This window comes from Equus asinus, chromosome 2, assembly GCF_041296235.1.
Source record: "Equus asinus isolate D_3611 breed Donkey chromosome 2, EquAss-T2T_v2, whole genome shotgun sequence".
In the NCBI taxonomy this organism is placed as follows: Eukaryota; Metazoa; Chordata; class Mammalia; order Perissodactyla; family Equidae; genus Equus; species Equus asinus.
The window spans coordinates 74,993,413-75,065,501 of record NC_091791.1 but is presented as its reverse complement, the minus strand read 5'-3'; the positions used below and the strand labels follow the sequence as shown (position 1 = coordinate 75,065,501).

General features: G+C 45.3%; 1 long non-coding RNA gene across 1 annotated transcript; it reads right to left on the bottom strand.

Annotated features, from left to right (window-relative positions):
* Positions 1–45,676: 45,676 nt before the first annotated feature.
* On the bottom strand, positions 45,677–49,268 carry LOC139041239 (uncharacterized). Its single transcript, XR_011496062.1, has 3 exons — positions 49,138–49,268; positions 48,639–48,826; positions 45,677–45,955 (listed from the first exon to the last, which is right to left on the bottom strand). It is a non-coding gene; the product is annotated as an uncharacterized lncRNA (long non-coding RNA).
* Between the last annotated feature and the right edge of the window lie 22,821 nt (positions 49,269–72,089).

The following is a 72,089-nucleotide window of genomic DNA, read 5'->3' as shown; positions in this document are numbered from 1 at the left end:
TTCTGTCGTCCTGATTTTTGTCTTTTCTATGTTCAAACATGGTCCTTCTTTGGCATTTTCTTCTTTCTCTTTCATCAGAAATCATTTCAAGTCATTGCTGCTTTCTGCCAGGAAGATGTTGTCGTCTGCATATCTTAGATGGTTGATATTTCTTCCACCGATTTTTCCACCTCCTTCATCTGAGTCTAGCCCAGCTTTTCGTATGATACTATCTGCATACAGATTAAACAGACAGGGAGATTTTTATTATTTTGTTTTTTTATTATAGCCATCCTAATGGGTGTAAAGCGGAGTCTCATAGTGGTTTTGATTTGTATTTCCCTAATGATGCTGAGCATTTTTCGTGACCTTATTGCCCATTTGTATATCTTCTTTGGAGAAATCTCTATTCCAGTCCTTCAGGTGGCACACATGGTTTTGCCTTATCCTAAATGGTTCCTCATTTTCTTTGTTAACAGAACCCCATTTCGGTTCAGGTCTCCCCCTCTGGGAAGGTGATCCTATCCTTAGCACAGGGTAAATCCTAAACTCTAGCCTATAAGCCAGTTACAGCAATCCATCCTCCTTGTGATTGTCTCAGGATGGGCAAGTTCTGGCCAAGCAGATGTGAGAGGAACTTTTCTGGGGAGCTTTTGAGAAAGACTTTTGCATGACTAAAAACTGCACGAGGAAAAGGCAGTTCTTTTTCTTCTAAACATTGTTATTTTAGACGAAATGCCTGGAACTGTGCAGCCATCTTATCATCATGAGACTACTTGTCCTGGACACAAAGTCTAACCTGCAGAAGACAGCAGAGCAGAAAGAGGGAGCTCCCTGGTCCACAAAGATGATGTTGAGTTGTCAGATTAGCCAAACTTGATGCTGCCCGACCCTGGGACATCTTTGTCATATGAGATCATACATCCCTAACTTTCAAGGACATTGGAATCAGCGTTTTCTGTTTCTTGCAGCCAAAGACATCCTAATTAGGACTTTTACAATTTCTTCTTTGAAATGGATGCAATTATACAATAAGCATTAGTTTAGTAACCAAATATCTATGGCACTTTTGTTTAAGAGTCAATTTAATCTTCGTTAGTGCTCTAACAGCTCATGCCGTTCTCTGGAAGATAAGCAGATGCAACCTAAACCTCACATGATTAAGTATCAAAGGAGAAACACAGGCAGTAAGGGGTTCAGAGGGAGAAGTGAGGTTAGCGGCTTGAGTCGGGGTCCAGGTCAAAGTGCGGGTCACATCTGAGCCAGACCTTGGGAGCACACAGGATGGGAGTAAGAGGAGGGGAGGGAGGGCTTTCCCCATTCCTTCTTTCAGTGACTTTTCCTCCTGTAAGAAAAAAGAATGCACATCTGCCGGGGATTGAGCTGAAGAATTTCTGAGAGCGAATGAAAGCAGTTCTCCTCTCTAAGCCAAGATGGATTTTGAAAACCTCACCCTCCCTGCATTCCTTCAAGTACAAACCATTTTCAAAATATTCTAGCACATTTTTGCAAACTGTTTTCATCATTTGGAACTTGCTATCTCACCTAAAAGGAATGTGGGTTTATTCCGCTCAGAGTTTTCAAATGTGATAGGAGGAGGGCGTGAGCTGCTCTCTGAGAGGTGAGGAAACCTGCCAGCCACCCTCTGAAAGGTCTTCAAGCTGGAGGTCGTGGGTGGGGCCTTCAGATTCTACCCTGTCATGCTTAAAACAAAAGAAAAAAGACAATGAAACCCTGAAGGAGCACCTTCCTGTAGTGTTTGCTCAACCCATTGGGGCCTGATGGAGGGCTGCAGAGAAAGGAAAGGACGTGTGCCTTAGTTCAGAGTGGCCGTGTCCCCTCCTCTTGTTACATCACAGAGTCAGGGACAGCCCAGAAAGGCCGCATCCTGTTATCTGTAAACTCCGTGTCTGTTGTATATAAATAAGTATCATTCCTGGGAAGGGTACATCTGGGGCGAGCCTCCTGCTCCAGGGGGAGAGGCAGTGGGCCTCTGAGCAAAGGCACAGAGCAGAGCAGGCAGCCAGGCCTGGGTCTGCGCCTGGACCTGGAGGGGTCACGGAACCTCCCGTTTACTCAACGTTGAAATGGGAGCAAGAAAGCTCCGCCCACGTAGTCCTGCTATCAGGAAATAAGAGAGTTTCCTCGGGGCTGTCAGTGGCAGTGGGGCAGGAAGAAGTGCTATTGGCCTTGGCCTTACCTTCACAGAGGGTATCAAATTTAAGCATTTAATTGTATTTTTAAATGAAAACTTCTACAATGGCATTGTGTTTTGTGTGTGTGTGTGTGTGTGTGTGTGTGTGTGTGTGCAGTAGGGAGGGAGGAATCCTAAAAGAATGAATTGGTTAAATGTGAACCACAAACTTCATTTGGAGATAGAGAGAGACCCCGAAGTCCACCTCTTCCTTTTGTAAGGTAAACTTGTTGACATATAACCGGTTCACCCAAAAACACGCAAGCCACAGGTGTATAGCCCAACGCAGTTTCACAGGATGAACCCGCCAGTCATCCCACCCGGGTGAAGGCAAAGCAGCATTTCCAGCATGCCCGATCCCTCCGCGTGCCCCGCGCCGCCCCGACAGCAAGCCTCCTGCCCAAAGGTGATGGTTTGTTTTGCTCAACATTACGTTAATGTGATTCACTCAAGTCATCAGACACAGCATATTTCCACTGTTGCATAGCATTCCATGGTACAAATATGCCACAATTTATTTGTCTGCTCTATTGAGGGACATTTAAGTTGTTTCTGGTTTTAACTGTTATAAATAATGCCAATAGAAACGTTTTTCATTTATGCATTTCGGGGAGGGGGTAGTTCTCCCCAGGAGCAGAATTGCTGCATCACAGAGTAAATGCATGCTCAGTTTCTGACAAACCGTACTCAGGACTGCTGATGCGACCCTTACTTCCACCAGCAGGATGTGAGAGTTCCTGCTGCTTCACATCTTCACCAGTTTTGGTGAAATTGTCAGTCTTTTTAACTTTAACTGTTCCATGAGTTGTGAGGTGGTATCTCATTATGGTTTCAGACTGAATTTCTCTGATCGTTGATAAGATTTACTACCTTGTCACAAGTTTATCAGGCATTTGGACAATCTCATTTGTGAAGTGCTTATTCACATTTTTCTATTGGGCTGTCTGTCCTTTTCATATTGATCTGTAGGAGCTCTTTATAGATTCTTTTTTTGGGGGGTGGGGGAAGATTAGCCGTGACCTAACTGCTGTCAATCCTCCTCTTTTTGCTGAGGAAGCCTGGCCCTGAGCTAACATCCGTGCCATCTTCCTCTACTTTGTACATCAGATGCCTACCACAGCATGGCTTGTCCGTGTCCGGACCCGGGATCCAAACTGGTGAACCCTGAGCAGGCGAAGTGGAACATGCACACTTAACCGCTGCGCCACCGGGCCGGCCCCCTTTGCCCTTAATGTTTTGATATAAATAATAGAATCAGCTTGTCAGTTTCTACAAAAACTGTTACTGGTACATAGATTAGAATTTTGTTAAATCTATATAGACCATTTTGGGAAGAATCAACAACTCTAAATGTTTAGCCTTTCAATCCATGAATATGGTATACTGTTGCACTTGTTTAATTTTTCAGTTTCTATCAGAAATATTTTACAGTTTTCTGTGTGGAAGGTTTGGACATCTTGTTGGATTTATTCCTAGCTATTTGATCTGAATGAAATTTTTTTTTACTTCGTTTAGTAATTGTTGATATTATATAGAAATATAATTGACTTTTGTGTATTAACCTTGTATCCAGAGACCTTGGTAAATGTACTGATTAATTCTAATAGTTTATGTATAGATCTTTTTGGATTTTCTACATATATTATCATGTCATTTGGGAATAATGACAGTTTTATTTCTTCCATTCTAACCTGTATGCATTTTATTTCTATATATTTTCACATGTTTTATGTCACTGGCTGAGATTGACTATCATGTTTAATAGAAATTCAGACATTGAGCGGATGTCTCATTCTTGACTTCAGAGGGAAAATCTTAATTTTATCATTTAATATAATGTTTACTGTATTTCTAACCAGATAAAGAAAGTTTCATTCTACTGCTAGTTTGTTGAGTTCTTTTTTTTTAAATCATGAATAAGCTTTGAATTTTATAAATTGCTTTTTCTTGTTCTGTTGAAATGATCATACAATTTTTTTTCATTACTTGTTAATGTGATAAATTACCTTGATTGATTTTCAAATGTTAAACTAGCCTTGAAACTTTATCTTGGCTTATTATCTTTTACATATATTGCTGACTTCAGATTGCTCAAGTTTTGTGTAGGGTTTTTGAATCTTGGTTCATGAGAGTGAGTGATCTGTACTTTTTTCTTGCAGTTGGAACAGGGAAGATCAGGTCAGTCCAGTCAGGGATGGAGCTGATCCAAAGCTGGTGGCCGGGGCTGTGAGGCTCATTCATGTCCAGTTCAGTCCTACTCCCTCGCCACCATCTTGGGGCTCCAACTTAAACTGGGAGCATTTGGCAGGCACCCCCCTCCTTGGCATGTTCTGCATCAATTTCTGTCCCCCGTCCCATTAGAATGTCCAAGTTCTGCTGAGCTTCTCAGCTTCACAGGCTCTGTTTTGCTCTCGACTTGGCCATGGCCTTGTAGGAGATGTGGGCCTCAGTGTGGAAAGCACCCTCCGGCTTTCCTTCCGTGGCCTTGCACACTCTCACTGCCTTGGTGGTTATCCTCTGCTGCAAACATGTTTTTGTTTTTATCTTTTCCTATTTTGTCCAGCTCTTCTAATTTTTCTCAGTGGAAATATTGGTCCAGGCAATAGTTGGCTATTGCTCCCTTTTCCTTTTAATCCCCGACCCCCTCTTCCTCCAGGCATCAGCGCCTCACAGCAGCCTAGTGATGCTAGGCTCCCGCTGCTGGGCTCTGCCCCTCTACCTGTCCTCCACCCTCTGATGGAATGGCCTTTGTAAAGCACGGCCTTGCACATGTCACCCTCCTACTAAAAAGCCTGCGATGATTTCCAGCAGCCTGCAGGGTAAAGGCTTCTTTTCCAAGCCCTAACCACAAGAACTTCAAGCAGATGGTTCCCCTCCACCCCAATGCTGCCGCTCCTCACCCTCTCTTGCCACATCTCCCCTAAAGCAGCCCTCCATTCCTGCTTCAGGGTTTACTCACAGTCCTCAGGCTGCATTAGACGTTTCTGTCTGAGCCTTCTCCCCTCTGCTCTCCTGCCTAGAACACTCTTCCTCCTTCTCAGGCTGGCCTTAGTCCTAACTTTCCTTTACTGGTTCAAGTCCCCTGGCCCAAGAAGTGCTCTTGACTTCCATGACCTGTGCCACTCTCCTTCAGGGAGTGTCTGGAGTGCCTTCTAGGTGCCTTTCAAATGGTAAAACAATGATTTTGTGTTATTCATTGATTTATCTTCTGTCTCCCCAACTGGATAATCCTCACAGAAGTCAGCCCTTTAACCCTTTCATAGGCTTGATAGCTGGTTCAGTAGATGGAGATGCTCCATAGATGATGATGACTGTTGGTGGTAATCGGAGTTGTTCATCAAGCACGTCGGCCTCCTGGCTGTGCAACACAGGGTGGCTGCCTGCCCCATCCTTTGGGGCTATGTTACTAGAAGAGATGTATGTCTCTTCAGGGGAGAAGGTTTAAAAGCCAGTGCACAGATCGCCTCCTTCTCAGTTTCTGCAAAATGTGAGCCCTGCCAACCCACTTGGGTCATATACAGTGAGTAAAAAATAGACTTTCTTCTCATAAGCAGCTGAGAGCTTGATGGGCAAAAGATCTGAATTGACGTTTTTCCAAAGAAGATATACAGATGGCCAACAGGCACATGAAAAGATGTTCAACATCACTGAGTATTAGGGAAATGCAAATCAAAACTACAATGAGATATCACCTCACACCTATCTGAATGGCTATAGTTAACAAGACAGGAAAAAATAAGTGTTGGAGAAGTTGTGGAGAAAAGGGAACTCTCATACACTGCTGGTGGGAGTGCAAACTGGTGCAGCCACTATGGAAAACAGTATGGAGATTCCTCAGAAAATTAAAAATAGAACTACCATATGATCCAGCTATTTCACTGCTGGATATTTATCGCAAGAACACAAAAAGATGAATGCATAAAGATAGATGCACTCCTTTGTTCATTGCAGCCTTATTCACACTAGCCAAGACTTGGAAACAACCTAAGTGCCCAACAAGAGAAGAATGGATAAGGAAGATGTGATATATATACACAATGGAATACTACTCAGCTATTTAAAAAAAAAAAGGAAATCTTGTCATTTGTGACACCATGGATGGACCTTGAGGGTATTATGCCAATTGAAAAGTCAGACAGAGAAAGACAAATACCATAAGATCTCACTCATAAACAGAAGATAGAAACAACAACAACAAACACATAAATACGGAGATTAGATTGGTGGTTACGAGAGGGGAAGTGGGAGGGCAAAAGGCGTGACTGGCCACTTGTGTATGGAGATGGATGGCAATAAGTCTTTGGGTGGTGAACATGATGTAGTTTACACAGAAATCGAAATATAATGATGTACACCTGAAATTTATATAGTGTTATAAACCAAGGTTACCACAATAAAAAAAAAAGTAAATGAAGATATGAATCTTACTTCCCATCGTCTCACTCAGGCATCTCTTTTCCCGTAGGCAAGAAGAAAAGATCCTGCCCTTAAAGTGTCATAAAACTCTGCTTAAATAAAGAAGACAGCGAAATTTAAGGCAGTCTTTCTCAAATTTGTTCAAGTAGCATAAAACTTAATATTGCAGAACAATTTTCTGTTTGGCAAAGTGGACACCATTCGTCCCCATTTTACAGTCAGGAGACCGAAACTTGGAGAAGTGAAGTGACACGGAGCCGCACAGCTGGCAGTCCCCGTGAGGCCGGGTCTCTGATCTGAGGCATGGGCGCTGAAGCCCAGTTCACTCCTCCTCGGCAGCGGCGCTCTCCCAGTCTGACATTTTCAGTTTCAGTGAGTGAACTAGGACTAACAGTACTAGTACTAGCGGAGACCATTCCTGTTTCCTAAGTACTTGTTATAAACTCATAAGCAGATGAGCACATAAAAAATGAGCTCATAAAGTCAGCATAACTCACTATTTACTATTTTGTCCATGTATTAATTTACTTCTGTTTCCGTTTGTTTTGCTCTCTACTGCCTCTTAGCCAACAAATAGTAGGAAGCATTAGAAGTTTCGAGAAGACTTTATGGGAGGAATTTGAAAATAGAGGACGCTCTCTCTGTTAATTTAATTTTAGTTTAACTGGGAAAAAAAATCCCTCTGTTATTTCATTCTAGCCCAGGGAGCCCAGGGTTGAGGCCCAGGGGCTATGGGAGTGCCATTTAAGAAGCGCTAGGTGGTGCCTCTGCCATTCTGCCCCCGTCCCACTTCGCTCCCTCCCCTCCAGCTCCCAGGGAAGATGATTCAGCCACTGGGTAGGAGTCAGCCCTTGGCTTCCTGGAAGATGTCCACATGGATGGGCAGCTTGAATCAAAACATTTTTGTGATGTTAAACCCTGGGGATCTACTAACTGGGTTTAGGCCATTACCTCATTTCACAAATACTATAAAAGTCAGAGAATTTCTAAACTTCTGACCCAAGAGGAGAATTGGTGGCCTGGCCTCCTTCCTGCCTCACCCTTAGCTCTCCAAATAATCTTATTTTGTGCCATGCTTTTGTGGCAGTTTTCATTTCAGTTTGTATAGAGAGGCCATCGATGTGGTGTCTTGGACAGCAGGCTCCAAGTTCAGGCAGACAGGTGTTCACATTCTGGCCCTGCCTCTTACTAACTGCCTGTCCTTCAGCAAGTTGCAGGGTCCCTTTAAGCTTCAATAATCTTTCATTTTAAGTCAGTGATAATAATCACATGGGGTTATTTTGAATACTGAATGAAATAATACCTAGTATGTGATACTCAATCGATGTTAACTACAATTTTAATGTTGTAAATTCTTTCTGAAACTGTAGAGTGACAAGTTTAAAATGCTCACTTTATGCTAATTATGTATGTAACAGGGTTGATTTAAAAACTCCTTCATTCCACCATTCAACAAATGCACAGTGAGTGCCCACCCCGTGCCAGCCCCTGTGCAGCCCACACACTTGCATGGGTGCATCGATGAGCCATAACTTAATGAGATTCTTCTGTATGACATGGCACCCAACAGTGGGTGAGGTGAGGACAGCTGGGCCATATTGGCATAGGTCTAAACCACAGAAAACCTCAAATTTGGGCTGGTTACTGGTTATCATGCCGGGACAACAATGGCGAGTTCTACTAAATTCCATCGGTGGAATATGACCGGACAAGATTAAACCCAGAGTGACTGTCCTTCAAAACTGAGACTTGAGGCTGTCTCACGGGGATCCTCAGAGAGCCTGCAAGTATCTTTGGTTCAGTATTTATCTTGTATAATTTAGTAAATAATTACCATGAAATGCCATCAGTGATACTGTAAAGATAATAGAGGAAACATACGAAGAAGAGATTTGTTAGGTGGTCATGGGTCTACACCTTCTTGACCAGCGGTATGCCTGTGTGTTTGACCTGTGACGTGTGTGCCTGGTGGACAGCTCCCCTGGGATTCTTCACGCCCATTTAGAAAATCCTCTACTCCAGTTTCCCTCCTTTTCTTCCTACCTGAAAGCCTCATTCCGATGCCAGCTTATCTCTAAATGTCCCAGGGCATGACTCGAGTCTCTGTCTCCTTATTCCTAGACACAGCCCGCCAGGACATTTGGTCCACATCTAGTCTACAAATTTACTCCTTCAGGAGCACTCATTACCTTTTTAGAGATAAGACCCAAAGAAGAAACTGGTGGAGCCAATGTTGAGTCCTGATTCTTAGTATTATTCCTGGATAATAATCCAAAGCCTTCGTCCTCTCCCCTCCCTCTAAGTGGCCCCCATTTTAGCCCTCACACCCACCTGGAGTTGGCCTTGGAGCTGCATAGACTGCACCATGAGGATCTAAACTAAAGCAGCTCTCACCATCCCTCTTCCCTGGTGTATTTTCATCAGTTCTTGGCAAATATTAATAAGGTTATATGAGGTCCCCAAGTGACCTTTGCCCTCCAGCTTTGTCTGAAGTTTTGTTTCTTGGTTTTTTGTTTTTGTTTTTTTTCATTTTTTCCCCATGAGTCCAGCTCAGCTTGGCTCCAAACTCTTTGTTCCTTGGGCTAATGCAGCCTCTGTGCCTGGTGTTGACCCTATGCCTTTATTCCATCTGTGTTCTGAGTCCCACCTCATTCTCCATGTGGAGCCCCAGGATGCCTGGGGCTGTAGGTGGGTCATGAGCTAGTGACGTGCTGGCTGCCAGGTGGGGTGCTTGACCAGCCCTGTGGGCCATCGGCTCCACCTGCAGGAGCCTTGGGTGGTAAGAGAGATTGCTTGGAAGAAACAACCCACAGCCACGTCATGCTGGCCTGCGCAGAGGGAGGGGAAACGAGGGGGAGGGGTGGACAGTGGAACAAAATCTGTCATGTGGGTTTCCACAGTGCCTTTGGGATAGAAGGTCATCTGTCTGGCACAGAGGTACCTGGAATCACCATGGAATCCACTCTGGCCTGCTTTCTCCAGAGGGCCCTCTGGCCTCTATGTCAGGTTGAGTCCCACCCAATGAACCCTCTTATTTAAAGGTCCCTGGGATTTTAAAACTGGAGGTGAGTACAGGGAACCTCACGCCCAGGGCAGCCAAAGAACAGAGGAGAGGAGAGGACGGCTCTTTACAGAGCACGAGAATGAGGAGGCAGTCAGGTCTGAGAGAAGGAGCAGCCCACCCCGGAAAAGCACTGACTTTTAGGTCCAGCTCGCAATATCTGCTCCAATTGACTTTGGGCAAGACACTTCACCTCTCAGAACCTCAATGTCCCCATCTGTACCGTGGGGATGCCTCATGCTTTGTTGTTAGAATTAAAAGAGATCATGCAAGACCCTCCAGAAGCATGAGTCTTTCTTCCCTTGGAAGGTGAAAGGATGACGTATAAATCCCAATGGCCCTGGCCAGCTAATACATGACTCTCACTGAACAGAGAAAATCTGAAAGAGGGAAAGAGAAGGCAGGGAAAGGGCCTCGTGGAGAATGAAAGCTGTCAGTGAGGAGACATTTTAGAAGACATGAAAGCTAAAATCCAGGACTCTTCTACCTGACGAGACATCTGCACCTGCCTTTGACTGGTGGTAGTTCTCCCGATTTCCCGCCCTCCCTCAGACCTGGTCTCTCCTCCCTCCTTCCCCCTCCTTTCAGCTTCCAGTGAAGTCTGAGAGGCACAGAAGCTCCGACAAGGGGCTGAGCCATTATCATCTGAGTGTCCGCTTTCCTGAGGGCCCCAGGATGACCAGTCCTTCTAAAGTCCGCGATTTTCTGCAGCAACCGAAACTTGTCTAGGTGCTGAGGTCATGCCCTTCCCTGTCCTGAGTTTCCTGCTTTTACTTCCTTCCTGATGCCCCAGTCCAGCCGTGGGGGCCAAAATGCTAGTGACCAGAAATGGAGACGGTGCTCAGGCTGCCTGTACACTGATACCTGACCAGGGCAAGTCTGCATGTGGGGCCTGGTGGAAGCACCTTGTTCTCCCTGCCTCTCCCCTCTTTTTTCGCTGCCTCCCCTGTCCTCTCCTTGTTCTGTTTCACAAAATCCCCTTACAATCCGTATTGTTCATGGACTAGTTCTGCTTCCAGGTGTCATTAGTTCTCTATCAACGGTGTCAGGAAAGGAGAAGAGCAGCTTCCTACCATCTGGGAATTCAGTAATCGTTTTCATTAGTGAATGAGTAAATATTTGCCTCATGAGATTAAATAAAGAATTATCGCCTTCATTGTTCATTCGCTCGTTCCCAGCTGCCTCCTGTGCGCCTTGCCCTGTTCTGGGTGCTACGGCAGAGACTTGCCCAGGACACTCTAGGAAACTTGGGCAAGTGCTGCCTGTCAAAAAAGCTGCATTTTAGATATGCACAGTTTGCAGGTGAGTTTTTAGCCCGAAAGATAGCAGCCTTGGAAATGTCACATTGGCAGATGTATTTCAGCTGCCCAGGCTGAAATGACACACTTCCGAGAAACCATCTCTGTATGCCTCTCCCTCTGGGGATTTATAAGCAAAAGGCAGGCAGGGGATATTGGGTCCAGACCTAGCTCTTTTGGCTAGGCAGTTTGGCTCTTTTCACTTGGAAGGCGGCGCTGGGTTTGCACAGTGTGGTCCTGTCACCTCCAGGTGATTCTTGTCTCATGTCCTCTGCGTGCTCCCAGCTGGGCAGGATCTGGCAGCCCTGAAGTATATCGGGGAGCTGACTCCTGCTGTTGGTCGTGCCTAAAAGTGCTGCGCAGACTGAGGGTGTTTATGCTGCGTTACCATGCCGGGGCCTATGGTCTCTGAACAGAGCATTTCTTCGGTATATTGTCAGTGAAGACCATAATAATTGGTTTCTCTAAACCTGACATGCAGTCCCTGGTGCCATCTTCCCAAAGTCCAGTACTGCCCCGGCTGTACTTGCTAACAAGGATAAAGATGGCAGACCTGCACGTGGCCTGACAATCAAGGTTTGGGGTTCAGGCCAGTTCTTGAAAATGATCTGTGTGGTTCCAGGAGAGTCATCTCTCCCCTCAGTCTCAGGGTCTCCATCCCATCTCTGTGATTCTTCTGTCCATCAGGAAGCACAGGCAGGGCTTCATACAGAAGAATCTGACACCTGCTTCTGAGACTCCCTGTTAACACCTCTATGATACCTGGCAGCAAGAGATTGTGTCCTCCGCTCTCTGGTGGGTCGGCGCTCCAGGTGGCTCTAACAGATGCCTGCTGGATTAGGTACTCGTCCTCTCTGAATCTAGTCACCAAGAGAAAACCCACCTACAAGCTTGCCATCTAAATCTGCTGTTTTATTTCTGTCCTTTTCTGAAGGCTGCAGCTTTCCTATTTAAAATCATGCCTTTTTTCTTTTTAACCCAATTCTCTTTAAGGATGTGATGACAGGATCTGCTCCTTACCACTTGAGCTAACTGCATTGCTATTAAGCCCTTACTGAATGTATGATTTGCAAATATCTTCTTCCAATCAGTAGGTTGTCTTTTTATTTTGTTGATGGTTTCCTTTGCCTTGGAGAAGATTTTTAGTCTGATGCAGTCCCATTTATTTATTTTTTCTTTTGTTTCCTTTGCACGGTTAGACACCTTATTCAAAAAGAAATTGCTAAGATCGATGTTGAAGAGCATACTGCATATGCTTTCTCCTAAGAGTTTCATGGTTTTGGATCATACATTCAAGTCATTAATCCATTTTGAGTTGATTTTTGTGCATGGTGAAAGGTAACGGCCTACTTCCAATCTTTTGCACGTGGCTGTCCAGTTTTCCCAACACCACTTATTGAAGAGACTTTCCTTTCTCCATTGTATGCTCTTGGCTCCTTTGTTGAAAATTAACTGTCCATAAGTGTGTGGGTTTATTTCTGAGCTCTCAATTCTGTTTCATTGATCTGTGTGTCTATTTTTCTACCAATATCATACTGTTTCGGTTACTATAGTTTTGTAGTATGTTTTGAAGTCAGATTGTGATGCCTCCAGCTTTGTTCTTTTTTCTCAGGATTGCTTCGGCTGTTTAGGGTCTTTGTTCCATATAAATTTGGGGATTTTTCGTTCTATTTCTGTGAAAAATGCTTTGAAATCTTTATAGAGATGGCATTGAATCCATAGATTGCTTTAGGTAATGTGGACATTTTAACTATTGTAATTCTTCTAGTCCATGAGCATGAAATATCTTCCCATTTCTTTATGTCTTCTTCAATTTCTTTCATAAATGTCTTATAATTTTCAGTGTACAAGTCTTTCACCTCCTTGGTTAAATTTATTCCTAGGTATTTTCTTTTTGTCATGATTGTAAATGGGGTTCTTTTCTTCTCTTCTCTACTAGTTCGTTATTAGTGTATAGAAATGCAACTGATTTTTGTATGTTGATTTTCTATCCAAAATATATAAAGAACTCATACAACTCAACAACAAGAAAACAAACAACTGGTTAAAAAATGGGCAGAGGATCTGAAAAGACATTTTTCCAAAGAAGATATACAGATGGCCAACAGGCACATGAAAAGATGTTCAATATCACGAATTATTAGGGAAATGCAAATCTAAATCACAATGAGATATCACCTCACACCCATCAGAATGGCTATTATTTTAAAGAAAAGAGATAGCAAGTGTTGAAGAGGATGTGGAGAAAAGGGAACCTCTTACACTGCTGGTGGGAATGTAAACTGGTGCAGTCACTATGAAAAACAGTATGAAGATTCCTCAAAAAATTAAAAACAGAACTACTGTATGATCCAACTATTTCACTTCCGGGTATTTATCCAAAGAATATAAAAACACTAATTCAAAAAGACACGTGCACCCCTATGTTCATTGCAGCATTACTTATTATAGCCAAGACTGGGAAACAACCTAAGTGCCCATTAATGGACTAATGGATAAAGGAGATGTGGTATATATACATGAAGAAATACTACTCAGCCGGAAAACAGATAAAATCTCGCCATTTGTGACAGCATGGATGAAGCTTGAGGGCATTATGCTAAATGAAATAAGTCAGACTGAGAAAGACAAATACCCTACGATTTCACTCATATGTGAAAGATAAACAAACATACACATACAGAAAATAGATTGGTGGTTACCAGAGGGGAAGGGGGTTAGGAGAGGGTGAAAGGGGTAAAGGGGCACATTTGTATAGAGTCGAATGGAAGCTAGACTGCTGGTGATGAACACAATGTAGCCTATACAGAAGTTGAAATATAATGATGTACACCTGAAATTTATATAATGTTATAAACCACTGTGACCTCAATAAATAAATAAATAAATAACATTTTAAGAAAAGATAATTTCAATGCAATTATGAAGATCTAGGCATAGATAATTCTAAGTTTCCGATTTGCAGGGCTATCTCTACACCAGAGGTCAGCTGGGGAGGTGGGGGAGGAGAAATGAGGCGGGGAGAGAGAATTCTGGCCCCCTCCCTTCTCCTGTGACCACTTCACGGGCTTCCTCGTTGACATCTGCTCTCTTGGCCCTCCTCTGAACAAGCTCTCAAAGAAGGATTTGGCAAACTCACTCGTTCTTGCTTATAAACAATAAGACATTATGTTCAACCTCACAAAGATTTTCTAAAAGGGCCAAGGCCTCAATTTAAAAGAAAGTATCTCTGATTGTGGAATTTCTGGCCTGGAAACATAATGAGAGTGTGTGTGTGTGTGTGTGTGTGTGTGTGTGTGTGTTGAGGGGCTGGATGGGAGAGGGAGATGGAGGTCAGGAGGAGGTTTTCTGCAGCCTGGAGACTGAAATGTCTCCATTCATTAAACGTTTACTCTGCTCTTATGCGCCAAGCACCGTGCGAGCACTGGGGATTTAGAAATGAAAACAGAATCCTGAGGCTTACTTTGCTCGTAACTAACTAAACCACTGTAGCCTCTTGGAACATTTAGGTCTTTCATTTGTTTGTTTTTAATTTACATCTTAATTGCTTTACTTCAGGAGACATAATGATTCTGCTTTTTGGAATCAACAGACCACTTAGAAGTTCTGATTCCTAAAGATTCCTAGAAGGTCATTCATTCAATCAACAATCCTTCATTATACACAAACTGAATGCCCAATGTGCACTAGACTGCACACAGCCTTTATGCTAAGTGTAGTACACAGCAAATGACATATAGCCAATCTCACCTTCAGGAAACCAAGCGCAATATGGGAGGTCCCAAGGAGAGCCCACTGGCTAGCTCTACTTCTTGCTTCCTATGACCAGACGATCTGTGTTTTCACGCTTTCTTTCCTCTCTAGCTGTCAAGTCACTGTATCCTCTACTCCATCCCTGAGTGAGAGCTCTTAGAAGGCCCCTAGGGAAGACTGTCCTTGCCAGAGGCAAGTTTCTTCTGGGCCATTTGGCCTCACTTGGGTCATGGTCACATTGCTCTGCGCAGGTTTGCTGATGCAGCACATTTGCAGTGAGTCTGGCCCAGGGCCCAATCTCAGGCCAAGTGTTTGGCAGCAGCTCAGTTCCCAAAGGTTCTTGGAGTGAAAGCCGTATGACAAATGAGTCCGATCAACGTGGGAGCGTTTTCTCCAGAGGGAAGCTCGTGGAGACTCTCAGGCAGGCGCAGCTACAGTGCAAAGCACCTCGGCCTCTGGATTTTCCCCCAGAGCTAGCTGAGATGTGGCCGTCGTGCATTTTCAGCTGGATAACTGTAGTGGTCACTCTCCAAGTTCACTGCTTTGGAATGCCAGCTTGTCAGACTCTGGACTGCTTCCAGCAAATCACTGGCATTCTCTGAGTCCAGTGAGATCAGACACCTGGCAAAGGAAAGTCAGTGGGGCTCAGGTGTGGCCTGCCTGTACTGCATAGCATCAAGTCTAGGGTGCCTTCCCCCTAGCCTGTGCAGGAGGGGAGCAGAAAGGTGCTAGAGTTCAGTGTAGGTACCAGGTACCAGGCACGGCTCGGCCCCACACCGTGCACTGCAGGACCCAGTGGAGGTCTGGATTCAGCTGTGCAGATACCCGAGTGGTGGGCTCGGGCCTCTGCACAATCCCTCATCTGGCAGTGCCAGTGTGTGAACTCAGGCAGCGCTGGCGGAGGACCATTCCTGCAGCTCTGGGGAGGGATGGGGACTAGAAGCTGTTGGAGCAGAGGTAGCTGAGAAGAATAGGCAACCACTCTGCCTATCTATTGACTTAACTCCTCCATTGATGTATTAATTCATGTATCAATTCAATTGATGTTTACTGGGGCCAGACACTTTGTAGGCCCTGAGGGAAATAAAAATGGGTAAGAAAATGCCAGTCCTCTAGCTCAGGGTTTTAAAACTCTTTTGACCACAATCTGCAGTAAAATGTAAAAAATATGTTTTACATCATGACCCAGTATACACACAGACACACAGAGGAGAAACAAAATTCCTACAAAAGGAGCTGATCCATACTACGTGTGGTACATCCTGATATGTTCTATTCTGTTCATTTTTTTAAATACTGATCATAACTCACTACATGGGTGTTTCATGACTGACCAATGGGCCAGGAGGAGAAGTTTTAAGAATGCTGTAGCCCATGGTTTAATCAGGACGAGAACCATGTGAACAAGCATTCACAATCCCAAATTCTACAGCAGAGGTCCCTCGAGCTGGCTGCTGGGGCCAGGCTGGGACAAGGGGGCACCTAGCTCAGGTGGAGCAGGCAGCTGAGGGAGTCCGAGCACATGCAGCAGAGGACATGGAGCTAAGTCAAAAAAGCAAATTCCAGGTCACTGGGAAGTAAGGCCACATCAGGAGCACTTTTGTATGCCGAAGGAAGATGTGGCCAAAAGTTTCCTATGCGTCTTTATTACTGAATTCGTAGAATGCCTAGCACTTCTCTGGTCCCCAAAGCTTCAGCCTTTGGTCTCCTGTGGCATGTTTGTTATTTGGGCTGCGTTTAGATAGAGTGAACTATTCTCACAAGTATCATCATATTTTATATACCATATATCACATATCATATTATAGTTTAGTCTACGTATTGAGCTATTTTGTATAGTACAGTTCACCCTGTACATCACATTGTGTATTATACTGTACATTGTATGCTGTATGGTGAACACATTGATGATCGATTACTTTCTCTGCTCAAATGCAGTAATATGATATAATAATCATACAGTGTTAGTTTTATTATTGTAACTAGTGTTATTAAACAGGATCTGAGAGATCTCGTTGAGATGGCAGCATAAGCAGACTCTGAACTCATCTCCTCCCATGAACGCAACCAGGTTACAACTATTTTTGGAAAAATTACCCTGGATAGAAAACTGAAAACTGGATAAAAAGAAGCCCCACAACAAGAAAATTCCTGGCTAAGGCGGAAGGGGCAGAAATTCCTGCTGGAGAGGAAAAAGTCACCTTCAGGAGCAGCAGAGTTTCTCAGCCGGCCAGGTAGGACCCACTCTAAGGTATGCAGCCCTTCCTGGAGGAGTGAGGTCCAGAGCGGGGGCTGATACTGCTATTAGCATACTTCAGACTCACCACAACTGAGACGAGGGTCTCACTATCTGCCTTTGCTGGCTATTAACTACAGTGGAGATACCCCCAGAAAAGTTATCAGATGAAAGAAGAAAAGATCCAGTTCTTAAAGGGCCCACACACCAGCTCACCCATCTCAACAACCTAAAATTACCAGAGAGAAGGCTGACAGTCTTTTGAGAAAAGAGACTGATATAGTGGGCTCTGGGGGCATCTTGGTGAGTGGAGGGACTTCTCTGGAGACTGAGACATTGGTAGGGGCCATTGTTCTGACCTGGTCCAGGTGTGCTGACACAGACCCAGGCAGACACCATTGAGGTTCTTCTCCTGGCATGTTAGCCCAGGGGGCTGCCACACCCACTAGAGTGCAGATTTAATTCAGTTCAGCCAGGGCAGGCAGACCTTGGAACCTGCCCCACCCAATAGCAAGCCCTCAGGCTACTTGTTGGCCTACATTGACTGGGTTCTTTGATCCTCTACAGGCAGGTGAGTGTCTGCCTCTGTGGGACAGGGCCTGTGTGAGGACCAGGTGAACTGTGGGGGACATTGGTAGAGAGGTGGGGGCCTCTGCAGTGGAGCATCAGGGTATGCTCCAGGGCATTGGGAAGTGTGCACAGACCAGGACTGTGTTGACAGTGTGTGTGGTCCTGTGGGGGGTGAGGCTTATCAGCAGGGCAGAAGACCTATGCTTCACACATAGCCATAAAAAGGATTAGCCCCGCCTTCCAAAGCCTGAAACAATTGAGTGCCCCCATGCCAAGGGCTAGCCCCACTCAGCTGCACTCCTAAGAGAACTGACAACAGCCTTGTAGGTCTGAGGCCTATAGCAACTGTAAGCCCCTGAGCCTAGCAACAGGCTACAGTGGTACCTACCCAATTAACAGGAAAACTGCAACAGGAGTGTGCTGTTAGACCTTGTAGCCAATGGTGCTGAGGCTCCCCAAACCAGATTTACAAACAGCTGGCCAGGGAAGGAAAGACTAGACTCCCTGGGTACCTGCATTAAGAGCAACCCTGCCACAGCAAAAGGACACAAGTAGCCCCCAAAGGGGTCACTCCTGGATCTTTTGGACTGGTGATGAGAGGGAAGCACACAGCTGGGCCTCAAAGGGCATCTCTTACATAAGGCCACTTCTCCAAGATCAGGAGACAGAGCCAACCCACCTAATACACAGAAATAAGCACAGAGAAAGAGGCATAATGAGGAGACAAAGGAATATATTCCAAGCAAGGGAACAGGACAAAACCCCAGAAAAAGGACTAAATGAAACAGAAATAAGCAACCTACCCAACAAAGAGTTCAAACAAAGTCTCATAAGGATGTTCACAGATATTAGGAGAAGACTGGATGAACACAGTGAGCTCATCAACAAAGAACTGGAAAATATGAAAAAGAACCAATCAGAAATGAAGAATACAATACTGGAAATGAAAAATTCACTAGAGAGACTCAATAGTAGAGTAGGGGATACAGAAGAACAGATCAATGAACTAGACAAAAGACTAGAGGAAAGCAGAACAGAAAAAAGGAAAAAGAATTAGTCAGAATGAGAACAGTCTAAGGGAACTCTGGGATAATATCAAGCACACCAACATTCATATTATAGACGTCCCAGAAGGAGAAGAGAGAGACAAAGGAGCAGAAAATTTATTTGAAGAAATAATAGATGAAAATTTTCCTAATCTAAGGAAGGAAACAGACATTCAAGTACAGGAAGCACAGAGAGCTCCAAACAAGATAAGCCCAAAGAGGCCCACACCAAGATGCATTATAATTAAAATGTCCAAAATTATAAAGAGAGAATCCTAAAAGCAGCAAGAGAAAGGCAACAAGTGGCATATAAAGGAAAGCCCATGAGGCTATCAGCGGACTTCTCAGCCGAAACCCTACAGGTGAGAAGAGAATGGCATGATGTATCTAAAGTGCTAAAAGGAAAAAACCTACAGCCAAGAATACTCTATCCATCAAGGTGGTCATTCAGAATGGAAGGAGAGATAAAGAGCTTCCCAGACAAGCAAAAATTAAAGGAGTTTATCAGCAAGAAATCAGTTTTGCAAGAAATGCTGAAGGGACTTATTTAAGTGGGAAAGTAATGACCACAAATAGGGATTAAAAAAATCATCAAAAAAATAAACCCTCCCCCAAGAAAACAGGCAATAAAAATCACTGATAAAGGTAAAAATATAGTAAAGGCAGCATATCAACCACCTGTGAAGATAAGATGAAAGTTAAAAGACAAAAGTACTAAAACTACCTATTTCAATGATAAGAGAGTAATGGATAGACACACACAAAACAAGAGATTATACATGATTTGAAAAGCATAAAATGTGAGAGGACGGGAGTGAAAAAGTAGAGCTTTTAGAAAGTGGATGGTGAACATAATGTAATCTACACAGAATTCGAAATATATTACATTGTACATCTGAAAGCTATATAATGTTATAATCCAATGTTACTGCAATATAAAAAATCCATTAACCTAAAAAAATAATAAAATGAAAAAAAATAAAGAGGATCTGAGGAAGAACGAACACCCAAGCCATCCAGCCTGCCAAACGGTTAATCCAAGAATGGTGGGTGGGGCCTGGGTGAGGTCCCGTTTCCGACGTTCCTTCTGCCTGGGACCAGGTGGGAGCTGAGCTGTCCTGTGGCTGTTCCTTCCTGCCCAGAGAAAAACGGCTTTGCTTGCCCTATGGAGAGAGGAAGCAGCAGGCGGAGAAGCCACCCTCAGCGAGGGGCCAGGACCTTTCCTTCTGAGCTGGAGCAAGCTCATCCTTTCTCTGAGGGCCGTGGAACTCAGCAGAGGCTCGACAGGGTACGGTGGGCACCACAGACATGGTGATGCAACTCCACACTCAAGCATATAGATGCCCGGCCTGCTCTCCTCCTTGAGTTTTGTGTCTTATCATCAATGGCTCTCTTCCCACCACCGCCCCTAGTCCATCTCTCCCTCCTCTATACTCCCTGAGCACTCAAGGTCTCTGTGCCTCCCACTGCTCATACTGTATATTGTTAATTTTTTTTTTAATTGTAAGACTTATGCTATCAACTGGATTGTGAGCTGCTACAGGGCAAGGCAGTTGACTTCTGCATCTTTCTTTATTCAGACACATGCTCCCAGCAGAAGATGGCTCCTCACATACTCTTCTCTTGATTGGTAAACGGTTAAATTAATAACCATGCACACAGCCCAGTGGTGTTTTGTGGCAGTGTGTACAAGCCAAAACAAACAACAACAATAAAACACATGTTTATTCCAGGCAAGAAAAAAGTAGCCAGGGTGCAGCCAAGGTTGGACATTGCCAGCAAGGTGCTGCGTGAAGATGGCTGGTACTGGAATCCATGGGTATGACTGGACTAAGGAGGGTGACCCCAGGTTGTGAATCCCCTACAGACACAGTCGCTGGTCACATGCCTTCTCCCCTGGAGGCAAATCTTAGCAGGCAGCTCTTAGTCACTTCCTTTCCAACCTGCTAAAGCTATTTTTGTCCCATTCCCAAATGTGACATCTCTTTTCTCCCTTTCTCACTTAGTTAATTAAAAAAAGAAATAATGATCTGTTCCATGACAGATGGTAAAGAAAATACTAAAGAAGTTGTTGTTTGACTCAGGCTTTTAAACTTAAGTTAATACCAGTGGCTATCAGTGAGAGCTGACACTTGAGTAGCCATCACAAAATCTCTTCAAAAGACCCGCAGTGTAGACATTATTGTCCTCATGTGACAGGTAAGGAAGTGCCAGCTCAGGACAGCTACCCTCATGGACTGCTAGGTGTCCACACCTGGATCAAGGGCGAGTCACACCCTTACACGCCTATAAGCATACTAGTTGATGGATGCACTAGAGATACAAATCATTCTAAGGTTAGTGTATGTGAAAAATTATTAAAACAGCAAAATGCAGCTGGTGCTGTGAAAATAATGCATATGATGTAATACATTTTCAATCCAAATCAAAACCACTTTTTTTCCCCCTCTGCTGCTTTAAACTAGCTGTTTTAGCCAGGGCCCCAACATGGAGGGATCTGCCCCACTTATGAAGCAGGCTATAGAGATGCAGTAAATGCAGAGCTGACTGACAGGAAGCAGAGGCAGCAGATGGAGGTGGCAGGGAGCTGTCCCTGAACACTTCAGGTCCTGAGGACAGGGGAGGCCCAGCCTCTGTAATATCCCACTGACCTCAGGATCCGGAAGCACCAAGGAGGGGAAGGCCTAACGACATCGCAGGCTCAAGGCAAGAAAAGGCTGGGCAGCTACCACAGGTCAGGGGAGAGCCAGGCTCCCCTGGTTAGGACAGGCTTCTTGTGCTCCACTGAGGGGCAGGAGCTGAGTGACCATGGAAAGGAGGAGAGGGAGGAAATGTGGCCACCTCAGAGACTGCTCAGGGATAGCAGAGGCTTCTGAGTGTGAGCTTGGGGAAGCAGAGAACACGAGGGACTTAGTTTCCAACAAGTCCTGTCTTGGGGACTTGGCACTGTTTCTAGTGCACCAGCAATTATTTGACATCTAGCAGGGCCAGGTGCCAGGACCTGCACCAGGCGCAGAGAGCCCTTCAAGAGCTTGCTGTCCAGATGGGTCTAGTGTCTGCTAAACCAGCATGATGGCAAGGGGTTCTGGGTGTTCAAAGGAGCCCTCCGCACAAACAGACCTCAGGAGAGGGTTCGGAGAGGAAGTGACTCATAAATTGAATCTCAAATGACTGGCAAAGGCTAACCAAAGAAAGATAGTAGGAAGAGCACCCCAGGTTTTGGGGCAGGAGGCAGGGGTGAGCAAAAGTTCAGGGCAGCCCAGGAAGTTGGGTGTGTTAGCTCACTCAGCTTCCATGAAGAATACCACAGATGGGGTGGCTCGAACAACAGATCTTTATTCTTCACAGTTCTGGAAAGTGGAAGTTCAAGACCAAGGTGTTGGCAGGGGTGCTCAGGAAAAACCTGAAGATTCTCTCCTTGGGTTATAGACAGCCATCTTCTCCCTGTGTCCTCACATGGTCCTTCCTATGTGCACTGTGCCCCTGGTGTCTCTCTCTGTGTCCTAATCTCCTCTTCTTATAAAGATACCAGTCACGCTGGATTAGTGTTACCAGCTACAAACATAGGTTCTTTACCCACCACACAAACAGGGGCTAAATAAAAACTAAATGCCAGGCTTATGGAAAGAAAAGTGTGTTTATTTCAGATGCCATCAGCCAGGAGACAAGAGTGAGCCCTCAAATTTATCTCGTTTCACCAAAAGATGGGAGATAAGGGGTTTTAAAGGTTGTAAGGAATGTGGCTGCTTGTAGGGAGGGGGAGCCTGTGGCCTCGCTGGTTGACGCTTTCCCACTAGCCTGCGTTTAGCCTTGTGAGGCTGCATGTAGGAAGGGAGATGATGAGATAAGGAAATCTGCAGGTGGATATCCTTGGTCGTCTTCCTCCATGGTGGATGGTGGATTCTGGTGCCAGGAAGTTGAGGCATAAGCAGGGAAAGGGGATGAGTGCTTTGGTTTTAACCCCAAAAATGCTGGCTTAATGTAGGCAAACCAATATCAGGGCTGGTATCATCAGGACTCAACCTAATGGCCTCGTTTAACTGAATTACCTTTTTAGAGACCCTGTCTCCAAATACAGCCACATTCTGAGGTACTCGGGGTTAGGGCTTCAGCATATGAATTTAGGCAGGACATAATTCCTCCCCTAACACTGGTATACAGGTGCTGGTGCCCGGTGGGAGCTGAGTGTGGAGACATGGATCCGAGCCAGGTCCAGGCACCTTGTGAGGACTTTGCTCTGTCAATGGCAGGGCCTTTGAGGGCCACAGAGCTGGAAACCCAGTTGCTGCACTTGGCAGCTGCTTGAACTTGGGCATGCTGCTTAACCTCTGAGCCACAGTTCCCCCATTTGTAAAGTGGGGACAAAACTATTTACCTAACGGGGTTTGTTGTAAAAATTAAATGAAAATATTTCTAAAGCAATCACACAGGGTCTGGCAAATGACAGGTGTACCAGATGGTAAATATGATGAGGAGGAACATGAAGGTGGTGATGGAGCTCAGGGGAAAGATTACCGAGAGCCGGTATTGAAGCGGTAGTTTACTCCTGGGCATGGGTGTCACTGCCCAGGATGGACAGCACAGGGACAAGTGGTGACACCTGAGGAGGTTCTGGGGACCATCAGCAGGTGAGACCTCATGGTCTCTGGTCTATGAATCACGTACTTCAGACTCCCAGGCACCACCTCAGGCTCTGACTCTTATAGGAATAGGAATCTGCATTTTACTAGGCTTTCCAGAAGCTCCCACAGTCAACCTGGAGACCTGCAGTTCTGAGAGGTGGAAGGAGGAGGAGGAACCCATGAAGGAGACAGGGAAAATAATGATCTATTGTCCACATTTTTTACCCAAGTCCCTGGGAGGGACATTCGAGATGTGGGCAGCCCCATCTCACTGGGCCTGCCTGCTCCTGTGACACTCGGAACACAGTGGGCAGAGGACCCGTGGGTCCTGCCAAGTAAACAATGACTGCCAACCCCACCAGGCACCTCCAGCAGACAGTGGAGTCTTCGTCCAGCATTGGCAGCTCCCCTGGAATCAGACTTCTGGAGAAAATGCTAAACAGTGGCCTGCTTACTTCAGGGATGGAGGAATCATGAGGAACCAAGCTTATGGCTCCTTCCATAAACATAATGAGCAAGTATTACACTTTGTCAAGGTCGGCATGCCCCCAGCCAACCTGGGTCCTGTGGTTCTTCGGTGAAGCCATAGCGTGAGACCCCAGGTGCGCCTGCAGATTAGCCACAGAATGAGGCCATTTGCCTTGAGCCATTTCCTGAAGGGACTGTGAGTTCTCTGGGACGTGATCTTAACGGGAATCTACCACCCTTTGCTGAGATGGGGAAGGCTCTGTGCATTCGCCTCACAGCACCTCCCGAGTAGGGGAGAGGCCCATCTGGAGTCAAACGGCCATTCTCAGGAGTAGAGAGTGGGCAGACGACAAAGTGAGAGAATTTCACGTGCACCCTGGTCTATTCTTCCTCTTTTCAAAGAATGCTGGGCCCTCTCTCCCATCTCCTCCAACGTACACCCCTGACACATATGCTAGCACACACACACACACACACACTCACACACGCACAGTTTCTGGAGGCCCTCGTGATAGACACTACTTTCTCATAGGAGATAAATTATTGGGCTTACCACTGCATTTACAGTCTCCCTAACTGAATTCCACTAGCCTAGAATTGTGATCATTTGGTCTGGCTAAGAGCCATGTTCAGTTGCTATTTGCCTTTATATTACCTAGTAGAGAGTGTCAAAGTGTTAAAAAGCTAATTCATAGTATACACAGGATTGGAGACAGATTAAATTGACTGGGTTCAGGCTGCTTGTTTTGTGCCATTGGTGCTTGCTGCAAATTACAAGTGAATTGCCACATTGCATTTCATGCTCTGCAGGGTACTTGCTTAGAAATGTTTCATAAATGAGTCCAGTTATTTTCGTATGAATGGAACAAAATGGCATTTCTTAAAAAAAAAGAAAAAGAAATCTGCATGTCAGACTTGCCCTCTCCCCCCAACCCCCCACCTCCCTGGCTTGGTCTGACTGGTGGCAGTTTACTGCCTCCACACCTAGCTGCTGCTGACTTGGCTCTCAAGAGGCTTTCCGTGGCGGCCGTGAGCTATGAGTGCTGTGGAGGGCCAGCTTCGAACTGGCCATGGTGGCCAAGAGCTTTTGCCCAGCTGAGAAGGAGGCAGCTGTCAGGATCCCTAATGGGGCTCAGCTCAGGACAGCCCCCACCTCTGCAGCCGCATCTGACCCCACTGAGGAGTGAGACATCAGCTGAGACTTCCTCATGCAAGCAGAACCAAAAAATATATATAACATCGATTAACTTAAAGGCCAAAAATGTGCCAGCCCCTAGAATAATATAAAGATGGATTTAGTTTTTGACCAACAACAGAGAGACAGACAGACACACCAAATGGAGGCAGAGACCTTGGAAGCAGCTGCAAGTGACCACCCAGTATTGTGGAGGGAGCCCCAGTAAGCACAGAGAGCAGGAAACTTTCCATCTAGGGCAGGAGTCAGCAAACTCCTCCTGGAAAGGACCAGATAGTAAATATTTTGGTCGCAGGTCGCAGTCTTTGTCTCAACTTAGACGTTATAGCCCGAGGGCATCCATAGAATGAGTACCGCTGTGTGCCAGGAAAACTTTACTCATTAAAACATGTGGTAGTCTGTAGTTTGCTGACCCCCGAGCTAGAGCATGGATCGTTTGTAGGTGATTGCATCCAAAAATTTTTAAGACAAATTATTATTAGTAGCCTTCTTTCTCTTTTTTTGTGATGGTATTCATCTACTGGAATGATTTTTCTTTATTTTTTTAGGAAGATTGGCCCTTAGCTAACATCTGTTGCCAATCTTCCTCTTTTCTTTTTCCTCCCCAAAGCCCCAGGACATAGTTGTATATCCTGGTTGTAGGTCATTCTAATTCTTCTATGTGGGAAGCTGCCACAGCATGGCTTAATGAGCAGTGAGTAGGTCCACACCCAGCATCCAAACCCAGGAACACCTGGCTGCCAAAGTGGAGCACATGAGCTTAACCACTATGCCACCAGGCCAGTCCCTGGAATGATATTTTTAATAATGATTATGTTTTTCTTTCTTAAAAAAAATTATGAAAGAAATACATGGTTATAAAATTATTAGCAAATAGAAATAAGCAAAAAGAGATAAAATTACTGAGCTACTTTTCACCTCACCTCTTCCTTTTCTCTACTTACAAATGTCTTTCACCATCCCACAGCCACCCACAAGGAGGACTGTTCAGGTGGCAGGAGGGGTGGGCGAGCATGGTGACCTCGACCGGTCACTCACAGGCTGCTGCCGCATAGTGCGGACTGAGCCTTGCCAATGGGCTGGCATATGGCTCTACACAGAAGAGCTCCTGGGTCTCTACTGCAGTGCAGTGTCAACTCCTCCAGCAAGAGGGATGTTCATACCTCAGCCAGCCCTGCTGACCCTGTGGTCTTGGGAGGGAGTCATTCTTTTCCAAAAGGTAGGCATTCCCATCCAGGTGAGGTGGCTTCTGAAAGTAGAATCCAGTTACCTCACTTCCTCCACCTCATTCATTCGACATTCGCCAGGCACCTATTGTGTGTCGGGTGCTATTCTGGCAACTGTGGTCAACAAGACAGACTAGGGAGCTCTCGTTCTTAGAGGGGAGGTTAATTAGAGGCAAATAAATACCACGAAAATGATCATTTCAATTGGGGATGGTAATTGCTGCAAATAATAAACTAGGAAGTGTGAGGTGGAGGGGTGACTTCTCCACTGGGGGGGTCAGGGAAACCTTCTCTGAAAAAGATAAGAATGTTCATGTGTGGCCTTGGGGACATCTGGGGCAGAGCGTTCCAAGCAGAGCAAAGAGCAAATGCAAAACTCCTCGTGGGGAGGGGCAGGGTTGTGGCTCAAGAACAGACAGGAAGAAGCTCCCCAGGGGCTGGAATGAAGGGACCTGGATGAAGAAAGAGAAAAGATGGAGTATGGGAGGGAGGCAGGGCCTTCAGACTGTGGCTATGCCTTGGGATTTTATTCCAGAGAAATGGGAAGCCAGTAGGGGTTTTTAAGCAAGAAAGCAGTATCATCTGACTTACATTTTTAAAGCCCGGCTCCTGCTGTTTTGGGAGAAAGGACAATAAAGGAAAAGGAGAAACAAGGGGCAGCCGCAAGGAGGAGGGGCCAATAGCAAAGACCTGCTGCTTCCAATGCCCCCCTCTCTGGGACCCACTGACAGGTCAGAGGAGAAGCATGCGAGAAGACAACCTTCAGGAAGGCCCTCTCAGCTGAGATGAAAAGTCAAGGAAGAGCTTGGGACAGCTGGGACAGAAAGCGAGCGTGGCTTCTGGGCAGGATAAGCTGGAGGTGCCTGTCAGCATCCAAGGTGTTGAGTAAGAGGATCAGGCAAGTTAGGAGCTCAGGCAAGAGGCGTTTTTAACCAGTTTTGATGGGGCACCCTCAATCATCACCTGCAGTGATTGCCTGTGATGGCCTGTGCCCTCTGTCCTCCCACCTGGGTGCAGCCTGACCTCAGACCACCTGCAGGTCTGCAAACCTCAGGCCAGAAGCACCACACATGCAGCCTTCATGGCCTCCAGCCTCACCTAGTCAGTGCCAGGCAGGACCCAACACATTCACTGATGAACAAGGTGGGGCAAGGTTTGTGTGCTCTCTACTGGGCATGCGGGTCCCCGTGTGGCCCTTGTGGGCCCAGCTGTGTCTTTGGAAAGATGCCATGCACACTCTTGGTCAATCAGGCCTCAGCAGCAACACTGCAGTCTTAGTCCACTGCATTTGTAAAATAAGCAAAGTTTTTAGTGCTTTCTGTCTTGTCTGTGTGTGCATGTTTTTAATCAACTTGCTGCAGTTGCGAAAGCACCCAATTAGAGTTGTAAAATGTGGAATTGCCTCTGCATGAACAGTTCTCCTCAGCTCTGACCTGAAGCTGCTCATGGGACATCCTCAGAGGGCCACTCTGGAGCCTGCTGCTTTGATGTGAGAGCTAGGATGGGGGTGGGGCAGAGGTGCTGGGAAGAGAGCTGGCTGATGTCCTGTGCACATTACACCCTGCCCCCCACCCCGAGAGCCCAAGCTTCCCATAAAACTTGGAGGCAAAGGTGATGGTGACGTGGGAGGCCTTGCTGATCAGGTGCCCCACACCCCAAACACTGGTAGGGAGGAGGGCCAGGGCCTTCCTGTATTTCAGCCTGCAGAAAAGGAAGTCAGAGTTGGCATACCTGTCCATCAGCTCCTTCCTTATAGACAGGCTTGTGCTTTCTCCACATTTGGCTCAGACACTGGGTTTATGGGCCACATGGCAGGAAGTCCACAATTGCCATGCTGATGGAAACCAGAAAAAAGGCCATTTTCCAGAGGCGTGGCCTGTACAGGCCTGACAAGAGGTGGGGGATGGGGCCTTTTATGGGACCACGGCCATGCGTGATGCCAGGACTCCCTGCTCAAAGAAAGCATTATATATCATGAATTCTGTGAACACCAGAGCTGAAAAGGATTGTAGAAATCATGTTCAATGCCTTTGTTTTACTACAAAGAAGACTCAGGAAAGTGAAGCAACTTTCCCAGAATAGTGACAAAGGCAGGACAAGAACCAGTTTCCTGATTCCTCAGTCCTGGGCTGAAGACACAGACCCCTTACCCCCTCCTGTGAGGACTCCCAAGCCTCCTTGGCAGGCCTCCACAATCCTACTCAGGCCATGGCACTCAGAGGAAAGAATATGTTTGCACAACCCCTTGTGATAAAGGGATGAGGCTGCTCTGGGGAATAAGCAACCTGTTTGGGGACTCCTGCCACCTGACCCCTACCAGGCTTCAGCACCCCCACCAGGGCATTCTGCATGTGTGTGTGTATGCATGTTTGTGTGCGGAGTGCTGGTTCTGCAGCTTCTCTGCCTCAGTCTGTGAGTGATTTCTGAGTCCATTGTTGGTTAAGGAGGCTGAAGGGAACAAAAACCATTTGTTCCACCACAAAACTCTTCACACTTTCTTATTACAGAAGATCCTTTTACATGTCTTTACTTAGGTGGAAGGAAAGAAAACCACAAACAAATCAAATCATTTTCTCAGATCACTCAGGATATTTGTGATGAGCTGGGCCCACATCCCCAAACCTGGAAAAAGATAGCCAGTACTATTAGAAATCAGATAAAGTACAAAGAAAATAGAAATAGAAAATAGGCCCAATGTGTCCCTGTTGCATTTTCTGGGACCCTTGGCCACTCTCATCAGACACCCAGCTGCTGAGGCATTAGTTCTAAAAAGCAGTCCCAGGAACTCGGCCTGGAATTCATCTTAAAACTCGGTTTAGCATATTCTGAGGAGAACTAATTAAGAGGTGCTAAACAAATAAAAGAAAACAAAGCGGTTATGCAGGCAAATATGTTTAGGAAACACTTGGCAAACAAAATTAAGCAGGTTCTTTATAGCAGGACTTCTTGGAACCTTGAAAATGCTGGCAGTTGAGGCTCTCCAAGAATGAGAAAGAAAGAGCAAAAGATAATTTCTTAATTTATTTGACCATAGAAGATTCTTCACCAGAGATCTAATTGGTCAAGTGTTTTTACAAAATGCCTTTTTTTGAGAGAAAAATGTCTTAATATGGCTTTCCAGTGCAACCAAATAATAATGCTGCTGTTTAATAATGGAAGGAGGGGGTGGGGCCGGCCCATTGCCCAGTGGTTAAGTTTGCATCCTCTGCTTCGGCAGCCCGGAGTTTTGCCAGTTCAGATCCCAGGCGCAGACACGGCACAGTTCAGCAGGCCATGCTGAGGTGGCATCCCACATAGCATAACCAGAGGGACCACAACTAGAATAGGCAACTATGTACTGGGGGGCTTTGGAGAGAAGAAGAAGGAAAAAAAGAAAAGATTGGTAACAGATGTTACGTCAGGTGCCAATATTTAAAAAAAAAAAAAACATAATAATGGAAGAGGGGCAAGATTTACAAAACAGTGGAGTGAGGACCTTTGTAAATCTGCTCTTCCAGAAAAATAACAAAAAGGCTAAGAAAATAGTCAAAATAAACTTTTTCAGAAGGCATGCAACAATCTGAGGAGTGCTTATTCAAGAAAAACTGCTGAGCCTTGGTAAAAGCAGCAGGGTTGTGGCACCTGAACTCCCATCCCACTCTTTCAAGTTTCATGTTAGCCTTGATAACCAGCAGCCTCATAACCCCATAGCGGTGAAAACCACCAAACTTGCAGCTACCAGAGGAACCAGACTGGGTCTGAGGCTCCTCAAAATGTCCCAACCCTGGACATTGTCATTATTTACTTCACAGACTCCTTGTAAAGCCCCATTATGGGGCACTGTTGATATTTGTCCTGACTCATAGCTCACTCCACAGGAAAAGCTCTATCCTCAGGGGATTTGTCAAAAACTAGCAGCACCAATTATTTAAGATTGCAGCTGGCTAAAGTTGCAATACTAGTTGGGACAATCAAGAGTCTGGGCAAAAATGTAAAAGGAAAACCTGGGGAATGAGATTCCATAGGGAGGCTATGAAAAGCTCTGATATGCTCCTGGACATCAGGAAGGCTATGCACATGCCTAGGAAGGACTTGAGATGGTCCCAATCTCTCAACTGGGGCTGCCCATGAGGCTTGGCACAAGGAAGATGTAAGACTAAAGCAGAGCTATAAACTGCTTGAACATTGAAGAGATGCTCCAACACACACACAAAGCCCCTTGGCGAAGGGCAGAAGACTTCTGATTCAAGGCTTTTAAGAAAATCTCTAGTCAGTTATTAGCTGACAACTAAGCTAACTAAGCAGAAACTTCAGTGGCTGAACACCACAGGGAATATAGATGTCACAGGCTTAGTCTAGGAAAGTCACTAAACAAACTAACTAGCAACAAAAATAAAACAAAACAAAAAGCAAGCAACAACAAATCCTTGAGGGTGATCTTATTTTGAGAGTAGCCACATTACATTATCAAAAATATTCATTTTTCAACAAAAGATTATGATACAGAGGGGAAAAAAAGAAATTTATGGCTCTTACACTGGAAAATAAGCCCCGAGCAGGCCCAGTTGTTGCACTCACTAGGCAAAGATTTTCAACCACTTATTAAAAATATGTTCAAAGAACTAAAGGAAATTATGTCTAAAGTATTAAAAGAAACTAAGACAAAGATGTCTCACCAAATAGAGAATATCAATAAAGACATAAAAATTATTTTTAATTTAATAAATTTTATTTAATAAATAAATAAAATAAATTTAATTTAATAAAAAATAACCAAATAGAAATTCTGGACTTTAAAGTATAATACCTAAAATTAACGATTTACTAAAATTGGAAATTTGAGCTATCATAAGAAAGAACCAGTGAACATGAAGATGGATCAATTGAGATTACCCAGCATGAGGAACAGAAGGAAAAGAGAATGTGGAAAGAACAGAGGATCAGAGACCTGTGAAACATCATCAGTGATGCTGACATACACATAGTAGGAGTCCCAGAAGAGACAGAGAAAGGGGCAGAAAGAATATTTGAAGAAATAATGGCCAGAGACAACCCAAATTTGATGGTAAACATTAATCTGCATATTCAAGAAGATCAACAAACTCCAAGTAGGAAATACCAAGGGGATTTACACCTAGACACATCATAGTCAAACACAAAGCCAACAACCAAGAAAATCTTCAAGGCAGCAAGAGAAAATGAGTCAATACATACCTAAGAACTTCAATAAGATCAACAGGTGACTTCTCACCAAAAACCATGTAAGCCTGAAGGCACTAGGACAACATTTTGAAAGTGCTGAAAGAAAAAACACTGCCGGGGCCAGCCCCGTGGCCGAGTGGTTAAGTCTGTGAGCTCTGCTTCAGAGCCCAGGGTTTCACTGGTTCAAATCCTGGGCGAGGACATGGCACCACTCGTCAAGCCATGCTGAGGCGGCATCCCACATGCCACAACTAGAAGGACCCACAACTAAAAATGCACAACTATGTACCAGGGGGCTTTAGGGAGAAAAAGGAAAAATAAAATCTTTAAAAAAAGAAAATCAATTATTAAAAAAAAAGAAAAGAAAAAACACTGTCAACCAGGAAATCTATATCCAGTAAATCTATCTTTCAAAAATAAAGGAAAACGTTCCCAGATAAACAAAAGCAAGGAGAATTCATCATTCACAGAACTGCCCTACAAGAAATACTAAAAGGAGTCTTGGTGGCTGAAATGAAAAGACCCTAGGTCAAATCCATATGAAGAAATAAAGAGTATTGGTAAAGTTAACCATATAGGTACTTTTAAAAGACAGCACAAATGCATTTTTATACCTCTGTTCTTCTCCTTGATTTAAAGGTCAACTACCTACAGCAACAATTATAAAACTGTTGATGAATTTATAATATACAAAGATATAATTCTTATGGCAATAATAGACAATAAAAGAGTAAAGAGGGTTATATTGAAGCAAAGTTTCTGTGTAGTAATGAAAGTAAGTTAGTGTCTATTCAAACTAGATTGCATTGAATTAAACTGAGAATTGTAATCCCCAAGGTCACCACTAAGAAAATAACTCGAAAACATATAGTAAAAGAACATACAAAGGAATTAAAGTGACACCTAGAAAACATCTATTTAACACAAAAGAACTTGGTGATGGAATAATAGAGGAGCAAAGATATAAAACATAGAAAATAAATGGCAAAATGGCAGATGTAAATCCTGCCTTATCAGCAATTATTAGCTATAAATGGAATAAAAAATTTCAGTCAAAGGCTAAGATTGACAAAATGGATACAAAAATGATCCAACTATGTGCTCTCTACAAGAGGCACACTTTAGATTAAAAGGCACAAATAGGTTAAAAGTAAAAAGATGGGAAAAGATATACCATTCAAACAGTAATCAGAAGAGAGCTAGAGTGGCTATGCTAATATCAGACAAAATAGACTTTAAGATAAAAATTATTACTAGGTACAAAGAAGGATATCTTATAATGATAAAAGGGACCACTTATCAGAAAGATATAACAATTATGTACATATATGCACCTAATAACAGAGCCCCAAAATACATGAAGCAAAAACTGACAGTGTTGAAGGGAGATATAAACAGTTAAAAAAAATAACAATTAGAGACTTCAATACTCCACCTTCAATAATGAATAGAATAACTGGGCAGAAGATCAACAAGAGAATAGAAGACTAGAACAATAGCATAAACTAACAAGACCTAACAGACATCTATAGAACACTCTACCTAACAATAGCAGAATACAGATGATTCTCAATTACATGTGGAACATTCTCCAGAATAGACCATATCTTAGGCCATAAAACAGCCCTCAATAAATTTAAGAGGATTGAAGTTTTATAAAGTATAATCTCCAACCAGAATAAAAGTAAAGTAGAAATCAATAACAGAAGAACATTCACAAATATGTGCAATAAATAACATATTCCTAAATAACCAATAAATGAAAGTAGAAATCACAAGAGAATTAGAAATTATTTTGAGATTAATAAAAATAAAACCACAATATGCCAACACTTATGAGATACAGCTAAAGCAGTGCTTAGAGTGAAATTCAGAGGTGCAAACATCTACAGTAAAAAAAAACCTCAAATCAATAATTTAATAAACTTCTGACAAGAGACTAGTAAAAGAAGAGCAAACTGAACCCAAAGAGAGCAGAAGGAAGGAAATAATAAAGGTTAGAGTGAAAATAAATGACATGGAAAATAGAAAAACAAAAGAGAGTATGAACATTAACTGAAAGTTGCTTCGTTGAAAAGAACAATAAAATTGACAACCCTTTAGCTAGCTAAAGTTTTGACCAAGAAAAAAAGCAAAAAGACTCAAATTACTAAATTCTTAGGAATAAATTTAACAAAATAAATACAAGACTTGTATACTGAAAACTACAAAACATTTAAATAAATAGAAAGACTGCCCAAGGTCATGGACAGGAAGACTCAACACTGTTAAGGTGATAATTCTCCTCAAATTGATCTATAGATTCAACATAATCTCTACTAAAATCCCAACCAACTCTTTTACAGATACTGACAAGCTGATCGTAAAGTTCATATGGAAATGCTAGGGACCCAGAATAGCCAAAAAGATCTTGAAAAAGAGCAAAGTTGGAGGTCTCACACTTCCTGATTTCAAAACTTACTATAAAGCTGTAGTAATCAAGACAGCATGGTACTGGCATAAAAAAAATATATATAGATCAATGAAATAGAATTGAGTATTCATAAATAAACTCTTACATTTAGGGTCAATTGAATTTCCACAAGGGTACCAAGATAAAGAATGGGGGAAAGAATAGACTTTTCAACAATAGTGCTCAACAACTGGATATCCACAAATAAAAGAATAAAGTTGTACCCCCTACCACATACCAAAAAATTAACTCAAAATGATCATAGACATAAACATAAGAGCTAAAATCATAAAACTTTTAGAAGGAAAGATAAGAGCAAATCTTTGTGATGTAGGATTAGGCAGAGATTTTTTAGATATGATACCAAAAGCACAAGCAACAAAATTAAGATAAAAATTTATCAAAATTGAGTTCTTTTCAAGAAAGAAGAATAATAACCCATAGAATGTGGGGAAATATTAGCAAATGATATATCTGATAAGGGAATTGCATCCAGAATATACAAAGAACCCTTACAACTCAATAATAATAAGAAAAGTAGCAATTAAAAATGGGCAAAGGATTTGGGTAGATCTTCTCCAAAGGAGATGTACGAATGGCCAATAAGCACATGAAAAGATGTTCAACAGCGCTATTCATCAGGGAAATGCAAATTAAAACTACAATAAGATAGCAACTCACACTCTCTAGGGGGGCTATAGTCAAAAAACAGACAATAACGAGTACTGACGAGGGTATGCAAAAATTGGAACCCTCATACAATGCTGATAGAAATGTAAAATAGTGCAGTCACTTTGGAAAACACTTAAGCAGATTGTCAAAATGTTAAACATAGAGTTACCACATGACCCAGAGTTCCACTCCCAGGTATACACACAAGAGAAGTGAAGACATATGTCCATATAAAATTGGTACATGAATGTTTGTAGCAATATTATTCATAACAGCCAAAAAGTGAAAACAACCCAAATGTCCATCAACTGATAAATGGATAAACAAAATGTGGTATATCCATACAATGGAATATTGTTCCTCAATAGAAAGGAATGAAGGACTGATTACGAACAAATCTTGAAAACATTATGCTAAGTGAAAGAAGTCAGACGCAAAGAATCACTTTATGTCCATTTATGTGAAAAGTCCAGAATGGACAAATCTAGAGAGACAGAAATAGATTCCTGGTTACTTAGGGCTAGAGTTGGGGTTGGGGATGGGAGTGACTGCCGATAGGGGTTTCTTTTTGGGGTGATGAAAGCGTTCTAAAATTAGATTGTGCTGATGGTTGCACAACTTTTGTGAACATATCAAAACCACTGAATTGTACATTTTAAATGGGTAGTTTTCATAGTACATGAATTACATCTCAATGAAGCTATTTAAATAAGTAATTGGAAGAGTTCGAACTACGTCATATTTTTCTTCTGCCACGTGCACACATGCATTGTATCCTACTGTGGGGGAAGAAAACCTGCTCTTCCTTTTGTCACACACTCTGAAATCAGACTGCACTTGCTCCCAGAGAATTGACTAGACAGTGGTCCTGGAGCCCACCAGGAGAACCAGCAGACAAAGTCACACTTTTTCCATGATGGATCTTACACTGGCACTTTAATTTTCTCTTCTAGCAGTCCAGAGCTCTCTCTTTTTATTTTTATCTCAAGCACATAATAACTCCATTAATTCTCACTAAGTATTTCCAAGTGTAAGTCCTGCTGGGTTTGCCTTAATGAAAAGAGTTGATTCATTTATAATTAGTAGCATTCATTTGAAATATTTTTCTTGCATCCTGTAAAACCTGACTGAAATGAAACTTCCAGAAAAATGACTATAGTAATACCTTCCTGAGTAGTCATTTCTTTATTCTTCATACCAGCAATGCTCATATGCACACCTTATTCAGTATTAACTTATATTTACTGACAGAGTTCAAATCATACACCCAGACACACACATACAAATCAATAACAACAAATTGTTAGTGGGTCCTGGCCACTGAACTGTAAGAGCAGCATTTTATTGGTTATAATGCAGCAAAATCCTGTTCTCCAAATCATCTGCTATAGTGAGATATCTGTTTTCCATAGTTATTACCTGTAAAGAAAAAAATCCAACATACTGACACAAATCTTATTTTCCAATGTTATTAATCCTTTACCTGTGATAACCTACTGCTTGAGGCACAAAAGGAGACTGTGGTGGTTCTAAAATATGGCTGTAAAATTTCTGATGCTCTTCCTGTGGAAAGGTAGGAGGTCTATGGTCCCCTCTTTGAGTGTGGGTAGGCTGGTGATGTTTTGCCTAATGGACTGTGGTGGAAGTGATGCTGTGGGACTTCCAAGGCCAGGTCTTAAAAGGCCAAGTGGCTTCCACCTTGTGCTCTGGGACCCTGACTCTTAGAACTCTGAGCTGCATACAAGGAACATGACTTCTTTGAGGCTGCTATGCTGTGAAGACCGAAAGCCTCATGGAGATACTACATGGAAATGCTTTGATCAGCAAGCCCAGCTCAGCTCAGCCTTTGAGTCATCCCAGCCCAAGTGTCAGCCCTAATGTGCTGTCAGAGGACTCCAGTCCCTGGGCATTCGAGTTCTCGCAGGTGAGGTCCGGACAAGATGGATCAGAGATAAACCAGCTCTGTTCTGGCCTGTCCAGATTCCTGAACCACAAAATTCATGAAGATAAGAAAAGTGGTTACTGCACTAGGCCACTGAGTTTTCAGGTGTTTTGCTATGAAGCAAGAGGCAACCGAGGGCACTTTGAAAAAGGCTTCTCCAGTTAAACACTGCTACCTGGATGATGTTGCCAACAGAGTTAACGGGCTGGTGACTATCCTTGAGTACCATTAAGGCCTGTTTAAAGAAGCTCCCTTCGTAAATGGAATTCAGGTCCATTTGCCACAAGGAAAGAACATGGGTACTTCCTAAAGTTTTTGCAATTGGATATGACTTTTAATTTGCTGAGCATTCTTAAATTATTTATGGAAGCCCGTCCAATTTTTCCAACTAGATTTTCAGTGCCTAGAAGCCAAGGAACATCTTGCTTCCTAAAGCAGAACTCAGCATCCCAGGGAGGCTGGATAAGTGCTATCTGAACTGTCTGCCTTCCTCTGGAGCCCCTCTGGGAGGTTGGCCTCCGAACTTGGGTTGGTTGATTACTTGGTTTGGCTTCTATGCCCACTGCTTTTCATTTGGGGAGGGGCGTGGTATAGGGAAAGGGAGTGGAAAAAGCACAGGGCTGGCAATCCCGAGGCCTACAGTTAAATCAGGCTTCTTGCACTCAACACTTCTGTCATCTTGTCAGGTACCAACTTCTCAGAGCTTCAATTCCTCGTCTAAGAAATGGGGATGCTAATTCATCCCAGGGTTGTTGTGAAGTTCAGATGAAGTGATATAGGTAAAAAGGCTTTTCAAATTGGAATCACCATGCAAATAAAAGTAAAGCATTATTGTTATTTGTTGTCTGCATCTGCATAAATTACATCTTCTCTAGGCCTCCATGGAATGGGATAATAATATTACCTCTTGCCAGGATTAGAGTCATACCCTCCTCACTGGTCTTCCTATTCCTATTTTTGCATTCTTAAAAGACATTCTTCACACAGCAACTGGGTGATCTTTTTAATATGCAAATTAGGCCATGTCTCTCTCCTGTTTAAAATCCTCCAATGGCTTCATATTGCACTTAAAATAAAGTCTAAAGTCCATTTCAGAGTCTACAAAGCCCTGTGCCATCTGGCTCCTGTCTACTGCTCTGAATTTGGCTTATGGTCCTCCACCCTGAACTGCCTGTGTTCTGGCCACACAGCCTTCTCTAGACTCCTTGAGCTCACCAAAATCTTGGCAGCCCCAGGACATTTGCACTTGTGACTCTCTTACTTGGCTCATGGTTCTGGTCCCAGTTTGTATGTCAGCCCCTTGGAGAGGTCTTCCCTGACCACTCTCCCTAAAGTAGTCCTCCACTCATTCACATTACCTTATTTTAATATATTCACAGCACTAATCATTATGTGAAATGATATTGTCTAATGTTTACTTTCTTACTTGTTTTTTATCTGTATTCTACCACTAAAATGTGAGTGCCACGAGAGCAGGGGCCTTGACTGCTTTGTTAAGCATGATGTCTGGCACACAGTAGGCCCTCAATAAATAGTTTTTGATGAACGAATGAGTAGATGATGTAATTTCAGAGTCCCTTCCACCCCACCCCACCCCCGCCATGGTATATAAAGTTCACATCTGCTCAGCGCTCCACAGAGAAGGGCCCTGTGGGAGAGGAGATGTGTGATGGGGATGATGCACAAGATCTCGTGATGTGAACCAGATGTGAGGGCTGAGGGCCTGATGGCCCAGCCCCATGCTCTGCAGCAGGGCTGCTCTCACTGACTGAGAGGACTCTTATCAGTAAGCACAACATCAAGCACCAGTTTTTCAGTAACACTGGAGCCCTCTCAGCTCCTTGGTTGCAGTGGCAAATTTTCCTAGAGCTTATGGGGGAATGTGAAGCTGACAATTTCTGAGTGAACATGAAGCTGATGTAATGTTCTGGCCTCTGCTCAAGACCAGAACTTCTTGCCGTTGTTCTAGCACAGTGCACTCCTCAGAGGAACTCCTCCCAAGATGTTTCCATGGCATTTTCACAACTAGGGCACGGCCCTTCTCCTCAGCTAGGACTTTGCTAAGACAAGTAGACAATGGGTCAGGAAGTAAAGCAAATGCACGTGGGGGAGTGAGAGAGTACTCTTTCCTGTAACACTCACACCCCCACTGAACTTCTTACACTAGTCAGTGTGTGCAGCCGAGCTGCTATGACACATGGCCCAGAGCGTGGGTGATGCTGCTTCGGGTCATCATCCAGGGACTCAGTACCCTCTTATAAGACCCTAAGGTATTGTCCTCCATCCCACGAAGCAGGGGGCAGTGAGGTGCAAGCATGTCCTTTTAAGGATGTAACTCAGAAGCCGCTCCAATCACTTCGGCTCACATCTCTTTGGCTCAGACTTCACGCACTGACCACACCTCATTGCAAGGGAGGCTGAGAAACGTAATCTCTATGTGGGCCGCTATGAGCCTTGCTCATGCTCTGGAGACCATTCTCAAGAGAAAGAGGGGGATGCTCACCGAAGGACAACTTACAGTCCCTGTGACACTTTCAGACAGTAGCTGACCAGCACTACAATCCCAAAGCTTGAGGGCCAGGAACTCATCCTCAAACAGAGAGAGGGGACTCCGTGACAGAGTCAAAAGTGCAAAGGAAAAGACGGGGTGGCTTTCAGAAAACTCAAAGAAATGGTCAAGGGGTTTTTTTTTGGTAAAACGTCTCAAAAATACGTACAGTACCTCTCTTAGATATGTTTTTTTCCTACCATGAAAACTTTATTTCTCACTATAATCCAATACATTCACAGGATCACAACCTTTTAAAAATTTATCCTTTTTGGATTGAACTCTTATGTTTTGAATTTTAGTCCAGGGGCAATTTTTTTAAGATGGAAAGTTTGAACAAGCTCCATTTGGCAGTTTCTAGGGCAGAGAAATAAAAATCTTTCTCATGTAACATATTTTGGGATTTCTTTCTGTGTGGTTAACTCAGGAGTCACTGCATTGTTATGAATAGTGGGGCACAAGGACGGCTGTGAGAGTTCACGGCTCACGTTGTTCAAACCGTCCCTGCTAAGAATCCTGAATGTGAGCCTCATCATCCTAAGAAACCTGGGCAGCGCTTCATTTAACACAGAGGAGAGCAACATGAAATGCCGGGAACATGGATCTGCGTGACACGCCGAGTCACCACTGCTGCTGGCATGGGCTGGCATGAAAACAGGAGTCTGCTTGCACCTGGAATTTTTGCCCTGTCCTTTGGGGGCCTCAGTTTCTGACTCTGTGCAATAAGATTAGTAATAACTCACCAGCATCTCATAAACATCAGCTGCTTTTGTGACCAAACAGAGCTGGTTTTTCTCCTTTATAGTATTGAGGGGGAGTCACACTACACCAGAGGTTGCCAGACTGGATTTGGGGGCTCCCCAGAGTTCCGTGGGGGTCCCTTTGTTCCCTCTGGTAAGTTGGGAGAAGTAGGGAGACCAGCTTCACCTGAAACAGCTCAATTTGTATCTTTAAGATCATTTTCAATTCTGAAATTCTGAGCATCGTGTGGGTCAGAGAAGTGAGCCTAGAAGAAGATGTCTGTCGACAGCTGCAAAGTGTTCAAGATAGAGCAGGGGAGGGAACAAGACACAACCAAGGGTGTGGGTGATGTGTGGATGGGGATGGTGGCATCCTGCAAAGAACTAGTGGGGTACAAACAATACAGGGTGGCCCTTGGGGCTCATTTGGAAAGACATGGTCCTTGAGTTAGAAGACAGAAGTAAGAGCCCAGCTGATCTATGAGCGAGATGATCCCCATTGAGCTGCTTGACCCCCAAGTCTTGATTTCTTCCTCAACAAAAGTTAAAGTCGGGAGGTGGGGCAGGGGTTCTCGACAAGCCTGTAATCCCTATGCGTGTTTCTGAAAGCCCCCAAATCAAGCAAGTGTTTAGCATAAGCTCACTCAGTGTCAAAATCTGACCCTAATAAACGTGAGGTTACACATTCTTTATTTATCCTTCTTAGTTTCAAATACATATCTATATTGAGATATCTAATTATATACACGTTTTGTTTCATTTCGGAAATGTTAATGTGTTTGGTGACGGGTGCTATCTCAGACCCACTGGGTGTTTTAGATAATTTGTGGTATACACATGCATGTTCTTTCTAAAATATGAGGAATTTGGAAAGCCAAATACATCTGCCCCCAAGGGTTTGAATAAGGGACTGTGTGCCTGGGGCTCTTCTTGCCTTGCCCTTCAGGCCTGTTGTGAGGATCACGTGAGCCACTAGCTCATGCACTAGGAGTGCATGCATCCCCAGGACAAAGGGTGGCCTCTCTCGGGCCTCCTGTGGTCACCGTGTTAGTCTGCAGTCCTGCCATGACTAAGCACCACAGACTGAGTGGCTTCAACAGCAGAAATTTAGCTTGTTCGCAACTCCCAGTTGCTCTGGAGGCTGGAAGGCCAGATCAAGGTGTCAGCAGGGTTGGGTCCTGAGGCCTCTCTCCTTGGCCACCTTCTCCCTCTGTCGTCACATGGTCTTCCTGCTGTGTATGTCTGTCTTAATTTTCTCTTCTTTTAAGGACCCCAGCCATATCAGATCAGGGCCCACCCTAATGACCTATTTAATCTTAATCATCTTTTTGAAAGCCCTGTCTCTGAAGGCTGTCACATTCTCAGGTATTGGGGGTTAGGACTCAGACACATGAATTTGGTGGGAGGAGGACACAATTCAGCCCATAAATTCACCATTTAGGCCGTTTCAGCAGTCAGTGCTGTTCTCCTGGCTTTGTGTTTAAATCTGTGACTTTCTACATTTCACACATGAAAACATACCCGAACACCGGTGAAGACTGAGTTATAACAGAGCCAGGAGGGTCCATGTTGCCCTTCTGCCTCCCCTCGCCCTCTGCGTGACTCACCTACAGACCAGCCTGTGGCAGTTTGGAGCGTCTCATCGGGAGAATTGATTCCCATTGAAAGAAGTTCTAATAAATAATTAGAAGCCCATCTGTTGACTCTGTGAAACTTTAGCCCCGGCACCCCGCCAGGCCGCTGTGAAACTGGAGGCCAATCATCCGACACCCACGTGGTGTTTTCCTTTGTCCACCCTGCCTTGGGTCAGGGAGAGGGAGGGAGAAGAGGAGCCCTCCCGGCCTGGTGCCTGGCAGTCTGCTGGAGGCCACTTACTCTGTCCCGCAACTTCAATGAAGGCACAGCTGGGAAGGGGACGACCAAATGGAAGATAGTGTCAATCCCCGGCCAGACCATCCGTCTCCGTTTATTGTCACATGTTTTCTGACGGGGCCATGTTGGGGCCTCTCCAGCAGGGGCAGGCCTCATGGGCTTCTGCAATAAATAAGACAAGCAGTGGAGTCTGTCATTCAACAAATATTTATTGACCTCCTGCGGCCACAGGGCCCTGGGCCATACTCTGGAGGAGACACTCTGGCTGCAGCCATTGTTAATCGTGACAAACATCAAGGTAGGGGAGGCCCTCAGGGAGGTCCTCTCCTCCCTCCAACAAGGGCTGCACGGCAACACCACATCAGACGGTGGGCTTTTCTTGGGCCTTCCTAGGGCTTCAGCTGCACTCAGGCAGAAACCGTGACTAATGTGTCATGTTAACGTGTGTCTTGGAGTCTGGCACAGACCCTGGTTTGCCATAACTACGCAAGAAATGAGTCAGTGCTTGTCAGCTGATGGGCAGTCTCCCCACCGCCCAGCCCTCACAGCTTGCGTGTCAGCAGATATTTGAAATGACGTACCCTCTCTTCAGTGTGTGTGCTTGTTCACACCAAAATGCCACACTGGAGGGACCACAGCCAGAGCTTTTAGTGACATCTCAGGCATCGGCACAAGGAATAATTTTCCCTCTCAGGGTTTTGCAGGCCCTAAAATAACATCAAATAAACAAGCAAAGAAGGCTGTGGTGCTGTCCTAGTAACTCACGCATGTTTTTCTTCCAAGGGCACGGACTTCAGCACTGCATTGAGAGAAGGACGCATCAGTCAGCCCTGAGGTGACTGCGCATCCTCAGGGGCTTTCCACGTGGCTGAAGGGAGGGGGAGAGGAGGCCTGGGGAGGAAGAGCAGCCTTCCTTTCACCTCTGCTTCTCCACGAGGAAGGCAAAAGAATATACTCTGTGAACACACAGCTGGATACTCTTGGCTGTTCTGTGCTCTTACCCAGAACCCCCCAGGGAAGCTCGAGGCCCCCGGGCTTGGCCTGGGCTGGAACAGGGCTCCTGACTCTCGCGGTGCTGAGTAGGCAGGAAGTGTTCATGACAGAGAAGTGCAGAAGGCTTTCCAATACGTACCTTTTCGCTTCATTCAGCTTCTTCTGTCCAGGAATCGAGACACCGTGTGAGCAAGTTCTTAAAACTCACAAGCAGATGCCAGTGTGCTTCCAAGTTCCCTGTTGGTTTCATCTTCACGCAGCCCCTCCAGGCTTTCTGAGGGGGAATCCTAAGAGCCACCCAGCCCTCCCCTGCCCTGGCCATTGGTCCCATCTTTTGCTTTCAAAATGCTCCCCAAGCATGGCATGTATACCAAAAGAACAAGTCCGGTCATTCTGAGTGTGTGTGTGTGTGTGTGAGAGAGAGAGAGAGAGAGACTAACAAGGACTTCGTGCTTCGTGTGTGTCCAACGTGTGTCTCGGGCTTTCACATTCATTACCTCATTTCATCCTCACACAAGCCTTTCAGGTACTTATTATTATTCCCATTTTACAGATAAGGAAACCAAAAACTACGGGGGCTTCTAATTTGCCCAAGCTCAAAGAGCAGATAACTAGCGAGTGGTACTTACCCAGTCTGCCAACAGCAGGCATGTTCACTTAAAAACTCATCCATTCCTGTTTACGCGAAAAGTGTTCTCCTCTTTCTAGATTCAACGAGCAGCAGTGGAGTCGAGGACGGGCTTGGAAAGAAAGAGGAGCAGCTTTTGCCTTCCAAGAGTTTGGAACCAGGGATGGAAAAATCATGGCAAGTTTCAAGCCCTCTTCCAGTGGAGGGCAGGAGACGGTGGAGCTGTGTGTCCCTGAGGCAGGATGCCAGCAGCCCCACCTGGGTTGGTGCAGCTCCTCTGGTCTCCTGGGATCTGGGGAGCCAGGGAATATAGTCTCCCTGGCCCCAGCTCCCAGGCAATGCAGCCACTCTCCACTTCATGTTGCTTCGTTGACTGGGATACAGTCCGTCTTCTCTTTAGCTGCCAGGACTTCCTTGTCCCAGGGAATGCCCACTTTCAGCTTCCCTGGGAGGACACTGGTCCTTCCCCTTGGTTTCAAATGAGCAGGAATCAGCCCCGTAGATGAGAGGCATATGTGGCGGGATAAGAGGGAATCTTGTGGGTGGGACGCAGACCCTACATCAGACAACTAGGCTTAAATCAGGACTCTACAGTGTCCTCGCGGCATGACCTTTGGCACATTACTGAACTCACATGTGTAAGATGGGGATTTGGAACCTGTTCCATAGGGCTGTCTCAGGACTAAGTAAGAGCATACACATAAGGTGCTCAATAAAGTCTCCGGCTCTGTGATGCCCAGTGTGTCCCTTGGGACACAGACCACTGCCTCAGTCCCTCAGCCAACACACAAGGCAGCCACTCAGGGATGCCTCTCATGACCTGTTTTTCTACACCAGCCCCTACTGTCCTGCCTTGCCTGAGGCTTCAGTCCTTGAGCTGAAAGGCCAGAGGTGAACACTAAGCTAGGAATCACACACTCAGGTCCTGATTCCAGTAAGAACACTGGTTACCTGAGCTTGGGCCAAGCCACAGACCTCATCTGTAGAATTATGATCGGCTTTTCCTAAGTCAACTGAGATCATAAATATGTAAAAATGCTTCTTAATTGTAAATCCCTGGTCAATTGTAGTGCCATAAGACTAACATTAGCTCTTCATGCTATGGGAAAGTGTAAAAACTCAAATAAAACCCAAATCTCCTAAGAGCACAACTCAGTTAAGAAATAAAGGGAAACATTTCACCTGTCCTCAGGAACCAACAACCTCACTTTGGAGATAAGCCTCAGACAGAGGAAAGATTTCTAAGAATGCCTGAGAAGTCGAGGAGTGAGGGGTGGCAGCAAGGCCCCGTCCGCCCCTACCTGGAGGAGGAAAGGACATTTGGACCCCTGGTGGTCAGTGTCCACCTGAAGGAGGTGGCGTGTGAAATAGGCCTTGAAGAATGGGACTCAGTGCCTAAAAGTCCCCACTGCCTTTAATTCTTACTTCTTATGTTCCGATGAATTTCACATTTTATATTTTATATCACATTTTATACAGATAGATTCCACTTTTTAAATTGAGATAACTTTGCTTTACAACGTTATGTAAATTTCAGATGTACATCATTATATTTTGATTTCTGTGTAGATTAGATCGTGTTCTCCACCCAGAGACTGATTATAGTCCGTCACCACACACATGTGCCTAATCACCCTTTTCGCCCTCCTCCCTCCCCCTTTCTCCTCTGGTAACCACCAATCCAGTCTCTGTCTCTATGTGATTCTTTGTTGTTGTTTTTGTCTTCTATTTATGAGTGAGATCATACAGTATTTGACTTTCTCCTTCTGATTTATTTCGTTTAGCATAATACCCTTAAGGTCCATCCATGTTGCATCCATGAGGTCCATACCTCAAGGTGCATCCATGCTGCAAATGGTAAGATTTCATCTTTTCTGTGGCTGAGTAGTATTCCATTATGTGTATATACCACATCTTCTTTACCCATTCATCCTTTGATGAACACCTAGGTTGCTTCCAAGTCTTGGCTATTGTGCATAATGCTGCAATGAACATAGGGATGTATGCATCTCTAAACATTGTGTTTTCATGTTCTTTGGACAAATACCCAGCAGTGGAATAGCTGGATCATATGGTAGTTCTATTCTTAATTTTTTGAGGAATCTCCGTACTGTTTTCCACAGTGGCTGCACCAGTTTACACTCCCACCAGCAGTGTATGAGGGTTCCCTTCTCTCCACATCCTCTCCAACACTTGTTCTTTCCTATCTTGTTAATTATAGCCATTCTGACAGGAGTGAGGCGATATCTCATCATTTTGATTTTCAATTCCCTAATAACTAGTGATGTTGAACTTCTTTTCATGTGCCTGTTGCCCTCTATATATCTTCTGTAGAAAAATGTAGATTCAGATCTTTTGCCCATTTTTTAACTGGGTTGTTAGTTTTTTTATTGTTGAGATGTATGAGTTCTTTATATATTTTGGATATTAACACTTTATTGGATATATAGTTTGCAAATATCTTCCGTGGATTCCATTTTTAAATAAAATCTTATGCCAAAGCCCAAAATATAAAACCACAAATTGATGTTTTATTGGCATAAATTTATGCTACATCAAATTTACAACATTTGTTAATTAGAGATTCAATCAATTGACATCACAAGGAATATTTTATTTAACAAAAATTTTTGAGAGGCCAGCCCAGTGGTGGAGCGGTTAAGTGCGAATGTTCCACTTTGGCAGCCTGGGGTTCACCGGTTCAGATCCCGAGTGCGGACATGGCACTGCTTGGCCAGCCATGCTGTGGTAGGCATCCCACATATAAAGAGAACGAAGATGGGCATGGATGTTAGCTCAGGGCCAGTCTTCCTCAGCAAAAAGAGGAGGATTAGCATCAGATGTTAGCTCAGGGCTAATCTTCCTAAAAAGTAAATAAATAAAAAATTTTGAAATACTGATAATAGCCCTACCAATTGACTTATTTCTACATATTATTTTTAGTTGTAGAGAGTTGAGAAAGGTCTGGCTCTATCAAATAAGTAGTTGAGCATGCTAACAATTTTTTTTTTTTTTAAAGATTTTATTTTTTCCTTTTTCTCCCCAAAGCCCCCCGGTACATAGTTGTGTATTCTCCGTTGTGGGTTCTTCTAGTTGTGGCATGTGGGACGCCGCCTCAGCGTGGTCTGATGAGCAGCGCCATGTCCGCACCCAGGATTCGAACCAACGAAACACTGGGCCGCCTGCAGCGGAGCGCGCGAACCTAACCACTCGGGCACAGGGCCCATGTTAACAATTTTTAAATAATTCACTTTGCAACTGTGGATGCTCTTTCATCAAATTCATCCAGATTGGGGGTTGGTGAAATCTTTCTGTAAAGAGCTAAGTAGTAAACATTTCAGGCTTTGTGGGTTATACCGTGTCTATTACAACTCCTTTACTCTGCCCTGTGTCTCAAAAGCAGCCACAGACCACATGTAAACAAATAAGCTTGGCTTTGTCCCAGTAAAACTTTATTTATGGGCACAGAAGTTTTCATTTCATACAATTTTCATGTTACAAAATATTCTTCTTTTTATTTCTTTTCAATCATTTAAAATGAAAAACCACTCATAGCTGACGGGCCCACAAAAGCTGGAGGTGAGTGGGATCCAGCCGGCGGTTTGCTAAGCCCTGATGTAGGTGCTCAGGAGAATAGTGGGACATTTTTCTTCCAAAGTCGAATCACTAACCAAAAAAGCGCTAAATGATTCTTTCAAATCATTAATTAGTAAATATACAATCTGAAGGAAATCAAAGAATGTTTTTCTATTTCTTGCAAAAATATTTTCCTAATATATCTTTGAAACATTTGAATGTCAAACAATGTCATTTAAAAAAACAAAAGCTTAGATACCCCATTATCCATCTCTGCAAAATAGTTAAGCAAAGTTTTGAAACAGTCAAATTTATTTAATTTTGCAGATTGAGTTTAAACTTTTCTTTTTTTTCATTGCCAAATTTTTCTTCAGTTGGAATCATCTTAATGTTGTAACCCTCGTGGCCCGAACTAAATTTCTTCCATTTGTTAGAACTATAAGCAAAACATAAAAACTGAGGTAATCATGTTATATCCGGCAGTATTTAGCTGGGTAGAGCGTCTACATCAGTAAAAAAATATATTTTATATATATATACACACACACACATATGTAGATTATGACATACATGTCTATAATTATACGTAATACAAACAGTGAATATGTGTTTCATTTAAACACTCCTACCCTATTACATCTTCTCCAGAGACAGATCTCAAGCTTTGTCACAAAAAGGCAAGTCCTTACATAACATCACAAACAATTGTTAGTAAAATTGTCCGTTTCTATAACATTATTCAATCCTGGTTTGAAAGGTCCAAGCATAGTGCTTATTCATGCAACTTACCATATTTTACCCCTAGGTGCATGGAATGTAAGCTAACACCATTATCTTAAGCTCCACTAAGAAAGGAAAAACACTGCCAAAGATACAATGCTTTCTTACATCTTATAATTTAATTTTATAATTCTTAGAAGAATTTCTTTGAACTTATTCAAATTTTTTAAAATCACATAACATTCTCTCATAAAATGAAAAATAGAAGTGGAATAAAATTGGTTAAGATGTTTATGAACCTTCACTAGCCCCCCCGTTGTGCTTCCTGCTGCCCGAGTGGGGACGACTGGCCCTGCAGGGGCGCTGCTCCCCTGTCCTCAGGACTTTCTCATCCACGCCTCCCACTCGGAGCTTCGAGGTGCAAGGGTGGGTGAGGAAACTGCCACCCGGTGGCCACTGGCCACTGGTGATCCTCAAGTGCAAGCCCGCTTCACATCCTTAAGATGGGAATGAATCACGCACCCCAAAGCCCATAAAACACAAGGCGGCCATTTATTTCCTGCCCCTGGGGCTGCTGAGCTGGGGACACAGAAGCTGCGGCAGTTTTTCCAACTTACCTGATGGTGTATTAAAAACTACCTGAATGGAAAGTTTTCTTTCGGGCAGTTGTGAATGCGTCAGGTTTTACATAAGACAAATCTTGCTCACTTGCATCAATATATTTTGCAAAGGAAATAAAACAAAGAAACCCAGAACGTGGGCACTCTTCCCCCCACAGAAACACAAAACCCCCCGGTCTCATCCTTTGAACTAAGCCTTCGAGTCAGGGCAGAGCCTCCTGGATCCATCTCTGGGCTCTGTCACCAGACGATGGCACAAATCACGTTTCCCGAAGACTGCTCATCTTACACACTTTATGTCAAGTGTCCCCAAATAAGAAATGTTTTCCTCTCACCTTTTGTAACTTCTGTTTCTTATGTGTAATAGAGGTAACTTCTACTGTACCTCCCTATGCGGGTATTTTATGTTCTCATTTCATTTATTTTTATCATTTTTCAGTAACACTCAATTTGCACTGAAATAGATGAAAAACCTAGTTTCCTATTTACTCTGTTTTATTTTCAAAAGGTATCTTACTTTGGAAGGATCAGCATAAGCCTACTAAGGGCCCAAAAAGGCATTAGGCAGGATAAGCGGGGCCCAGATAATACAGGTGACGTCGCCCTCTGGACTGGGAGGCGCTGCCTTACCTTTGCCACCCGGTTCACAGGCTCGTCTGCGTGGTGGCACCGGGTGGAATATTGATCGGGAGATTTGCATGGTATCACTTTACAGGCAGCCTAGCCAATCTCTTTGTATACACCACAAAGCTCTTTTTTTAAATTTTTCATTTTTACCAGGTAGTCAATCTAGTTTTTGAGTCATTGTTCCAATTTGCCTGAAAAAAAAGGCACTTATAAATAACGAAAGTGAAACAGAAGCATGCAAAACTCACAATAACCACAAAAACCACATGCATGCCTTGACAAGATCACGCGCCAATAGACACAGTGCTTACAATAAGAGTGAACAGTAACATTGCCAGCTCAGGCCTGGCACTGCTCTAGGTCTCTGCATGTTAGCTCATTCAACCCTCACAACTACACCATGACAAAGCCATGATTAGCACCCACTTTACAAGTGAAGAAACTGAGGCCCAGAAAGGTGAAGCACGCCTGCACAGAAAGGGAATAACAGCCCCGGACTCACCCAGTGATCTGGACTCAGATTCTAAGGACTCCTGCTGTTTGCGGCCAATCTTGTTCAGTGCTGTGGTCACCTTGACAAGCGGCCACATGCAGAGCTACAGACTCCTAAGCATGACTCACACACAGGGGATCTACAGGAATGCACAGAGAGGGCAAGAGAGGCTTTAGTGTGAGGTTGGCCCAGCAGCAGTCTGGTTAGCACATGTGCATTGTGTATATAGCCCGCCTGGGTGTGTGTGACTTTTCATAATTAAAATACATATTTTTATAAATATATATACACATACTATATATGTGTGTATATTTATCTGTATCTATACTTTTAAATCTTTAAAATTTTCTGAAATCAACATTTATAAAATCTGTTTGATGGATACGTGAATGTTTTCTCTACTATTCTCTGTACTTTTCTGTCTGGTTGAAATATGTTTTTAAATATTTTATAATTTAAAAAGAAGGAAAAAATGAAACCAAATGTTTGCAGAACCTCTGAAACTTCACAAGAGCTGAGGTCCCCCCACCAGGAGCCTAGACTCTGAAGAGCAAATAGGAGTGCATCCAGGCCCCTTTGCCTGGTGGCCTTCCCTCTTCTCTTCCTGGTGAGCTCCTCAGCCCCCTCACCTCCTGCAAGGCTCCGCCCACTTTCTGTTTCCTCCTTCCTCTTGGCCATTGTCCTCCCAGGAGCTTTGTTTGCTTGCTCACCCTCTGTGCACTCCTTCTGCAACAGGCCTCTGTGTGTCCTTGTCCGGCCTGACAGCAGGCATCTATTACATGCATGCTCAGTGAATAAATCAATAAATAACAAACTCAGCAGTCCCAGTCTCAAGCGAGCTCTTTTTGGTTCAGACAAGGTGTCTCTGATTTCCCTTGACTTGCTGCTAAGCTTTCTTCCTACCATCAGGATAAGCGGGCCAGCTGAGGACTGCCTGCAGGAGGCTCCCAGAGCACAAGATGAGGTGGTGGCCGCGCTGCCGCTCAATTCCTGGGGTTTGACTGAGGACCTGCCACCAGCCTGTTCAGCGCCACGAACATGTGTGAGCCAGTGCTCAGCAGGAAGAGAGCAAGACATCTGGACCAAATCAACAAAGGGCACATGACCTCAACCAGGGCAGTGGTAAGGCCGGTGAGATGCTTAGAAAACATAAGGTTTGAAAGGAAGCCTGCCACTTGAGGGACAAATAGGGTGGTGGGGGGTGAATATGTGCACGCGTGAAGAGGGAAGTTACAGGAATAGGTTGTAGAAGTGAGCGTGGCCAAAAGATACTCCAAGCACCATGAGAGCAGGAGTGGGGAGTGGCCAGGGGTGGGCTGAGAGGAAGCTGGGCCAGGGAGAAAGTAGCCTTCTATGCCAGGCTAGGGATGGTCTGTTCTGGACAGTCCAGACTGTGACAGCCAACATTTGAAAACACAAAGTGTTTCCATGTTACCTTATTTAATCCTGTGGGGGAGAGTCCTTGTGACCATTTTACAGATGGGTGTATTGAGGTTTAGAGCAGCTAAAGTACTTGATCAAACTCACACAGGTATTAGGAGATAGATCAGACTGTAAGATTTAACCCTAAGACCACCACAGAATCATTCCTCCTCCTCTTGGTCTCCAACAACATTTTATAGGTTTGATTCCTTCAGTCTATCCCTTGCCCCTCTGAAGAGGGAATTCACTTTTGGACTCGGGTTGTGCACAGGACTGGTTCAACACAGTGACAGACTGTGACCCAGGATTTTGGGACATCATCAAATCAGAGACTCAGACTGGCTCTGGCTGTTAGACAGCTGGAGATGCCAGCCGGGTCCCCATTCAGACTGAGGCTGTATTATGGGAAGTGGGGGTGAGTTATGGTCTATGGCCTCTGTCTGATGAAAGGCTACACACCCCCAGAGAGGAATGGCAGGCAAAAGGCAGGTGAGAGCTGGAACAGAAGTGACTGCGCCCCTCCCAGGCTCCTTGGCCCTCTCCATCCCTCTGGGCTTGCCCTCCACCCCCACCTTGGGGAGTCCTGGCCCTTGAAGGTCAGCACTGGCCCTTGAGGGGCAGTCAGAGCTTGTGGCTAAACACAAATGGTCACTGCGTTGATGAAAACAAGTACCTTGTTGCTTTTCTTGGCCTCACGCATTTTTGCCTTATGAATTCTACCTCTCATCAAGAGAGGGGTTGAGTATCAGTAGTATCTAGTTCTAGGATCAGGAGCCCACTGGTTGGCTTCAGCCCTGTGCTGTGGATTCTCAACCTCCAGATGAGGATGCTTGGAAGGGATCTCTCATCTGGGAGCTTACCCAGGATAAGACGGGTCCAAGTAAGCAGTGGTTTCCAAGGGTTTGCTTGACTCGTGCGTGGGGAGGGATGGGACTTTGCTCAAGTCTTATCCAGGTTCAGGGGTGAACTCAAAGGCCGCCTCCTCCAGTAAGTCTTCCTTCCTTGGTTCTCCAAATCAGAATTCATTGCTCTCTCTGAAGGATTCCCGTAGACCTTATTTTTCACCTTTTTTATTGCATCTTCCTCTTTCTGACTGCTTGTCTTTCCTCCCCTACTCCTTGAGGGCCTGGCTCAGGCTTTTGCAAAGAGCAGACACCTAATTCATGTGTGTTGTATCAATAGATCTATTTCTAACTTCTTCAGTATCGTCGGAATCTGAACTGGGCTTATTCCTGCTAACTACTGAGGAGAGCTCAGCACGGGGTCCCCTTCCCACCTCCCTGCTCTCGGCCTACGACCTTCTTGCCTCACTGCCATCTCCTAGGGCCCTGTACTTAGAAGGGCCTGCCCTCGGTTTGACGCTCTGCTGCCACCATCTCGAAACTCCTAACCTTTGTTGAACAAGAATGCCACATTTTCATTTTGAATTTCTGTCTACAAAATACATAGCCCTTGCTCGTCTCTCCGTTCATAAGTGAACAGTGCTGACTGCCCTAATTGTACTAATGTACATATTCCAGCACAGGACACTTCTGTGGAAGATGTGGCTCTGGTAACTGAAATATAATGTTTTACTATTAAGGACGTGATTCCAAACAGAGGTCAATAGGAAGCCAGTAATAATAAATTAAAAAGAAAGGGTTGGTCATCACAAGAAGATAGAATACTTATAGAGCTTTGAAACATTATGTTAAACATTTTATTTCTCCCAATCCTGTTTGTACTCCTAATACACACTATTGTAAACAATGTCTGTTTTTATTTGCATAACTCTGCAGTTTACGAAGGTCATTTACTTTCCCTATTTTGCTGAATCCTTACGCATTTGAAGTATGTACTTCTATTGTTCCCACTTTCCAGATGGAGCAAACTGAAGAGCAGAAGCCCGTGGCCTCACTGCGGACACTTCTTGGTGTAGCTAAGAGCTGAGCCCCCCACTTTGGAGTCTAAGTTTGGGACTCTTTGCTGTCACACAGGTGTTCGCCAACATCTGGTTTGTCAAGGGTCAGAAACATCAATCCAGCCCTGTATGAATTACAACATTTCAAGTTAAGTAAAAATTAATAAGATCTGACTGCAGTTAACTCATGAGCAAAAGGCCAGACGCACTGGAGAGTGACAAGCAGCCGCTTCACCTAGAATCCTCATGTTTTGTGGGGGAAAAGAAAAAAAATGCTAGAATTTTCTCAGTTGCTCTGAGTTCTGTGCCTTGCTCAGTAACTTGAGAAAATCCAAAAGAGCAAACAAAGCTCTGAAGCCACGTTCAGATGCTCTCTGTTGTTTCAATCATGCGGTGACCTCATGCATCAGCTGGCCACCTCGTTTCTGTGATGACCCACTAACTGAAGGAGAGAAAGCGTCAGAGGACACTTGGGAAGAGCAAAGGGAAAGTTCAAGACGTACGGCTCCCATCGGGGCAGCCTGAACCTTCGCACACTCAGTACGCCCTGCTCTGTGGAAGACTGAAGGGCATTTAGAGAGCTGACCCAATTCCAGCGGCCGGCTCAGAGAGGATGTAAGAGAATCCTGTGTCAGACACCAAAAACCCCATTTCTTCCCACACGAAGGCCAAGTCTGTGCTGGACGTTCTCCACAGTAGCTACAGATACCTGTGAGAATTCTGTGGGCATCTAAGGACAAAAGCAGGACCTTGGCAGTGGAAGGATGGGGTACTAGTCTGAGCTACTGATTAAGACAAAAGCCTAGGCATTGATATGGCAGGATTCTGCTTTGGTTTATTTTTTTGAACAAACACTTACATAGTGCTCCCTACATTCCAGGGACTATTCTGAGTACTGTACTTACTAATATCACTTCATTTAATCCTCAGAAGAGCCCATTCAGATGTGACCATTATCATCCCCATTATACAGATGAGAAAATCGAGGCCAAAGGGTTAAGTAACTTGCCCACCAGCCTATACACTTGCCCACCACACTGCACCTGCAGGGGCTTCCATGACTCTACCCGAGTGCCAGCTCTCCCTCTGAAGGGAGGGGAGGGGGCTGAGAAACTAGCCAAGCTCTTTAGGTCTTTCCTCATGCACATGCTGGAAAATTTGCTTTACTTTTGCCTCTTTCTGGTTTTACACATAAGGTAGAAAAAGTTTTGAGCCAAAAAGATCATCTATTTTTAAAAAATCTCTGGTCAGCCCTGGTGGCCTAGTGGTTAAGTTCAGAACACTCTGCTTCAGCGGCCTGGGTTCGGTTCCCAGGCGTGGACCTACACTGCTCTGTTAGCAGCTGTGCTGGTGCTGGCGGCCCACATATTAAAAAATAGAAGAAGACTGGCATGGATGTTAGCTCAGGGTGAATCTTCCTCAGCTAAAACAAAAAACAACCACTCCTTCTCTGGCCCGTTAAGCCATCCCTTAAATTCCACCAGCAGAGATTAAGTTTCCAAGTCAGTATTTTCCAAGCCAAGCTCTGAAGAACACTCTTTCAGGGGTGTATTAAAAGGAATAAGAAGTAAAAAGAGCTGGGTGGTCAGTTTACAAAAAGGATGAATTATCTGAAGTCCTAGTATCATTCCGATGTATGGTTTTTATACTGTGAATGTATGCATGCAGTCATTAATACTATTATTCTGCAAGGTTTTAAACTTTAAATAATCTCATATTTCATTTGTCATTTTATAACTCGCTTTTCCATGCAAAATTATGTTTTGTAATTAAGCCTTGTTAATGCAGTTAGTTTGAGTTCATTTGAATGCCACAATGTAATTTCAAATTTTCTAGTATCCACATAAAATAAACAGGTAATATTAATTTTAATGACATTTTATTTAACCCAATATGGCCAAAATGTTATCATTTTGACACTTAATCAATGTAAAAGTCGTTAATGAGATATTTTACACTAAGTGTTCATGGCTTGGTGAGTGTGTTACCCTTACGGCACATCTCAGTTCAGACCAGCCCGAGGTCAGGTACTCAATAGCCACAGGCCTTTGCTGACTGCGCGGGACTGCACAGCTGTAAAGTATACTATGGCAGAAATTCACCAGAATTTGTATCAAGGAAAGGAAGAAAATGAGTCAAAGTTAAAGAGGCTGTTTCTTTTTGCTGCAGCACTTCTCAGAGCTCTTCCAAGTACAGAGTGCCTTGAGAATCTCCAGGACGCTGGCTTCCAGCTCTGCCCGCCAGCTGGTGGCTGCACCTCATCTCACCCGGCTCTGGTTTCCGTTGGTGAGCTCTGATGGAGCAGTGGGAATAAGCCACAGATGAGGGCAAACCTCTAACCCACACATGATCACCAGAAAGAGGCTGGAGACGGCTATCAACCTCTTTACTGGCAGAGGAGCCCACAGCCTCTCCTGCGCGTGACAGGCAGCGGGGAGGGGATTTTTCCGTGCTAGATGGTCTCTGTGGGTTAATGTAACTTATTTATTTACTGCTTTCAAAAACCTCTATTACTATGGTTGATGCTGACACTTCAAGGCAGAGAGCAATGGTCCCCTTAATTTATTTGTTTCTCTCCATTTGCTTTCTTTGAAAGAAATTTGTAATACACTGATACTTTCCAAGAACTTTCACATGTATTATTCAACTTTACATCCACTCTCCCAAGTGGGTATTTCTGTCTTTCTTTCTGATATTGGTGGGGATGAAGGGTTGGATTACGGAAGAAACTTTTTTGTTGATGGTTGTTAAGCAAGTACAGAGGAAAATAAGAACTGTTTTTGAGCAAGAGGAAATTCTGAAGTTCAGGAATCTTATCCAAGAGCTACAGAGTGGCAAGAGGAGGAGCAGGGCTTTCTCCTTCATCCCCACCAGGCCCTGGAGCCCACGTTCTCTCCCCGCACTCCACCGCCTCCTGCTCGTTCGTCTCCCGAACCCCTGCCTGGAAACATCAGCAGTCATCTCAGTTACTACGGCAACATGAGGAGGTTCCAGGAAAAGTGGAAATCCTCACAGAGGCCCTAAGTTTCCTGTAAGCAAACTTCTCTAGTGATGCCCACAGCCACTACTTGCTGCGTGCTTTACACACGGTATCTCATTTAATCTCTACTCACACAAACATAAAACTTTGCCATAGGCACTATTTCCCCAATTTTACAGATGAGGAAAATGAATGATTTGCCCCAGGGCTCAAGCCCATAACAAACGAGCTGGGACGCAAACCTGGGTCCTAAGTGCTTGACGCCAGCCCGGCGTGACCCAGGACAGTCCAGTCATTAGCCCTTGTCTGGAGCTGTCACCAGCCTAACTGGATGAACTGATGAGAACCCCTCTCCCAGCTCCACCCTGCCCCACGGTCTGGGGAAGTCCAAGGACTGGAGAGGCAGCTTCAGGGGTAAGAGCCGGAGGCAGCAAAAGGAAAGAGCACACGGGCCGCCCAGACACTTCATCCCCACTATGCAGACACTCCCAGAACTGACCCCCCCCCCCCCCGACTTTGACAGTGCAGTGCTCTCAGTCTCTGCCTGCTTTTCTGGTTTTCCTGGATATCTGGTCTTGCCAGGTGGCAGCACTTTGCTGAGACTCTCGGGCAATCTCAGTTCATGAGCCTGTTTCACAAAGAGCTGGCCTTGCCAGCTGGGCTCGCCAGGCAGGAAGCAGGCAGCCCTGGACCGAGTACTGAACCCACAGCAGCTTGTGGGTTGGGTCGGGGGCAGTGCAGAGCCAGCGACTGGAGTCTAGGCACGTTCAGAGTGCGCTTCCTACCCATGGTTCATTCTCTCTCTCCTGCATTTTCACACCTTTTTTATCCTTGTGTTTCTGCATCAGCCTCTAATTATTTTGCCTCAATTCCTTTGGAAGAAGGTTTCTGAACATTACGGTAGTCTTAGTTCTGAAAATACATGAATTGTAGCTAATAAGTACTGATGCTCAATTTGTGCAAATGCCTTTCATAGATTGCCATTGGGCTGGTAAATCCTTTCCATTACTCTCTTCTTTGCCCTCAAAATGTGCAAGCTCTTTCTCTCTTCGATCAGTTCTCAGTGAGCCCCAGCCACTTCAGCCTGGCTGCTCCATGCACGAAAGCTCCTGGTGGGGCAATGCCTGGGCAAGCTCGACCTCAGCAAGCCCTCGAGCCGAAGTTCTGCCCTCGTTTTCTTTTGTTTTTTAACTTGTTATTATTAACATATACCAAATTACAGATAGTGTTCAATAACCCAATATATCCACTACTTGGCTTCAACAATTATCAATATATGGTAAATCATGTTTCATCTGTATATCCAGCAAGGGCTGCCTACACCCACATCATTTTGAAGCAAATACTCGATATCATATCATTGCATGTGTGTATTATATATTTAAAAATAGTCTATCTGTTTTTATAACATTAATACCATTTTATATTATTATATTATATATAATAATATATAATATAAATATACTATATATATTATAAATTTAATAACATTATCATCACATCTTTAAAAAATTAACGTAAACCGTTACTGTCATCATATATCAAGCCAGGGTTTACATTCCCCCAGTCATCTTAGCATTTTTCTATACTTCATTTGTTTGACTTGGGATTTAAAAAAAGATCTGTACATTGAGATTAGTTGATTTTCATCTGTGCATCTCATCCTCCTGTCTTTCCTCTCATTTTCTTTGCAGATTGCCATCGTTGGAGAAGAAACTAGGTCATTTGTCCTCTAGAGTTTCCCACAGTCTGGATTTGCTGCTGATTCTCATGGTGTCATTTAACATGTTCCTCTGACCTTTGGATTTTTTTTTTTTAAAGACTGGCACTTGAGCTAACAACTGTTTCGAGTCTTTTTTTTCTGTTTTTTCTCCCCAAATCTCCCCAGGACATAGTTGTATATTCTTAGTTGTGGGTCCTTCTAGTTGTGGCATGTGGGATGCCGCCTCAGTGTGGCCTGATGGGAGGTGCCATGTCCTCGCCCAGGATCCAAACCGGCAAAACCCCGGGCCCCTGAAGTGGAGCACAAGCTTAACCACTCGGCCACAGGGTCAGCCCCTGACCTTTGGATTTTTTCAAAGTGATAAATAGATCCAGAGTATCTAGATCGCTTTTGGGGTTGATTTTCTTTTTGTGGGTATATTTTGCATCAGTACTGGCCTTGACTTTCAAGACCCTTGAATGGAAAATAATCCAGCTAACTTAGGACCTCGCATCGAGGTAGGGCACAGGGTAGGAATTTTACTTCCGACTTTCTAAAGGGGAAGTCCCAGAGGGGGGAGGGGAATGGGAAGGATCTTGAAAGATTTAAATTTTGTCTATTTCTGATGCTGGCCACTGTGACAATCACAATATCTTGGTCAGGATGGAGTCGATTGTATGACATATTTTAGCTTACGGAACAGAACAGTTTTAGGAAGAAAAAGCACTGCATATCAAGGCAACAGGAGGCCAGCTTCATTCATATGACTACCTTGACACAAAGCTAGCATTATGCCAGGTGACAAGCAAGGAATTCATATCAATTTGACTTACTTTAGGCCTATCCCACACGTCAGGGTGACACCTCAGGAACTGTCCATGTGTGGCTGTCAGTGCACAGTCTTCGACAGCCGTCCCTTGGAGAGACAAAGTGGGGCCTCACAGCCTTCAGCACCAGAGGGATACGGATTCTCATCTAGCCTCTGCCACATTCTACCTGAGTAACTTTGCCTAAAACTTTGATGTCCTCAGCAGAAAAGTGGAGATCTTATTATTTACCTTCTGGGTTGATGTGAATGTTACAGAAAGGAATATAAACTGCCCAGTGCAGTGCATGGCGCAGGGTAGAGACTCTCAGTCAATGCTGACGGGTCACACTGTCCCCTGGGCAGCAGGTCCTATCGGAGTCACGTTCATCTAGGAAAACACCAGTGTGGATGATCTGCTGGGGATTTGGGAGAGGACTCTTGATAAAAGCATTGGAACCGTCTAGGCACACGGAGTGGGAAACGTAATTTGAGCTTGAGAGAGGAGAACTGTCGTCAGTTCAAAGGACTATAATTTCATTAATTCAAAATCCTGTTTGAGTAGGGGAAAGTGGGGTCCTGGGAGAGATGCCAGATGTCAAAGACAGGCCTGGTCAGTGGAGGAACTCTTTGTGGCCAATTGCCTCCACAGGGCTCCCCAAACAAAGCCTGTGTTGTAGCTGCTGCCCGGGACCCGGTGCCAGGAGGAGCCAGGAGCCAGCTGACGGGTGCTCTGGGAGGAGGTGGACGGGGGCCGCCGGGAGGCTGGGATCCCCTCAAAGCAGGACTTGATTCATTCTTCCTGATGAAATCTTCCCTCTTGATATGATTTCCTCAAGCAGAACAAAAAAGAAATTTAGGCTGTCTTCGCCAAAGCAGCCAGAGAAAAGAAAGCTGGAGCAAAGTTAATCATTATTTTCTTCCCGGCTCTCCAGGCAGAGACACCAACAATGGGAACAAGAACACCTGTCGTCACTCACTCAGCCTCTGCAGAAATAGGAGGCCTTTCCTTGCAAACAAGCAACACAGAAACTGTCTGCACTGCGGAAGTGCCTGGGCCCCCGAAGGCGGGGGCGCAGGCAGAGTGCACAGTGTGCTATTCTCTGCAGATCAGGGGAGGCGCCTGGTCTACCCTGACTCACTGCCTTACCCAAGCAGCCGCACCCCTACAAAGCCCCTCTTTGGGCGAAGGAAATGCCGGGCAGGAGGATTCCCAGTAAACATGGTGGGTTAGTCCAGGGAGAGGCCAGGAGCTTCCTGCAGAGGGGCACGTCACTCTGGTCATGAAAGAAAGACCACACTCTGTCACACTCCAATATCACTGGAGCAGGATTTGTACACTGATGGTCTGTTCCCCCACCATCACATTATCCATGACATAAAGAGGTGCTGGACACAACAGCGCAGCACAGACTTTAGCACTAAAACGCTCAGCTCTGAGTTTGGGATCTGCCACTTCCAAGCTACTGGACCGTGACCAATCCTTGACCCTCAGGGAACCTCAGATTCCTCATCTGTGAGGTGGGGAGAATCACAGGGTAGTGGTGGGCCCGGAGCAGAGGGAAGGGTCTCCTGCAGCCTTTGGTGAAATCACAGGCTGTTCTGAGTCTGTGTCCCAGTCATCAACTCTGAGGAACACTCCAGTAGCCACAGCCTCCCTCACATGGAGACAGCGGGGCAGCCCACGGGCCTTTAGCAGAGGAGGGGAGCTGACAACCTCGGAGCACTAAGATGGCCACAGACAGAGAAGCACAGTCAGCCTGGGCCACTCTGGCATGCTGACTCTGCATCCAGGCAGCCAGGTCCTCCTGGAGCATGACAATGACACAGAATTACCAATGTCTGTTTCTCTAAGGGATGGAGTGTGCATGCTAGGCCCACAGCTCCACTCACAGCCTTGTGACACCATGTATGGCCCCATGCAGGACAGTTCCCATGATGTGGGCCTGAGCCCGCGGCATGGCTTGTAAGTATGCCAGGATCCAGGAGAACAACCAGACACAGAATGGAGGCAGATGCTTCATTCCTTAAAGAAACAGCAAATTGCATAGCGCTCCCCTAGTTCCCAGCCCTGTGGACCCCTTTAGATGAGCATGGTAAGAAATTTAGGATCAAAGACTTATTCAGAGGTTAAAAAAATCCCAAAAATGCATAAATAAAGCAACCAATCTAATGACATTCCCATCAAGGGACTGCATCATTGGAATAACCTATTCACCTTTTGGGTCACTTTGGGCCCATAGCAACTCAAGCATGGTGAAGTCCATCATCATATCTCCAAGGTCTGGTCACTGCAGACTCAGGGAAGTGATTAGGGAGCACAGGCCCTGGAAAGCCTGCTCCTCTAGCTGTGTGTCCCAGCGCAAGTTATCCAGCCTCTCTGGGGCTCCATTCCTCACCTGTAAGATGAAAACAGAATTTGTCGCTGCCTTTCCGGTTGCTGTGAGAATTGGACTAGCTGGCATAGGTGATGCCATCAGAAGTCTCTGGAACACAAGGACCTTCAGTGCATGGAGCACAGGACACCACACTGCAATGCTGGAAGCCTCAGCCTCTGCTGGGGCAGCTCAACCCGGATCTCCAAGTTCTCTGACTAGGACCTCGGTCCTTGACCAGGCCCTGTTCTGCCTGCACAATGAGGCTGATCCCCTCCTGATGCTGTCCAGCTCACCCCCTGCCCACAACCCTTCTCTCTAATCCCTGATCCTCATGGAGAAGTGCTTTCTCTATGATCCTTTCCGCCTGCCCCGAGTTCAGGCTGAGTGGCTCTCCAGGCAGCTCTGATGATCCCCAGCAACAGCAACATGCAGGTCCCCAGGACCAGAGACTGGAGTCCTCCAGCTCCTTCTGTTGTCTCTCTGTTCCCTGCCCCTTCCTAGCAACATGCTTCACGAGCCTGGAGCCCACCTTCTTGCCCTCTTGGGGTACACACCCCCTCACCTGCCTGAGACCCACATTTAGGGTGCAGGCCTCTCTGTTCCTCTTCTTACTTCCTAAACTGGGGCACCGTGCCCTCAGGCTCAGCCCGGCCTGAGGTCTGCTGCCCCAGTCCTGCCCCCAGGACCCACTCTGCGCTTCTGCTCTGAGCTCCTCTCACTGGCTCTTCAAGGTGCGTCCTGGTGGAGGAGCACCTCTCAGCAATGGCAAAGCAGCAGAGTTCTGCTGGGAGCGATGGCCACAGGACACTGGGCCCTACCAAGCCCCCTCCCCAGACCCGGGACTGCCAGAGAGGGCAGCAGCACAGTCCCTCGAGGACATCTTGCCAGGCCTAGAGGAAAAGCTGCCCCTCTGAGAGGCTTGAAAGACCCATGGAGCTCGGAAGGTGCAGCTCGGTGCTCCTGGTGCTCATAGCAAGGAGACCCTATGGTTATGCACCTCTTACAGCGCGCGGAAATGAGGAAGGAGGCAGCATCCTCGCAGGTCATCTCCCCGCTATGTACCTGTTCAGCTCTCCCAGCCCCCTCTGCCTTTCTTTCTGACCCAACCCAGACAAAGGTTGAGCTTCCCTGGGCCTTTGCCTCCTTCATGCCATGTGAGGGAAAGGCCAGGAAAGGTTGCTGGTCACAGACTCTAGGGCTACGAACAACCAGCTGTGTCTACACGTGGGTAACATGCACGGGGCCGGGCGAAGAGAACACCACAGGGCCGAGAACCACCCGTCTCAGATGCCCTTCCTTCTACTGGATACACTAAGGCTCAGGCAAGAAGAAAACCTGCAACTGTCCAACCTCGCCTTCAGGGAAGGGAGTGGCAATGACCCCAGGGGCCCCAGGCTGGATGGCTCACTGCTCTTCTCCCGCTGCCTTCTATGGCGGCCCCTGTGACTTTGGAGAAAGAAATAGCGAAGGCTTTTTTATATGAATAATTTCTTGCCTTTGTGAGCAATGATAGGCAAGTAATTTCTCAACAATTGGCTGTTTCTTTGTTGTTTTCTAAAACTAGAGCAGCACAGGGGCCAGCCCGGTGGCGCAGCAATTAAGCTCGCACGTTCCGCTTTGGCGGCCTGGGGTTCGCCGGTTCGGATCCCAGGTGCAGACATGGCACCGGTTGGCAGGCCATGCTGTGGTAGGCGTCCCACATATAAAGTAGAGAAAGACGGGCACAGATGTTAGCTCAGGGCCAGTCTTCCTCAGCAAAAAGAGGAGGATTGGCAGTAGTTAGCTCAGGGCTGATCTTCCTCAAAAAATCAATCAATCAATCAATCAAACTAGAGCAGCACAGAGAACAATGAGGGTTTCCATCTCCCCTCCATCTGAAAATAATGGAGTGTTTTCCTTTCTCCATAAGAAAATGATTTTTAAAATTTCTCCTTTGATGTGAGTATGTCAGCCCCAAGTAAATGACCCTTCACCTGGGCCAGCCTCAGAGGAGGAGGTTACGACCATCTAAACGGCAATTAGCTCGTTCGCCTGTTGGCCGCTTGTTTATTCGTACAGAAATAGCCTGTCCTGCACAATCTCAACGCTGGCTCTGGGAAACGCGTGCCTGCTTTTATTTTTAGACTTCAAAGTTCGCCTTGGAGATAAAGCTCTCTTCTCCGTGAGGTTCTGAGGGTTCTGCACGGGTGTGAAGGAGTCACGTAGGTCCCAGACGATCCCTTGCAACCGTAGAGGCAGCGGAGGCTGGGAGGCGCAGCCAGGCTCACACACTCGGCCTCACTCGCCTCCTCTTTGTTCTCCGGGACGCAGAGCCGCTCCCTTCCACAGGGCTATGTTTCAACCAGGATTTATGTCATCTTTCTGTTTGTTTTTTCCAAATGTGCCTCACTTTCTGATCTACTTGAGTTTAATGGGGATAATATACAAAGGGAACCCAAAGAAAAAAAATCAGTGGAAAAAATTATTTTAGAAAGAAATAGGTTGATATGAATCCCAAATGTTCTTTATTTGAGTAACAAGCTCTTTGACTAATGTGACACATAAAAGATAAAAGGCCAATGAATAAGATGGGGTCTTTAAAAGCTGAAATAGAAACGTCATCTGAAAGCTTGTCTGGGCTGAGGGAAAGCCGTCCACAGAGGCTCTACTCTAGTGGGGTCTGAAATTACCCCAGAACCGTCGGTCCATTGCCATCCTCCTCCCTCCATCACACAGGAGTACATGCTGAGGCAGAGTCCCTCCGGTTCAGACCGGGGAGCCAAGCGCCCACTGGGCCCTGGCCACTGTGCCCAGACTTGGGTGAGACACTCAGGCCACCTGCTCCTCCGCCCCCAGCCACCGCCTTTTCTATCACACAGCCCGTAATTCCCGTTCCCCAGTCCTCTGGCCTGCCCCCTCCAACATCAAATCCTGGCCCTCTTGGGGAGCTTGGCTCGCCTGCTGGATACTCTACTCTCTCTAAGTTATCATGTCTCTGGATCTAGACACACCCAGGACTCCACTTCAGGAAGCATCTGATACATCAGAGAGCAACTGTCAACCTTTTCTGCTGGAGACTCACAGTTCAATAGCTCAGTAGCTGTTCTTTTTCACTCCTATTCTTTCCACCCTACCCCACCCCCACATTTAAAACATCCTGGCTGAAATCCACTAAACTGATTTCCCAGTCCCCTAATGGTTTATGGTCAGCAGTTTGAAAAACATTGGCTGAAACACTAATGGAAGGGCAGCCACGGCCTCGTTTAGCTTAGTGTGCCCACACACCCTTCATCCCCTGCCCTTTGCCCCACATCCCACCTGCCACTTGTGATTAAATAACAGTTTAACATCTGTAAACCTCCTTTCACTCAAGGACTAACTCAATTAGGACTGAGCTGGAGGAGGGAGCCTGAAGCGGATTAAGAGAAGACAAAGGAAGCTTCTTCAGGTTTATCTTCAGCTTTTGTTTTCTAGGAGCTCTGCTCTCTTCCTGTGCTTAGTCCCAGGCATCAAAGAGAGGGAAGGAAGGAAGGGAGGGAGGGAGGGAGGAATGAGGGAAAGGAGGAAGGAGGGAGGAAAGGGAGGCGCGAAGGGAGGGAAGAGGACTCACCCACCATGCCCCCTCACCTGCTGAGGGCAACCAATGCCAGGACTGGTCACTCTCACCTTGCCCCAGCTCCATCTGCCCCAAGGTGAGGCATGGCTTTCCTGTGGAACTGCTTCTTTCCCTCCTCCCTCCCTTCTCACTCCCCTCCTTCCTTCCTTCCGCTCCTCTATCAGATGACCCAACCAGTCAGCAAATGATTTTGGGGTTTCCACTACATGCTGGCTCTCCCCACAGAGGAGAGGACCCAGAGGAGGACAGACAGCCCCTCGCTCTCTTGGAGCTGTCTGGGCCTGACAGTCACCACACAGGAGTCATGAAGGTGTCCAGTGGAGGAGAACAGTGGTCAAGGTGCTCTCAGGGCTTATGATCAGAGCTGACCCGCACTGTCTTGGCCCATGTGCTTCTGTGAAAAGCTCATGACCACTGTGGGCACCCATGGGCACTCCACCGTGACATTTCTTGGGTACACTCCCAGGGTGGATATTCTTAAGGAAAATGTCAGTGTATAACTCAGGGTATGCATGGGCACTGCTCCCCAAGTTCTTCCAATGGGGCATTTCCCTCCTCTGCCCCTCAGAGCGTGCAGCCTCACCTGCCATATTCTCCAGTGGGTCAGGGTAGTCATCTGTGGGGTGAGACGAGCTGAGTGACCCGCCCCCCCCCCCCCCCCCCACCGCCTGGCCTAATACAGCACCAGGCCATCGGAAGGCACTTGGTGAACATTTGCCAAATCAGCTGAAATGGTCCATTTGGGCCTCTTTACCCATCTGATTCTTTCTAGACCAGCACTGTCCAATAGAATTTTAATGTGAGCCGCACATCATCTTACATTTTCTAGTAGCCACACTAAAGTAAAATGAAACTGGCAAAATTAATTTTAGCAATATGTTTCTTTTAACTCAGTGTATCAAAAACATTATCATTTCATCATATAACCAGTAAAAAAATTATTAGTAATATTTTTAAATTTGGGGTTTTTGGTACTATATCTTTGAAACCCAGTGTGTGTTTTACACTGTAGCACACCTCAGCTTGGAATCGCAACATTTAAAGTGCTCAGTGGCCACCTGTGGCTTGTGGCTGCTGTCCTGGGCAGCGGCTCCAGACTCTCCCCAGGCCTCAGAGTGAATGAGACAGAGGCTGGCTTGACTCAGAAGAAAGGTGGGAAGCAGAGCCATCACGTTGCAAGTCACAAAGCATGTTACTTCTAGGAGATTTACCCCTGCAGCCCCCGCCTCACCAGCCTCCTCGCTTGCCTTCCCCAATGAGTAATGTCTCTTTTGACGAGAGAAGGGCGGGGAAAGGAATAACAAGAACGAGGTGAGGACTTAGAAATGTGTGAGCAGCTGTCACAGACCATCTGGCTGCCCCTGGTGAGCAGCCCAGGCTGACCCCACACCCAGCCTAACCCCATTACCTGGAAAGAGCCAGCCTAGAAGCACACCCTACTGACATGCACATTTCTGCTGCCTGCATCTGGCTCAAAGTTAGTGACAGCTGAGCTCAATTACGGTATCCATGGTGCAGTTTCCGAAGACTTGCAGTCTTCAATCAATTTCGGCTGTCTTTTCTGGGACAGTGTAGACACACACAGATTGGCAATTCAATGTGAACTCATTTTATTAGAAATAATCAACCATATGGGACTTTGCAACAAGTCAACGTGCCCTTTTTACAATCAGTGTTGTTCAGCCTAACTTGGTTATAAGCTAGATCCTGGCATATTCTCCTTTAGAAGAATTCATTTCACTCCTGTGAGTGAGTCAGCCTTTGCATAAGGGACAACTTGGAGCAGAGCGAGATGCCAGCTTGTCGTATGCTAGGCTGTAGTGCCTCAGTTCAGAATGTTAGAGGGGAGCTGTCTTAGTTGTCTCCTCGTCCTAAGGTTTTTGTTTTCCTTGTAAGTACAAACCTTTCTTTCAAATGAAAGCTTGTGGGGACCCTGATAAAGATTGATTCTTCTGCAGGGGCTGAGAGGAGAGCGCAGAGCTCCCTCCCTTCCTCCTCCCTGAGCATCTCTGTGTGGTCAGGGCTCCCTTGAAAACCAGTGATTCTAGGCAAGTCACTTGTTGTGCACATCAGAAACAGGCAGCCGGGAGCAGTTGTGGGTGAAGTAGCCACACTGTGCTGTGACAGAAGCCAGAACTCCACCCTCAGATTTTAGTACCATGTTCTTCCAGAAAGTTCTGTGGAAGATCTTTGCAAACAGCCAAGTGATCTCTTACCTAGAAACAAGGTATCAAGAGGGTGGTTAGGATTTATTGGGGCTATGTGGAAGGCCTCATGCAATGGATTTTGCATACATTTTCTTCAGTCCTCATGATGATCCAATCATTTGGCTGTTGTCTTCATTTTACAGAAGAGCGGACTGAGGTCCAGCTACGCAACCACGCAAGGCCGTGCACCTAGTTAGTGATAATGGTTGGGTTTGAACTTGGCCTGAACCAAATCCAAGCCTTAATGGCTCTGACACTGCTTCCCACATATCCCTGCGCTCTGAGTATGGATGAGGTGAGTGGAGCACACAGTACATTTTCTTACAGAAAAGGCGTCATTAGTGATAGTTAGGTTCCACGCCAGCCCATAAAATCCAAAATGCAGCCTAAATGGTGTTATAGCCCCAGCCCAAACACAGTCATCCCCACCTGCCCTCAGGACCTGGGAGCTGCTCAAAGCCCTGAGCCCTACAGCCCCAGAAACTTGGGCACCAAGTTCCCTGAGCCTTGAGTCCCGTTAAGGTCCCGAGTCAGTGGAGCCCGGCCCTCTGAGAAGATGGGCTAGAGAAGAGATTGGGTCCCTGCTCCTGTGAGATTGGGGAGATTTTGATGCAAAAAGGCAAGGAGGGGCCTCCTGGGGCACTGGGGCTCCTTAGTAACAGCAGGAGAGTTCTAGATAGGGGTATGGATCTCAGGGAAGACTCAGGCTAGAGTAGGAAGGAAGAATCCAACAGACAGGGATGGAGGCAGCCATTAGTCAGGTTCAGGTTCATGGGTCATTAGTCATTAGTCAGGTTCATGGGTCAGGGATCGTCTCTGAGTGTTTGACTACATCTGGGGGATTGAATTTGGCAGATGAGAAATGGGCTCTCCAACTGGGCAGTGAGCAAAGGCCTGGAGCCGGACCCTGGATGCAGTGGTAACGATTCTCAGGGGTGCATCCACTTCCCAATCTGCCTCTCAATCTGCACAGAACATCTATAACCAGCTGCCACCACTGTCCTAGTTGAGCAAAGGAGCATAGGCCAACGTGAAAGACCACAGAGGTGCAAAGTAGGGCCAACAGGGGATCAGCAAGGTGTTACTGAGGTCCCAGGGGAGGTGCCCGAGCTCCACTGGAAGCTGGTTGGCCTCATCTTTTACAAGGGCTCGGGACTGGGCTGTCACTGTCGCTCTAATCAGGCAGCCCACCCTGAGTGTCTGTGGGGCCGGGCGGCCTGAGCCAAGACAAACAGTGTGCTCACTGGTCTGAGCTCACAGCTCGGATGTGCTATCTGAAATGTGGGCTTTGGACTGAGGTCTTAACAGGAAAAAAATAAGCATGAAATCTTGAAACAAAAGAAAATGTTAACTTGAACCATTTCACTTTATCTTAGAGCTGTTCAAATCCAAACATCACTAATAACAAAGCCAAGATTTAAATGGGTCCTTTGGGAAAGAAATAAAATGGGGGGATTTCCAGAAATGGATAAGGAAGTTTGAGTCTGTAGTACATTAAAATTTAGAGAAGAAAGATAAAAAACCAGCCTCCGGGGTTGATGTGAACTCTGACACGAGTGGGTTGGAGCACACAGCCCACCTTTCCTCTGCAGCTTCAGCTTCCCGGGGTTCAATTTCACTCCCATTGCTCTGTTTCCTTTTTCTCTTTCTTTGCTGTACAGAGATAGTTCGGAAAGTGGGGAGGACATACTAGAGGAAAAAGGGTTGGGGAAAGTGGGGAGATAGCATGGTAAAGAGGCCACCCTGAAGATGAAGACAGGGCAGCTCCTCAGAGCCAGCAGGTGAGGCCCTGGGACTCCAGTGTCATCACACATTTTCAGGGCAACCGGTCATGTTCTTCCTATGCGTACACGTCTTTCACTTTCTGGGTGAAGGGTATTAGCTGCCTGAGCAGAGCAATGAGGCTTAGGTGGTAAGCTGAGAGCAGACCTCAGAAAGCTTTGAGAGCTTTGAGAAAGTTAGGCCCTTATTCTGTAGGTGCATGTATATAGTCACCTGCAGGTCTATGGATGCCCTCCAGGAGTCCATATTCCCATGAGGGAGACAAGCAACTACCTAACAGATTAATTACCAACAACTTTGATAAACCCTACCAAGGAGAAGTATGAGTTGCTCTAACAGCACGGAATAGGGGCAGGACTTCCTCTACGGTTACCAAAAGAAGGCCCAGATTTGAGAAGAAGGAGCATAAGTTTAGTTTTGGAAATAGATTGCGAGTGGCAAAGTGAAGTAGCCAATTGAAATTGGTTAACTATGCCAATCTAGAGCTCAGAATGGAAGAGAGAACTGCAGACGTGGGTGGAACTAAAGCTGTGCACAGAGACACGGTTACTTAGGGAAAGCAGATAGAGAAACCAGAGGGTCTAGAATGGGGCCTTCGTGTTAACATTTAAGTTGGGTAGAGAAGATTGAGTCAGCAAACAAAACTGAGGAAACCTGTGGTGTCTTACCCATTAATTACTGCCTTCCCCAAAACCAAGCCCAGTGCTTCTCACAGAGTGAGTAATCATTAAATATTTATTGAATTAATGAATATATCGTCTTTGCTGTCTTTTCCCAGGGAGGGAAACTCGGCTCGTGTAGATCAGCTGTTGCTGTAATGGTACTGGATAACAAATGATGCCAAAGCTCAGTGACTCTCCAGTCTCATGCCCAGTGCCCGTCTGTTCTGTGTCCCATTTCGGGCTGCATCTGAGGGACACTGCTTACTGCAGGTGTGCTCTCTCACGGCGAGCACTTTTACAGCTGCTGCCTACATCCTACTCACCTGTCTCAATGCCAAGTCATGGCCAAGCCTGGAATCAAGAGGCAGGTAGTGGATGAGAAAGAACATGAGCTTGAGCTTCAGTGCCGAGGGGTTTGGGTTCAAGTCCTGATTTTACCACTAACAAATGCATGAAATCAGTGAATCAGTACTTCACTGTTCTAGACCTCATTTTTCTCATCTTTAAAATGGGTAAAGTACTAGCTACTCTTCTGAGTCCTGAGGATTAACCACACATGAAGCACCTAGCACATTACCTGACACATGGCAGGGTCCAATAATCAGAAGCTACTATGGTCATGACCTCATCCTCTAACCTGAGCACTAAATGAGATCTCCAAGCTCATCTCAGGCACAACTGTGCCCAGATCCCCAGCAGCTCAGTGATAAAGTGGTAAAGCCAGCCCAAAACACGGTTTCCGAGATGCGCCCAGGGATGGCGAAGGAGATAGGAAAGATAATCAAGAGGTCTTGAGGCAGAGTCCAACACAGCCATTGACCAAATGCCTCCCAGATTTGCTGGAGCTGATGCTTAGTTATTATCTGGTTCAGACCCACACTTTGCCTAGAGGCATCCTTACAAGAAATCTTTTTGCTTTCCAGGCTCAGCCTTTGGTTCTGCTTGTGTCTTGAGTGAGACCAAAATATCAATGAGGAATAAAATTCTGCAGGCAGATGGCTTTCCCAAATGGTACTTTTCCCAGATTGCTTTTGAACTAGACCTTGGCCTGAAATGTAATATCCAGAGCTTTCTTTATAGCTTGTGAGGCCTTTTTCCATGAATGCTTATGTAAAGATGAAGAGTTCCTAAGATCCAATGAACTGTCTGGCATGGGTCCCAGGTTTATTCACTGAAGGCTATTTTCTTTTGTCCTTCTCCACTATTTAGTCAACTACCAGTGTAGCTGTCAGAGAAAGAGATGATAGGTGTTGTTGTTGTCATCCTGATTTCATAATAACTGTTGAATATGTTTGTCTTTATAACGCCTAAGAAATGCATTTCTATAATTCAGCATTCTTTCTCAAATCTTCAGCAACAGATTTGATTTAACATTAATTCATTCATTCCACAAGTATTTATTGAGCACCTACATGTGTCAGGCACCATGCTAGGGCCTGGGCATTTAGCAATAAATAAATATGCAGCCACTGCCTTTGTGGAGAGAACAGATGAGGAAATATAGGCCCAAAGAGCATAAAATTTGGCTAAAGTCACACAAGTTTGAGCCAAGATTGTAAGTCATATATCCTAACAAGACCAGCTACATAATTTGAAAATGTGGTAAATGAAATTATGGAGCCCCCTGTCCAAAAATTATTAAGAATTTCAAGACCTTGACAGCAGAGCATTCAACTAGACACAGGGCCCCATCAGTCTCATGCCCACATAGCTGGCCCTGTTCTCTGGGTCATATTTTTTTAATCAGTTTCTACTAGTTCCAGAATTAAATGTGTGTGAAAGAAAGAGAGGGGTGCTGCAGAGTAAAGATGGAAGCACCAACAATGCCTAAGATAAAGAATAAACAGGAAATTCACATAGGGTATTTCTGTTTGCTGGCCTGTTGTTAAAGTTTAGCTAGAGTCCTGCCTTGATAAGTCCTTAGCAGCAGAACACCCCAGCCTGAATTTCTAAATGCTTCCATCACACACAAAGGAGTTAAAATTTGCAAACATACTTATCCATGTACAGATTCTGAGGGAAAAAACCTTATGTAAATGGCCAAAGCAGCCCAGTGTACAAATTGTTTGGTGATTTATGCACTGGCATATGAACATGGGCTGCATCTGTGTTTCTTTTGGTTTCTTTCTTTTCAAAGGGAACATCAGCTACTGAAGGAAGGGAGCTCAGAACAACTCCATCCTTTAGCTGAGATTGTGCACAAGGTCACACTGATTAAACAAGGAGACTTTGCCCTGTTCTCTGCCAGGGATGTGTTCCTGATTTGTTCACCCTACAGGAAAGCAGAACATGGGGTTTTTACCTCATAGCTGACTTCTTTGACTCGAGCTAGCAGGTGGGAAGATGCACAGGTAGTGGGGTGGATAGATGTGCTAATCACAGAACACACACGTCTTGCCTGTTATCCGTACTCCAGGCTGTCGTCTCAGCAGGAATTTACTGTGTAAGATTGGCTAAATCACTTCTCCTCTCTGGGCCTCTGTTTTCCCATCTGTCAAATGAGTAAGTGGGACCAGATCAAATCTAAGTTTCCTCCCAGCTCCCATGGTCATCTGAGTCATCACCCACATCTTCTAGACTTGGAGCTGCTTAGAGCTGCTCCTCTTTCCCATAATCCTAGGAAGGAGAACTCAGCTCATCAGAGAAAAAAAGAGAGCAGCAGGCGTTGCAGCCTAGATCAGGTGTCCTGGGAGGATTTCTTTCCCTTCTCCTGGTGGTCCTGCCAGCTCTTGGCCAGGCTTCAGCCTCAGCTGGGGAAGTGGCACTGGGAGCTGTCCTTCACAGGCCTCAGATGTCCTCTTACTCTTTTTAATGGTTCACATTCTCTCTCTGTATCTATCTCTTGGTTTCAGACCATGACACCAAATGTGACGTCAAACATCCCTTGGGCTCACTGTCTTACAGGGCCAGGTTGAGGGGAAAAAGAGCCAACTGTTAGAAAGGGTCTTGTCCTTCTTTTGCCTCTTTTTCCTGTCTCATTTTCTCTCATCAGCTCTTTAGTCTAAAGGTCATTTTCAAAAGCTCCCAAATTGCTTACTTGGCAGCAGATGGGGCACTGAAGAGAGGGAGGACTGGAAAGGTGGAACCTGTTTCCTTGACTCTTCCTCTGTGCCTGTGAGGAGAGTGTCTTTGTCACCACAGTCTCAGAATTCTCTGCACTACATGTTAAAGAGGAGAGCCCAGGCCACCATCCTTGGCCACAGTGGTAATTTAATTGACTTAGACTCAGGTGGCAGTAGAGGCAACAGGGAGTCACCAAGCTCTGTTCTCTCTCCAGCTCTGCTACTAGTCTACTGTCCAATCCCAAGCAGAGAGCACTTTAGCTCCAAAGCCAGCAGGGGTGAGGAGGAGTTGTCATGAGAAGACCTGCTCCACAGGAGGTTGTGAAGGGTTTGGGAAGGAGTTCACCAAATTTTGAGCTCTTTGGAAGGAATAATGAGGCCAGGTCTCCAACTTTCTTAGGGTGGGAGGTAAAGGAGGGATAAATTAGGGGGAACAGTGAAGTGGGCACTTCTCTACAACTTTAGG